Source organism: Pieris napi, chromosome 18 (genome assembly GCF_905475465.1).
Source record: "Pieris napi chromosome 18, ilPieNapi1.2, whole genome shotgun sequence".
NCBI classification, from domain to species: Eukaryota; Metazoa; Arthropoda; class Insecta; order Lepidoptera; family Pieridae; genus Pieris; species Pieris napi.
The window spans coordinates 8,773,004-8,845,092 of record NC_062251.1 but is presented as its reverse complement, the minus strand read 5'-3'; the positions used below and the strand labels follow the sequence as shown (position 1 = coordinate 8,845,092).

At 36.7% G+C, this 72,089-nt stretch overlaps 2 protein-coding genes and 1 pseudogene across 2 annotated transcripts; 2 read left to right on the top strand and 1 right to left on the bottom strand.

Annotated features, from left to right (window-relative positions):
- Positions 1-16,519: 16,519 nt before the first annotated feature.
- Positions 16,520-18,992, bottom strand: LOC125058668. The gene is made up of 2 exons (XM_047662786.1): positions 18,521-18,992; positions 16,520-17,455 (listed from the first exon to the last, which is right to left on the bottom strand). The coding sequence occupies exons 1-2, from the start codon at positions 18,693-18,695 to the stop codon at positions 16,662-16,664; spliced, it is 969 nt and encodes a 322-aa protein (XP_047518742.1). The 5' UTR covers positions 18,696-18,992; the 3' UTR covers positions 16,520-16,661.
- A 16,460-nt stretch (positions 18,993-35,452) lies between these two features.
- Positions 35,453-38,863, top strand: LOC125058606 (protein ANTAGONIST OF LIKE HETEROCHROMATIN PROTEIN 1-like). Its single transcript, XM_047662710.1, has 2 exons — positions 35,453-37,287; positions 38,017-38,863. The coding sequence occupies exons 1-2, from the start codon at positions 37,172-37,174 to the stop codon at positions 38,861-38,863; spliced, it is 963 nt and encodes a 320-aa protein (XP_047518666.1). The 5' UTR covers positions 35,453-37,171.
- A 15,149-nt stretch (positions 38,864-54,012) lies between these two features.
- On the top strand, positions 54,013-65,455 carry LOC125058265 (annotated as a pseudogene).
- Positions 65,456-72,089: the final 6,634 nt, after the last annotated feature.

Here is a 72,089-nt window from a genome sequence, read left to right as displayed (position 1 = left end):
TTACTGTCAAACTTCATATTAAATCATAAAACTTTGCGATTTTTTTACGTTTTATTATTAAATGGGTCGGTGTGTGGCTTTTGGATGTGAAGAAATAGGTAATAATAGGTCCCATAAATTCTTTTCGAATCCCACCCTAAGAATTTTGGTAATAATAGACACAAGTGTTTTTTAATTCCTATTCTCCATGTGTGCTATTTACAAATAATAAAGGCACAGTCAATTCAATTATAAAATTATTCCTACAAGCATAAAGACACTTCACCTCAACTATGGTTTCATATTCGATCTGGTGATGCTCCCAAAAATAGGTAATCTTCAGTTATGAATAACCCACAGTTGTTAACTTCTATTCCACCATAGTGATCCATATAAGCTTTAATAGCAGCTGGCTCATTAATTATGCCATGGTTCGTTGGCCGGGATTATAAGGACTTGGGTAGTAGCAATTGCTCTGCAAATGATTTTTGCCTTCTAGCAGAAAGATGGCATATGGTATGGAAATTACTGGCTGTAATGCGGTTTTTCCTAATTTCAAGCCACCATTTATTATTTCTTTGTCCTCTCGTCATTTCTTGTATTTGTAAAATCTTTTCTTTTGCTTGAGTGGCATGATGCTAGTTGTCGCAGAAATTTATACATTTCTTACTTTTGCATTGTATGCCTCCTCACAAATGTTCCCCATATTGTAAGGGTGAAATATAATATTAGATAGCCTTTTTTTGAGGGTTACCTCTCAGCTTTAAGTGGAGAGGCAGTAAATGTCTTTTTTGGTACATTAAATGTTTGCAACCTTTGTACAAATAATATTTAAGAGAACAAACTTTCTCTGTACATTTGTTCAACAGCGAACATCACTTCTGCCACATTTTTGCAGTGAGCTTCCATTCCACTGCCTACAGCACATTGAGCATTCTTGTATGTCTGCTATTTATGTTTATTTTCAATTTAATTTCGTACTGAATTTTCTTCATTGAGGTCTTGCATATAATTTTCACATAAGTAAATGTGAATCCCACAGTGAATGCTCTTAGCACAAAAAGGTGGTCATTGTATAGTATCGCGAGCGACGTATATAATATATTGAGGGAACTAAAAATGAAAATAAAAACTTCCTTACGGGCACAATTTTGCAATAAAATATATCATTAAAACCAACTAAACAAAAATCTTTTTGAGAAACTAAAATAAACTTTCTTTACTTCATCGTAAGAATAATAATCATAATTGTTCAGTCTTTAAAATTACAAAATCAATACAACAATAAGAAATATATAATAAGAACTTAAATTAAAAAAATCAATCTGAATCAGAATCCAAATTATGGTCATTGCCACTTTCTGGTAAACTTTGGAAAAAATCATGATGAGTACTAGGTATAATTTGAGACTTGCACATGTTCATCAAGTCATCTTTTTTTGCCTTAGGAATCGGCAGTCTATTTTCATACAGTGCCTCTACATTGGATATGCATTGTCTCCTGGTAGACACCTTTACACATAAAACATGGTAATCATCGGCAGCTAAATCATGTTTATAAAATAACTTGAAAGGATCTTTAGGTTTGACAAAGACTTCTATTTCTCTAACTCATTAATTTTGTCGAATATTGTTTGATCAACAACCGCCGTGTATTCAAAGTACTGATGGACTGTCTTCAACGCATTTAAAGCTAGCTTCGTTGCAATGGTCTTTATTTCTGTTTCCGGAATCTGTGCCTCGTCTTCACTGTCATTTCCAGCAATACAGGTGTTCACACAATTCTTAACGATATCGTCGTCGGTTTGTTCTCCAGCGGTAGTTACGTCGTCAACTTTAACGAAATCTTCAAAGCTGGGCGGAAGGCATACAAATCTTACGTTGTTTTCTTCACAGGCCCGAAGAACTTCCTGTTTTTTTAGTCTTGGTAGGATGGTAGTAAAAAATCAGTCATTAAATAGATTCATATCGAACCAGCCAGAAGAACTACAATTGTACCTGGTGCCTTTTGGTCCATGTTCGGTCCAAGTGTTCCATAATTGCTTTGCTTTATAAACCACATAAGTTGGTAATAATTCTCCAATAGCATTTCCAGCAAACATAATAGATGTAGAACTTTTAGAAGTGTTTCTTATTTGCTCGGGATATTTTGTTCCTCGTTTAGTTAATATTTTTTTCAGACCAGGAACATCCGAGAGGTTGGTTTCATCAAAGTTCCAAATATTTTCGGGTGGTACATCGTTGACCACCTCTTTCAAATTCTGAATGTATTCTTTGAGGGTATCCTGATCAACCGCAGCTCTACTCCGTTTAATATTTGCAGCAAATCTTTGTGATAAGGACTGATTTCTTTTCAAAAAACTGGACACCCATTCTATTCCTGGATAATTATCTTTGAACTTGTTCACTTTACGGCCAATTTTATCCAAATATGATTTTATTACTATTCTAAGGTCCATTGTAGTCAAAGGAAAACCATATTCACTTAGATTTTCGATACAAGATACGAATGTTCTTTCTTCTTCTACAGTAAATGTGATAGGAGCGCCTCGATGGTGTTCGAGATCGTAAAAGTTTTAATTGATTAATGATTGTTCTGCGTGGAATCCCATATTTTTCACTAGCCTTCCTTTGGGTCAAATTACGGTTTTCTATTGACGCTAAAACATTGCCTTAAAGTCTCCTCTGTGTAATTTTTATAGTTTCGTCTGCCTGCTTTCCTTTGATAATTTCTTGGCATGATGCCTGAATATACAAAAAATCGATTGTAGAGCAACAAAACAATACAATCATTTGGTCTAATCCTACTACTAAAAGAAATTTTAAATCTTAATAATCATGAAACAAGGTATGATTATAAAAGCCCTAGAATTTTAATTAATGACACAATTCACATTCAAAAGACTTATCTTTGGCCTCTAAATAGCTTAGTCCTACAAATCGCGTGCATTTCAGATGATACCATCTAATACACTTGTCACAGCCAATGTTTTTCTCGTCGTCGTCTTCTACATCTGAAATTAGTACATCATCACATTCAGGACATTTCACTCGTTCCACGGCTGGTAAATTTTCTTTCTCAATTTCCACATTTACCGTCTTCTTAGTGACTTCTTGAAGAGGTTGTATTTCCTTTTTTCGTTTCGGTGCAGTTTTACGAACCGTTTGAGAATGTTTTAAAGTTTTTTTCTGTTTTTGTTTTTCTAGTCGTTCTAACTTTCTTTTTCGTATTGCTTCCTGCTTTTAATTTTTGATCTGCTCTTTATTTTCATAATACTTTCTCCATGCAGCAAACGATATGGCTGCTGGAGTTCTTTGATTATCTTTTCTTGCTTTGTTAGAGATTTCTGGCAGCATCAGGTGATTTTTAAATGGATCAGATGTTTTTTTAGTTGTAATTTTCCAACAACTGCAGAAGCTGGTGGTACTCGAGGAGGTAGTGATACAACTGATGCTGAATGAATTGAAGAAGTCAAAGCCGGTTCTGGCGATTGTTCCTTAGGTTTTTTTCAACACTAGACATAGTGGGCGATGATGCAATATCTTCAAGCGGTAGAATTAGAAATTCGTCTAAGGACACGAGAGAGCCGACGTCGAGGTAACTGCCAGAAAGATGTAACGTCGAAAGGGACAAGTCATGAAAGGAATCGTTTTTGTTGGTATCGAGAGTTGAATGAAATGAAATGAAATGAAATAGTTTATTCTTGCAAGTAGGACTATATAAATCACTTTTACAATGTCATCCTAAACTAGATGAAGTCGACATTTCCTAACTGACTGCCCTGAGAAGAAATGTCGAAACAAACTCGGGGGTCTTAGTCTCTTTTATAGTCCAGATAATACAATAATAAATTAATAAATTGGTGTAAACAAATGCAGAGTATTTACTGGACTGGTCTTTGGAAGAAAGAACCAGATCGATCTGAGCAAGCCTGTGCCAGCAGACGGCTAGCATGCCCCGAATAGCTCATGCAGCTCAACCATTTTTAAGGGAGCTGCACAACCCGGTACACAACAATACCGCCAGTGGCACCATAAAAATATGTGGGGCAACAACTCACTCAGATCGCCAGCCCAAAATATCTATAGACTAAAATGTATCAAATTATAAATCAAGCAAAAGAGTTTATGATATACCCGCATAATGTTTACACTTACAATGGATACAAAATGTATTTTTAAGGTGTACCTTAAAGCAAGGAAAAAATAATGAAATTGAAAAATATAATCGAAATATAATAATTATTCACTTGGCATGTCAAAGTGTAAAATATTGTATGCAAAAGCACAAAACATGTCAGTATTGTAGAAAAAGAAAAAATGAATATGCACTAAGCACAAAACATGTCAGTAATATAGAAAAAAAAAAAATGTAAAAAAATGAATATGCACTAAGCACAAACATGTCAATAGAATAAAATAAAATGCATATGCAAAAGCACAAGACATGTCAGATTGTAAATATGTACAACATGCAAAAAAAAAAAAAAAAAAGAAGTGAAAGACAGCTTACAAAAACACAAGCGATAGCTGTATAAGCGAGCAGCTCAATCCCAGGCGTTTCTATCATTTAAATAATCGGATATCCTGTAATATCCTTTAGTTAATAATTTTGATTTAATAAAAAATTTAAATTTCTTAAGGGGAAGTTTACGAACATCCATAGGAAGTTTATTGTAAAAGCGTATACATTGACCCATGAACGAGTTGCTTATTCTATGAAGGCGAGTAGCATGAACTGTTAAATTATTTTTGTTCCTAGTATTTCGGGAGTGAATATCAGACAATTTGACAAAATCCGGTTCGTTTTTGTAAACATAAAGTAAATTTTCAAAAATATATTGTGAAGTTACAGTCAGAATGTTTATCTCTTTGAATTTCTCTCGGAGAGAAACTCTAGGACCTAACTTATATATAGCGCGGACAGCCCTTTTTTGTAATAAGAAGATTGTATTAATATCCGCACAGTTTCCCCAAAGGAGAATGCCGTACGTCATCAAGCTATGAAAATAACTGAAATAAACAATTCTGGCAGTATCCACATCAGTAATTTGTCTAATTTTCCTTACAGCATAAGCAGCTGAACTGAGCCTTCCAGACAATTTGTTAATGTGTGGGCCCCACTGTAGTTTGGCGTCAACAGTAATGCCAAGAAAAACAGTTGACTCAACAGGGTCCAACTCTACTCCATTCAGTTGTACACTGGTGCTTAACTGCCTCACATTAGGCGTAGAAAATTTTATTAATTTAGTTTTACTTGAGTTCAAAAGCAGATTATTAACATTAAACCAATGGACAACCTTAGATAGTGCCAAATTAACTTGGTCAAAATTTTCAAGTTGACGCTTAACTTTAAAAACAAGCGAAGTGTCATCCGCAAATAATAGGATTTTGTGATCATCCCTTACACAAAAAGGTAAATCATTGATATAGATAAGGAATAAGAAAGGACCTAGAATTGAACCCTGCGGAACACCCATAGTTACCACAGATCCTTTTGATTTTTTGCCATTAATATCTACACTTTGTATTCTATTGTCTAAATATGAACTGAGAAGTCTAAGAGCCTTATTTCTAATGCCATAGTGGTGTAGTTTCTTGATAAGTGTGTCATGGCAAACACAGTCAAAAGCTTTGGACAAGTCACAGAATATGCCTAAAGCATCCTGTGAATTCTCCCAAGCCTCGAATACATTTTTGAGTAGTTCCACACCTGCATCAGCAGTAGACCGACCCTTAGTAAATCCAAATTGTTTGGAGTGAAAAAGATTCTGTCTGTTAAAATGCTTTAGCATTTGCTTTAAAATTATTTTCTCAAAAATTTTGCTCAGTGTAGGCAAAATTGAGATAGGGCGAAAATTCGTAGGATCGGTTGTACTACCAGATTTGAAGAGTGGAATCACCTTGCTTAACTTCATTAAGTCCGGAAACACACCAGATGCGACACAAGAGTTGAACACAATTGCCAGAAATGGGGAAATACATTCAATTATTGAGGATATTATTTGAACTGACAACCCCCAAAGATCGGTGGACTTTTTTACTTCCAAATCTTTAAATGCATCTAGAATGTCCTTAGCACTAACAACTGTAAATTCAAAACTTGTCCCACATTCTGCGACACAGTCTTTAAGTATGTTGTATGCGGAGCCGGAAGATGACAACAAAGTTTGAGTTGTTAATACAGGAATATTAGTGAAAAAAGATTCAAACTCGGTTGCCACCTCCAAATCCGCCCTAACATCTATATCATTAATTTTAAGATGAAAATCATTATTCTTGACTGTGGTTCTTCCTATTTCAGAATTAATAATATTCCAAGTAGTTTTAATTTTGTTTGCAGAAGATCGTATTTTGTTTTTAATGTGTAAAGATTTTGCGGCAGCACAGGCTCTCTTAAAAGTCTTAGAGTAATTTTTAACATACTCCCTAAACCTTTCACTATGATCATGGTTCCTTTCATTATATAATTCAAATAATCTTATTCTGCTTTTAAAAATACCTGGTGTTGCCCAGTCACTAAACAAAACTCGATCACTAACAGAAACTGATCTAGATGTAAAAACCTTCTTAAACTGAGAATTAATCATGTTAAATAATGAAGAGTAAGCTTGGTCAGGGTTATTGTGATAAGGCAAACCAGGCAGTTTTTCATTTAAATTATTTTTAAAAAGTTCTAAACGATAACTGGTTACTGGAACAAAATTAACATTTTTTCGATTTGCTTTAACAATGTCTTTAGTAAATGAAACCAACTGGCCACAGTGATCTGAATCTAACAGATTAATAATTGAGTAGAAAGTTGGCTTCACATTTGTAAAAACATTGACAATACAAGTGGCACTGGTGGCAGTTATTCTAGTTGGCTCAAGGAAAATATTATATAAATTATATGATTTCAATAAGATTAAAAATCTATTAACAATACTAGATTTATCTAATAAGTTAATATTAAAGTCTCCACAGACGGCAACTGTTTTATTAGTATTAGATATTTTTATTAATACATCTTCTAGGATTTTTTCAAAAGTATCGTATAAAGTACTAGGGGGCCTGTATACACTCAATACAATGAACTGCTCAAGCTCAATACATGCTATCTCAGCAACTCGCTCAACAGACAGGCTCACTATGTCGGTACGTTCTTTAAATTTAAGATTATTCCGAGCAATAATTAAAGAGCCTCCACGTATTAAATTAACTCTGCTGAACGAGCTGGCTACCAGATGATTGTTGAAGCTAAACATGAACTGGTGGTCCTTTAACCAATGTTCAGTAATACATAAGATATCAATGTTATTGCAGTTCATGAACAACTCCAACTCCAATTCTTTACCCATCAAACCCTGAATATTCTGATGTACTAAATTTAAAATATGCTTATTATTGATTTTATTATTGACATTTAAGGAGTTTGATGGATCTCCTAATAAACAACTATGACTAGAACTATTGCCAGAGATCACCTCTTTTGTCTTAAAATCTAATTTAAATAATTACTTGGAACAAATTCCAAGGTATCTTGAGAAAAGGTACTATTATCTATCTGCTCAATAGGAGCAGATTGGTTAGCCAAACATTTGGCTTCGTTTAAAATACAATATGAAATAAATTATCTGGATATATCAATATATATAGCAAGTATCCTTCACAGATCGGGCCATACGCTTTTAGGAATAGCTAGAGGAGATCGGGTCCAGTGCTTGCAGGGATGGATCACCATCCCTTCTTTTGAACGCATGGACCCCTGCTTCCCCGCTTGGGTACTCTTTAGGTGGCGAGGATTTGACGGGCCTGCGGCTTTTTCCCGAGCTTCGGCCCTCCTCCAATATAGAATAGAAACATAAATTTTAACTAAATCCAAATAGTACTTATTTATTTACTTACCTCTTTATTTCCAATAGTACTTATAACATCAGAGTGCTTCCTTTCCATGTGCTGTTTTAAATTGGTTGTATTACTACATGTTTTTAAAATTTTTGGGCAATATTTACATTTAGCAATGCCCAATTTATTGTCAGCATCGCATCGCAACGTCGCTTTTTGGTTGTTGACATGTTAATTTGCTGCGGATTCTAGTTTGCTGCGGTTTCTATTTTTACCCGGTCGTCATGGCCGTTAGTGGCCAATTTATCGTGTGCAACCAGCACTTGTTTGGCTGCTTTGGTCAACGCCGGTAGCGATCCCGGCAGGACTCTAACGGCCAGTTGCACTCCTGCGGTGTCCGTAACACCAATGAGCTCCTCAAACTCACTGAGGGCACGACCACCACGCAGGTAGGACGACGGCAGATTGGTACCATCGCGCGCGATGAGACGACTAACAATAGCACATCCGACTGTGCCGTAGGCGTCATCCGGGACCTCCAGAACAACCTTACGGTTGACCAGCACCTCGAACTTCGACCGCGTGTTGCGGTACGTGCATCCTCGGTTACGGAGGATCTGCTCGTATGTGACCGTAGAAACTCCGAAGACGCGTGCTAGCATTCTTTTGTCCCCTTCGCGACTGCGACTGCTACGTTTGGTGCAGCTAATAACAGGGCTAAACTGTCAATCTCTTCTGTAGTGGATAGGTCTTGCAAGAACTTCACAGTAGTTCTGACGTTTCTGCTAAGTGTCATTCGCTAAGATGTTGTGAAAGTGGAAGGACCCCGTCTAACCGGCAGGTTCCTTCTGGTCACCTACTCCGCTCTGATGGAACCATCGTACAAATCTACGAACTTTATCAATGAATATTTTTATTTCTAACACCGCAACTGAATTTTGCACAACAAGGTTTAATGTGTGTGCTATGCAACGAATATGCTTTGCTCTTCCAAATACTTGGTCAATAGCTTTTACAATATTTGGACCATTGTCGGTAGTAACGGCCACAATTTTTACTTCTGGTATTTTCCATTCTTCGCAAATATTTTTTATGGTGGATGACAGGTATAAGGCAGTATGTTTCTCTGTAAGGGGCTCACAAGCTATATTGAAAGAAACAATCTTAAACAATTTTATCTGGGAAGATAGCTTCGCATTTCCAAATTTTTCCAAATCCTAAAACAACGGGTTGCACTCCGGGACTTAACAAGAAAAAGAAAGAAAATCTGTTCAGCCTGCGGATAGTGACTGCTTCGTCAATGTTAGTGTCGGTGTCTGTGAATTGACCTGGGAATCATTTTGTTTGCTGACCGTGTCTTTCCTGGGTAGGCTTTTTGCAGCGGTAACCGACATCCACGCGGGCGGAGCCGCGGGCGACCGCTAGTAATAAATAAAATAAAATTAAAAGTTAAAAAATAATTGTAAATAAGTAAATATTTTTGTTTTTGTTTTTTTTTGGGTGGATAAAAACTAAATTTCGTGGGACTTTTGTTGAGTAAGTAGATGTGTCTTATAACTGCGACTAAAATTTGACTTTGATTGAAGCCTCTTCAGCGGAGGAGGGATATTATTCCAACACTTCGTCGCGCTATATTTAAAACTCCCACGAAATGAAGCGACAGGTTGTGTTAGTAGTGTGGACGTTGATGGTTGTGGTAGTAGTGTGGACGTTGATGGTTCCGGTAGTAGTTTGAACGTTGATGGTGGTGGATGGTTAGTTATCTCTGAAGGCTGGGGTTCTATACAGTTGGTATGTGAAATCACCCAGTCAGACACAGCTACAATACTGTCTGTAAAGTCTGTATTTCTGTCAGGCAGGCTTTGTTTCTGCAAGTTGGATAAAAATATTTAAAATGTTTACATTTACATCTGATATTGATATATATTATTGTTATTTACTTATCTATTCATTCTTAACATTTGCATGTAAGGTGAAGGTGTACCTATAATGTAAAATCTCCCTCTTTGGGTTTTATAACCTTGACCTTGTTCAACATAATTTGTAAGATTGTAGACTTACATTTTCCTCGAGTAATAAAATAGAGACTCACTTGAATTAGGTACCTGAGGCACACTCTGAAGATCAAAGGAACACATAGTAAATAAAGGTTCATTTGCCTGTTACTTCACTTTTGTTGCCTTGCTGTTTTCTGATGAGGTGTATATCCTGACTCCAAGTTCTTTTCTTTATTATCAGAGGCTTGTTCTGTTCATATGGCGCATAAGTCATATATTATTATGTATATTTTTGCATAATGTTTGATGGTAAGATTATTTAGTAAGTGGTTCTGATTGTTATTTTCTATTGAATGAAGCAGTTTTTGTATAAACTGTAAAAAAAAAATTGAAGATTTGCATGCAAAGCAGACTAAAAGTCTGATCATTAAATTGATACCAATAAATAAAATAAAAGCTTTACAATAAAATTATTATTGTACGTTAGTGGGTACTAACTTAGCAGATTAAAAATCTGATAATTCAATTTATACGTTTGTTGGTATGAACAGCTTAAGTAGATTTATGCGGATAAAAATATAATCCGATCATTAAATTCATACAAGATCATCTAAGATAAAATCTACAAACTTAGCAGATTCAAAATCTGATAATTAAATTTATACGTTTGTTGGTATGAACAGCTTAAGTAGATTTATGCGGATAAAAATATAATCCGATCATTAAATTCATACAAGATCATCTAAGATAAAATCTACAAACTTAGCAGATTCAAAATCTGATAATTAAATTTATACGTTTGTTGGTATGGACGGCTTAAGTAGCTTTATGCGGATAAAAATATAATCCGATCAGTAAATTGATACGAGATGGAAGCATCTGAGATCAAATCTAACTGCAGATACATAGATATCTGAATCATTAAATTGATAATTCCTGGTCGCCCCAAAGATGTCACTCCTTTCTCGACGATGGACAAGTTGCTACCTAAAATGAAAAATGCAAAAGTATTTACAAAATTGGATACTTCAAGAAACAACCACCTTTATAACCAGTAAAGGCTTATTCAGATACAAGAGACTCATGTTTGGCATATCATGTAACCGAAAACTGGGGACCAGAACAAAAGGGCTATTTTAAGTCGTTGAAGGAAATTATGACAAATATTCTAAATCTAAACCATGTGCAGGGATAGAGAGATGGGTTATGCGCTTACAATCTTACGACTATAAAATAGTTTACCAACCAGGGAAAACCAATATCGCTGACTCATTGTCGAGACAACAAATAAGCAGAAATCCCTGATAAAATTGGAAGACATTTGTCATATTGTAAAGTTTGCCCGACCTCGTGCTGTTTATATTAAAGAAATAATAGATAGCACAATGGACGATAGGGAAATACTAAATGTGAAAGAGAGTTTATATCGGAACATATGGAACGACGACGTGAAGTTGTATAAAATCTTACAAAATGAACTTTGTTCTCATGAAACATGTATATTACATAGGGTATATTATTGAGAGGAATGAGAATTGTGGTTCCCTCGGCACTCCGTAAAAGAGTTTTGGATGCAGCTCACGAGGGACATCCCGGTATCGTGTCAATGAAGGCGAGACTTCGTACGAAAGTCTGGTGGCCTAGATGCGACAGAGGCTGATAAAATTGTTAAAACCTGTAAAGGATGTACTCTTGTATCTCCACCAAACCCTATAAAACAGTGTGAGTTTCCAGAAGTGCTTTGGATTGATATCGCAATTCATTACAAGTGGTGACCACATATTATAAGGAAGTGAAGATTTGTCGCAAAATTACCTCTACTGAAATTGTAGCCAAACTTAAAGGAATATTCAGTCGTTTAGGAAATCAATAACTGCATATAATAGAAGACAGTTACTCAGCGAAGAGTTTAAATCATTTCTAACAGAAATAAACATTATTCTTTTCAATACAGTACCATATTGGCTGCGACAAAGCGGAGAGGAAAGTTTAAAGAAAGACTGGAAGGAAAGTTTACTGGAATATTTAACCATGTACAACACATTCTGTTACTGGAAGAACCTCATCAGAACTTTTCTTCAAAAGGAAGTTTAGAGATGAGAGACCTATGGTAAACGATACAATAGAGAGGACAGCACAAGACACTGAGGTTAAGGATAGAGAAGAAAAAAAAAGATAACAAATGGGAAAAGAAATCGAATACGATAAACGGAAGGCTGGATAGTGTGATTTAATGCCAGGAGACATAGTGTATATAAAAATATGAATAAAGGAAATAAATAAAAATAAAAATAAAATAAATAAATCCAGAAACACACACGGTGGAAATCACGAAAGGAGGAGATATCACGGTAAGAAACGATGAAACCGGTCAAACTCGAAGAAGGGACGTTGTACATTTGAAAGGAGTTCAAGGGGAATGGAATTTCGGAAAAGAAATGAAGTTAACGACGAGGAAATCAATATCGGAACTTAACCCTAGTGTAGCTGCATAAAACTTTAATTTCTTTGATTATGTTTGATTCATGTAAAATCCATCACATTACATCCAAGTTACATTAATGAGTAATCAGAGAGATATAATCAATAAAAACAAATAAAACAAAAAAGGGATGTAGTGTATTGACTAAATAAAGTGTTGCTTGGTTGTCTCATGCGCCTACGTCACTTGTCAGACTGTCAGTCGTAATCCGACACCCGAACGGAGCGGTTGTGTGTAGGACGTTAGTACAAGTGTTGTGGTGTTGGTGAGCCGTAAAACACTCCAAGAAGCAGGACATTACAGGTACATAATAAAAATGAGAGATTCTCAAAAAACGGTTTATAAAACCTTGGTACAATATTTTTCCTAATAAGGTCTAGCAAACCTTTCTTCTTCTTCTCACATATAGGAATTTTTTCTCTGTATGCTTTTTTAACAGTTTCTTGTCTTACCAATTTTGTCTATAATGACTGTTTTAAACTGTGTGTGTACGATGTTTTATAGGAAAAACAGTAATTAAAATCATTCGATTCCACCTTCAAAATTTTGACATCTCCTAGCTTTAACATTTCTTTGTCCATATTCTTAGAAAAAAATTTTGCCTATCGATGAAGCCAACGCTTTTATATCAAAAAAATCTTCGTGTCCCAATTCATTTACTTGATAGGCTTTGCCAGTTTTTTTAACATTTCTTGTAATGTGCACATACTGGTCAGGTGTATATATGGGTCCAGACTTCAGAGCTTTACCAACTCCTCTTTCAATGAGGGAGTGGACATTATCACCTTCATTTTGAGTGTGCCCTTTTATTAGGTATTTGTGGGTTATTGAATTAATAAAATCGAGATGACTGCATATACATAAAGAGCTATTATGTACTGGTTCTTTTGCTGTCCGCAGCAATTGTCGGAATACAATTTTATATCTAATTTTGAATCTAGTTCTTCAGCTTTAAGCTTTAAATTCTGTATGTATTTGAGCAAACAAGATCCTATTCCTGTAGCACCACGTTTAGCTTCACCTTCATGCCAGACATAACATGCAGTGTCTTTAGATTTGATATCGCATATTGTGAAATTATACGTATTTAATTTCGATACGTAATAAAAGTTTGATGCATCTCCTCTAGGACAGGGCATTGCAGCCTGAAGATCATAAACTAATACAATACAATTATCAGGAGTAAATTTTTTGTCATCTTCTTTATTTTGCCTTGACAAATCTTTCTCTATTAAATGCCTATCAAACTTTTCCTTCAGCTCTACCTTATCGTTTTCTGTGGCATTACTATATGATGTACAATCCTCGCACTGATCTTTTTTCGGTTGGAAAAAGGCAATATTGAATTCTTTGTTAAAGATAATACATTAGGTAATTGGCGCTTGGTAAATTTTTTGACTGACAGTTCGTAATCCCTATGTAAGTCTGCTACAGTTTTGCCGCCATCAATATAAAGCCTTTTTGTTTCTGCACGGCAGTAGTGACTATTAATCTTTGGGATTGAGTTGATGTGTCCAATAATACCTTCTTTAATAGCCGGATCTAAATGAACATGTTGGCTGTGTTTACCACGATTATCCAAATCTAACATGACACATGAATTCTTCTTCTTTTGAAGAACAGTTCGGATAGAGGCATCAGTTATAATCTAGGGTAGCTTTAAAAAATACTTTACACACTCGAATTCTCTAATTATAAACGGTCAAATAAATAGCATTGTTTTTCTCCCGGTTACTGTTATGCATCTTGTATGAATATCGTAGTTCAATGACGGAAAGATGGCGTGAAATAAAATCTTGTTACCTTTGCAGATCTCCCATGCCCCAAAAGCATTCAAAAATTTCTTTGCGTTGTGATTCTGTAATATTCACATTTATTATAAAACTGTCTACAGTTTTATCTATACTGTCGTCCAGTCTATTAAATCTTTGTTCCTCTTTTATTACGTGTTCAACACAGTTCTTCCATTTTAACTGATTTATCTTATTAAGTCCTTCTTCAAGCAACCTTTTCACATCAGCCATTTTAAAAGTTGGATTATTTCTTGCCACATGGCCTTTTACATAAGCCCAGACTAGCTCAATCAGATTGAGATCGCAATGGTAGGGTGGTAAGCGTAAAACTTCAATCCCAGACTGTTTAGCCATTTCGTCGGTCACGTAGGTTTGGTATGTTTCCTTTACATTTTTAACTTTTTCTAGTAATTCTGATTTCGTCTCCTTAACTTCAAATGTTATTTCTTTTGAAGATAGCCAATCTTGGATGGCTTGCTTTTTCCAACTGGTGACCGGCACACGTTCTTGGCGCCTAGAATGGTAGCTTGGTAGCTTGCCAATGCCTAAAATATCGGCAGTCTTCTTTTTCATGTCCATTTTTGATTTATATTTTATCAGCAGGCCATGTTTCTTGTACATATTTGAAAACATTCACAATCATATTTTTTTCGTTTTCTGTAATATGTGACACCTTGCGCTTCTTACGTGGTGTGACGTAAAGTCTTTAAACGGTTTGATGTCGACGGACCTGGCGCCATGTCGCATCAAATGTTGTAAAACTCCGTAACACAAGTCACACACGAAAACAAAAGTAACAAAACACAAACTTAACAATAGAACAAATAACTATACTTTATAACCAATATTATCCACCCACACTCGACGAACTCGCGGAATGCGCTAAACAAGCCGCAAGCGCCGCCGACCGAATGCATGCCTCTCCCTTCGTCGCAAGCACCTCGCTCGTCCTCGGCACGATGAAACAGGTTTTTTTATCTCTGACTGACCGGAGCTCTCAAAACACCCCCTACCCCCACCTATAAACACGCTTCGATATCTAAACGATACAGAAAAGTAAGGAGAGTGACGGAGTGCGACACGAATCGATATATTTTTACGGTAACATAGTACATCGTGTCAATGATCGCTTTTCCGCTAGGCTGAGAAATACACTATAGAAATTGTTGAATTTTTTTCAGAACTCATTTCTTCCGTGACGTCCTTAAAAAAATATAAAATCTGGTTTGATAGTGACATAATTTCTATATCATCATTATTTATCTCGGAGTATTTTAATGTAATTACAGACATAATACTTTTTTTGTTACGAGCACTCGAGAAAACATATCTAGAGTTGAGTTCCAGCGGGTTACCACGTCTTGCTTAAGCTTCAACTCTTTTTCCTCTAATTGTTTTTGCATAGTTTTAAATCTTTCCGACGCAAGTGGACTTCGTCTCAAATGTTGTACTAACCCAAGCATTTTTTTGTGCACGATAACAAACAGGAAGACGTGTTGATTTAAATGCCCGTGGGTTTTTTGATTTTCCGACAATTGAAGTTTATGAGTTCCAGCCGCATTTGCACAAGGCATGAATGTCACTCTCATCTTCATAATTTTCCTTCCGGAAGCCGACGGCTCATTGCCAGAGTATGTATGATCTGGCAATAATCGCCAGTACAAACCAGATTCGTCAGCATTGTTAACCTGTTCCGCTGTTAAATTTTTTTCTCGAATAACTTTCTGTAACTCTAGTTGGAATGTTCCGATAGCGGCTTCATCATTTAAACGTCTTATTCCGTGGCGTTTTTTAAACTTGTCTAACCAGCCCCGGCTTGCATTTAATCCGATATTGGAGTTTGTAATCTGGCGATGAAAAATTCGAGCTTTCTTACAAATCATATCACCACTTACAGGAACATGCAATCGCCTTTGTTGCAAAAACCACGTAAACAAAGCATCTTCTAAAACAGGATTTTACGATTGCTTCAGGCATCTTTTCCATTACACGGTTGTTCAAACGTACGGTGTGTAAGCCGTACGGTTGAAAAAACGTGCTAGCTTGTACATGATACGGCAAAATCACCGCGCGAGACATTGGTAAGTACTGGCTAGTAGCGCTTTTTACTCGGGCTGTGTAGGACGTGCTGCGTCATGAATTTTCTTACGAAAAAAAAGATTATAGTTGCTTATTACATATATAGGAAAAAGAAAATAGAAAAAAAAAGGGAAGTAAGGTTTTGGATACATCCGATTTTAGAAAAAAGGGAGGAATATGGCGCGTTTCATACACTTGTCAAGAATCAATTGAGAGAAGATGAAGACAAGTTTTACAATTATTTTAGAATGCAGAAAACTACATTCGACAACTTGCTCCAAAAATTATCCCAGGAACTAAAACATCAAGATACTTTTATGCGAGAGAGTATATCGCCCGCAGAAAGATTGGCTGTAACTCTGAGGTAAGTAGGTACAAAATTAAATGACATATTTTAGTTTAAAATTGTTTATTGCACACAAACAAAATTATTACATGTAATTGAATTTTAATAATTATTAATTTAAGAACAAGTAAATCAAAAAATACACTACGCTGAAAATGCTACTCAAGTGCGGTACTAAAATCGAATTCGTCTTCAATAGAAACTTGAGAATCTGCCGAGATACTTTCCGCATTTACACTATGTACAGATAATTGTGATTCGGGTCGGTAGTGGATTGGCTCTAAACCAGAACCGTGTCCAAAATCATGAGAAGACGTCTGTGGACGACTTATTCCATAGCTCGATCTAGCAGCTGTAGAATATCCATATGTTGACGATTGCGCATTTGAGGATGCTGTACCACTTAAATATCCTTGATGGCCTTGATCCCATTGGTTTCTTGATGTAGGTATATACTGAGTACACTGTCTTTGTTGAATATTTTTAATTATTGAAATTACTTGAAACTGAAAGTCTATCATATTTTCATCACTGAACTTGTCAACTGTATCAGCGATTCCCATAAAAAAGTTCATACTACGGCTTTTCTTTTTCTCATCTCGTTCTGCTGAATCCATAAACTTCATAAACCTAATGTAAACTTCACTTAGTTCATTTTTTCTTTTTTTTGTAGCCCTTTGCGTCTCACTCCGTTCAGTGTATCCCGAGCTTGATTGATTCGGGACTGCACTATCAAAATTTTCATTACTGAGGCTAGAATCATGAACATGTTCAGTCATGTTAGAATCGGTCTTGCGATGCTCAACATTTTTTTTTAGGAACATCATTTCATCATAGAACATATATTTTCTTATTTTTTTTGCTGAAGAACCAGACTTACATTCATTAATTTTTTTGTCATATTTTATCCAGCTATCTTTCATATTGGTCCACTTCTTCATCACCATTTGCCCTGAAAATAAATAAATAATAATTATTAAATTCAAAATTTATGAAAACCCCCGACCTAAACTGAATCGACCCCGACCTAAAATGGGGTTTTAGTATTTGAACCTGAACCGTTTTGTTTTATATTTCAGGTATCTAGCAACAGGAGATACCTTTACTGACCTATACTACAGCTATAGAATTGGAATAAAAACCATAAGTTGCATCGTACGTGAAGTATGCCACTACATTTGGTTAGAACTGTATAAAGAATATATGAAAATGCCATCTGAAGAAGACTGGCTACACATTGCAAGCAAATTTCAAGAATCTTCCAACTTCCCGCTGTGCTTAGGAGCGGTGGATGGAAAACACATCAGACTTATTAAGCCAATTGATAGTGGCTCGATGTTTTTAAATTACAAACATTTTTTTTCTATAGTTTTGATGGCAGTAGTAGATAGCGATTACAACTTTATATTTGTTGACGTTGGCGCCTACGGAAAGGAGTGTGATTCCAGTGTGTTTAAAGAGACCCCATTTTGGAAAAATTTAACAAACAACGGATTAAATCTACCCGATGCAACACGTTTGCCTGGAATTGACTACGATTTGCCATATGTGTTCGTTGCGGACGAAGCCTTTGCTTTGCATTATCACTTGCTTCGTCCATTTGGTGGTCATCAGCTTGATCAATTAAAACGTACATTTAACTACAGACTCACAAGAGCGCGAAGATTTGTTGAATGTGCGTTTGGCATTTTATCCAATAAATGGCGAATTTTTCACCGGCCAATGAATGTGTCCATCGATTTGGCAGTTGATATTGTGAAAACATGTTGTGTTTTGCAAAATTTTATACATAAGCAGGAAAACTTTCAGTTTCACAATGCGAGTGAAAATGAGTCCACCCTTGATTCAGAATCGGAACTAATCCAGTTACCTATCACGAATGCAGTTCGCGGAAGTTTGGCGGCTAATGAAGTTCGCAACAGATTTGCACAATATTTTGTATCTAACGAAGGTCGCCTCTCCTATCAAAACAACTATGCATAAGTAAAAAGTTAATAATTAAATATCTGTAACTTACCAAACTTGTTTTTCTCATCACCACTTAAATCTTCAAATGTGGGCTGGAAATGAATAAATATTTCTTTCCAGGAATCATATTTAAGCCGCTTATTTTTATAATCGTCGATGGTCTTATCCCATATTACAGGCCTTTCTTGAATCAACGTAATTAATAATTCTTGATTTATGTTCATTTTATAATAAAATCGCGAAACAGCGTATATAAGCGGTCACGAATCCGTGCGTACGTCCGGCACCGTCGACACACCCCGATAGACTGCCATACAACACTGGTGAAAATCACGCCGTGCGTAGACGCGGCGCGCCGAGGGGCAGTCACGGCGCACGCGGCCGCGGCGCCGTGCCTTGGCGCCACCGTGCATGTCGACAAGCTCATATAGTGATCCATACCACACTGACGACCGTGCCTACACGCGGCGAATTAACCGTAGATTTTCACGGCGAGAAACCGTGTAATGGAAAAGAGGCCTTAGGCTAACAAACTTCAAGAGTTTGTCTTTGTTTTTCTTTATGTCGCCTACTGTTGACCTGCCAATCCCAAACTTCCGAGCAATGACAGGGTATCTGTCACCCTTATCTAACATTTCTATAATCCTCAATTTGTCTTTTATTGTTGGCGGCGCAGGTTGTTACTATATAAAACTTTATACCTATAAACTAAGTACATATTTGAATTGGTTATATAGTGGACTGTATTTTTTCTTATTGATACCTAATATGATTGCTCAATAATGATGGCTTCTTCTCGTGGCTAAATTCCTTTATTGTACATCAATGAACCATCACTTTCACAAATTAGAATCAAGTTAAAGTTTAATGAATTTAAATATAGTTAAAGTTTATAATAAAAAATTAAATGTTTAAAAGGAAGCGGTGCGAGCGTGCGGTGAATAAACAACCATATCGCGGGTCATCAAAATTGTCACTAATAATTAATTCTTGTTGGAGACTCATCATCGTGCGCGCCACCTATAGCCCGTTCCGGAACTAGTACCTTCATAGGATTGGGACATAAAATAAGTGGGTGATGAGATATGCGTCTAGGAACTATTAGGATGGGTATATTGAGCAACCATTATTTAAAAATCAAATTATTATAAAATAAGAATCCGGCGCAACCATTCCCCCGGGTTTGAAGGGTTGCCTTCAAGAAAAACTGGAAAGTAAATGAATAGCGATATGAAAAGGGATCTAAAGAAAAGTTTATTAAAGTAACTAACTTAACTAACGACTTATACAAATGTAAACTAACTAACCTAACTAATGACCTATAAAAATGTAACTATTCGCTAGGTAGGGGACAGAGACGTACTACAGGACGTAGATAGGTACCTGACTCCGTGCGAACGCGGACCACACGTGTAACACCGTTTGAACCAGGGAAAACTTCCTCCACTATTCCTAACGGCCAGTGGAGCGGCGGTGCATTGTCAACAATAACTATTACAACATCGCCGTGAGAAATTGGCTTAGCTGGCGTGTTCCACTTGTTCCGCATTTGCAATGTATGAAGGTAATCAGACTTCCAGCGCTTCCAGAAGGACTGCACTAGCTTGTCAACTAACTCATGACGCGAAAGCAAATGTAATCTATCTTCTACGATTTCTCTAGCTGGTAGATACTTTAGCGGTGTTAAGTTTAAAAAGTGAGCGGGTGTTAACGTGAGAGGTTCCGATGGATCATTGGATAGCGTGCGACACAGTGGCCGCGAGTTCATCACTGCCTCGATCTGTGCAAGTACAGTGCTGAACTCCTCGAAAGTTAGAATTTGATCACCTATCACCCGGTATAAATGAGCTTTAAGGCTCTTAATATTGGTCTCCCAATTGCCACCAAAATGAATAGCAGCTGGAGTATTTAATGACCAATCAATGCGAGTTTTAGCTAATACGTGACCAAACTCAGAGTTAAAGTGTTTTAAAACTAAGAAGTCGTGTAACTCCGAAAGCGTGCGCTTTGCGCCTATGTAATTAGTGCCGTTATCTGAGTACACGCGAGCCACGGGACCACGGCGTGATAGAAAACGCTTAAAAGCTGTAGAATGTTTACGTGGTGCCATGATGTTAGCGAGCGCGCTTAATTGACACTACGTATTACACGAAAGGCGATAAACAAAAGACTGACGGCGTCGCATCGGCTCATGCCTCCCCCGCGAATCCCATTGCCCGGCCGGATTACAGCGATCACCGAACAAGCGGGAGTCCGGATTACCGAGGCCCTACTGTAATTCTTTTTGTGTTTTTTTAATGTTTTTTGCCAGCGAGGTTTCAAAAATTCATATCTTTTTTTGTTATAGGTATTTTGCAATTATTTTTTCTGTGAAATTATTTGCATTTGTGTTTTATCTGTTTGACTATTCAGTCCTCTAAATTTTAATCCTTCTTGAAGTGATTTTTTCACGTCGACCATCATAAATGTAGTATTGTTTCTTGCTACATACCCTTTGTCATCTGCCCAAACCAACTCTATAGGATTTAACTCGCAGTGGTAATCTTAATACCTCCACACCAGCTGCCGTCGCCATTTCGTCAATCACGTAGGACTGATATTGAGTTTTAACATTTTTTTCTAATAATTGAGCTTTTGAGTCATTGTCCTCAAAAGAAATGTCCTTTGAAGATAGCCACTGTTGAATGTCATATTTTTTCCAGCTTGTTACGGGGGTTAACTCCTGACGTCTTGAGCTGGTAGCTGGCATTATCCATAACTACTATAGAATTTGGCTCAAGTTTAGCCCAGATAAGCCTGAAACTAAAATTTTCAGAAAATTTTGAAAAAAGTTACATTATTTCGTTTATTAGATCTTATGCAACATAAAAAAAAAATAAAAAAAAAATTAAGTGTAAGGCTTTCAGGGAAACAGCCGTCCTATATGTAGGACAGTAGGATAATAAGAGGAAATAAAAGACCATTTATGACAAAACAGAATGTAATCAAAAAGTGTAGTTTATTAGATAACTATTGATTATATTACCCAATGTTATATGTAATTTACTAGATTAACACTATTTATGAATGATATGTTTCAAAACACTTGACACACACTCCAACATCACATTTCTTGCAACGTGTCAAACATTTTTTGTGACATTGACGACAGTGTGTTTGCTTCGATTGAGGAATAACCAGATGATTCATTTGGTCTTTACGACTATCAGCATGTTCATGATGGGAGGGTCGGCTAGGCCCTCTTTTGGCATTTTTTCTGTTTGATTCAATCAAAGCAATTGCTACCCTTCTGCGAAAGCCAAGATGATCCAGTTTTCCATGATTTATTTTATATAAATGCCATGCATTATGTTCGGCAAGATCGATCATGTGTGTGAGCAACGGCATGTATCATTTCTTACCTCGTATACCAATTCGGTAATGTGAAATATTTTCATCAGACCGATCCACTCCTCCCATATATTTGTTATAGATGGACACCATATGTGGTTCTTCTATGACAATGTTTCTCTTTTCACTTTGTGAGAAGCGTTTGGCAGATTGTTTAGGAGTTATTCCTACAGCATTAGAAGCAATACTGAATATATTATTGTCATGCCATTTAGCAATAATGAACGTGTTGTCATGTGTCGTTCTGTAATCGACAGCACCACGTTCCTTTTTTTTCAGTAACTTCGATGTAATCAGAGGACAACTGATGTCCTGTTTTCTCGAACTGTCCCAGTGCAACGAAGGCCTTTCTTTGTTATCTCTTCCAGCAAGGGCGTCCCAGTAAAAAAATTATCAAAAACTACGTGGTAAGGAAGGTCGAAGCCACGTGAAATCAGCACATCGCAAAAAGTGAGAACAACGCTTGCACCCAGCCCCAATTCTTTATATATTGGATTGCACATTTTTTAATATTTTGTCTCGTGAGACACCGGGACGAGACATTTATTCGTTTAAAGGGGCTTGATCTTCCTCGTCATAACCCGTTTCTTCATCGGGCTGCTCTAAGAAATTTACACGTGGAGGTTGTCTATTAGGTTGGCCATTCTGTTGATTGCGTAATTTGTTGTTATATTTCCGTTTCCTGCATTGCGCTATATCGTGACCAGTATAGTTTGCAGTAACGGCAAAAAGCAGTGTTATTACTGATTGGACCTCTTTGAAAGTTAGCATTAGGTACAGGCCTTTGGGCCGGAGAGAAATTGATATTAGCCCTTGAAGGGCCTGATTTGAACCTATTGTTATTATTATTGCCGTTATTGTTAGGCTTTTGATCAGGTTGTGGACGCCGATATAGCGTCAATTGTATACGTTCTTCTGAGATCGCGAACAACAATATTTGAGATACGAGGCTGTCGCCCCATTAGGAAGTGATGAAGAGATAGATCTTCCATAGCAGCTGTTCTGCCTGGAAGTTCTTTATTTTTTGATGTAGACAAAGATATTTCTGTTAGCAATTGCGATAAATAAGTTTCCATCCTCAAAGCATTTTGGCTGACATTTTCTTGTGGACCTTGCCTGCTCTCTTGCAATTCCATTAAAAGATGTGAATAATGTTTCCTCTCACTGAATTGAGTCTTCAAAAACTCTTTGAGTTGTTCCCAAGTTGTAAATTCTTTAATAGAGCAGGCAATTTCCGCTTTACCATTTAGTTGAGCTAAAACATACTTGAATAATACGGGTTTTTGAGCCTCTGATGCAAGTTCGAATGCGTTTTCGCAATTTACCAAAAATGAGTTCAGGGTCTCACGATTCACATCGTATGATTTAATGAATTTAAAAATTATGTTTAATTCTAATTCAGCCATGGCGAGCGCTGCGGCAGTCTTTCTCGTAATGCGAGGAGAGCTAACAGGTGATTTGTCCTTAAATTCGTTTGTACCTTGCTCGATTTCAGGAATTTCAATAGTAATTTTGCCTTCGAGTTTTGACACCTTTGGCATAATAAGTAAGTTAGTTAAATAATTAAGCAAGTTACAAACGAGAAACATTAATATTTATTAATTTAATATGGATACATATAACAATGATTGAGCCCTAAGAATGTTAAAGATAAACAATGACCAGCGACTTACTGAATTTCTGCGTGGGCGATTGATAGAAGTGAGACGACGTGCAGTAGCATTCCGCGAAATTAGCGACGATTTATTCTCAGCCTGTTGTTTAAATTGACACTTTGTCTTACAAAATACCGGAACGAAACAGATTCTTTGCTAGACTTGACTAAATGCAATTTTCTATTTTCTTGCACATATACAAAACTGATACGGCCCCGGATAAAGAGCGAGTCTGCAGAGCGATGTCGGACACTGGGGATTTTCGGATCCCACCGCTGCCACCAAATGTTAGGCCGTGAAATTAAAATGCCTTTTTAAAAAAAGGATCTAATTAAAATATTTAAGTAAAATACAAAAATTAGACAACCGCTCTCTAAGAATGATACACGCAGACTGACTGAAGTCACCATGATCATAATCCTCTAAAAGTATGCATTGATGATGCAGATGATGAGTTAGCATTACGGCTAGCAATCTAGAGAACAGTTCGTATCAACTCCCCCTTTCGTTTTATTATAAAAATGAATTTTATCATTTTGTTATGTCTGCGACGTAAAGCCAAGCGTTGTTGATGCCTATATCCAAAAGCTGCGAGAAAATTTTCATATACCACCTGTGCAATCTTATTCCAGTGCGATATAATGCAATCAGCATGTCTGCCAAATCGACACCTCTAATGTGACGTTATAGTCTTTAACAATTTTAGGACATTTTACATCAACACGAGATTTTGCTTCTTTGCGGAATCGTTTTATATTTTCGACAGGGTATGCATCATCATAAGAACTCACCAATGTGACCTGTTTACTATCAACCCTTTTCAAAGCATTTTCAGTTAGCAGGTTAGTAGCAGTAGCTTTGAGTCTATTTTGTCTGATTGTTCCTAAACTAAATATACCATAATTTTCCCTCAACATAATTTATAGCAGCCTAAACCCAAAGCAAAAAAAAAACATGCAAAAAACCCATCGTTATAGTAAAGCCAAACCATATTGTATTATAGATATATATTTATTTATAAGTTATGTAGTATTTCAGTAATAATAATATGTGTATTTTTTGTGGGAATCGAACCCCAACTTTGTGTGTAGCTTTCTACAACCACTATATAAAACAACATAAGTTCAACTGTCTTTCAAATTGTAATAAAATTGGTTTAATATATAAGACAGACATACTTGCAATTTAATTTTTATAGTAAAGTCCAAAAAAAATATTCATTCCGTGCAGTTAGCAATGTATATTATTCTATACCCCATCAACGAAAGGTAAATTACTGCAAAGTCAAAGTCAAAGTCAAATCGTTTAGTTCAATTAGACCATCTAAAATGGCACTTTTGAACGTCAAAAAAAAAATATAAAGATGATTCTAGTTGCCCCTTCCAAAAGGTAGTTTCGTGTGGAGAAGAATGGGCAAGAAACTCCACACTTACTCTTTTAAAATAGGTTTACAATATTTTGTTACATTTGTTAAATAATTATATGTGAAGACAATGTACTCTTAGAATAAACTACTATACTAAAAAAGTTAGTATACATGTTCCTCACATATTTACAAATATCGAAACCGTAGAATATTAACATTAAAGAGTAATAAAAAAAAACATAACAAAACAGTGTGTGAGATACAAAAAAAAATAATTATATTTGTAGCATTATATAAATTAAAAAAAAAAAAAATAATAATAACAAAAATATGTCAAAGCAAAAAATCAGCAACCAATTTGATTTTGTCCAGGCTATAGAGCCAATCATAGGATTGTCCTATGGAGCAGGACCAGCATGTTTCCAAGCATTCTTATCTTGAATATAATCATCTAATTTGTAATATGCTTGTTTACAAAGTGTACTTTTAATAAAACATTTAAATTTTCGTTCATTTAGTTTTAAAATGTCACAAGGTATTTTATTGTAACATTTCACACAGTACCCCATAAATGAATTTTGAACTTTGGCTAATCTGAAAGATGGTTGAGCTATTTTATCTTTATTTCTAGTACTAAAATTATGTCTTTCATTTATTTTACTAAAAAGATGTAGATTCTTTCTTACATACATAATATTTTCATAAATGAATTGGCAAGGTACTGTCATAATATTAATCTTTTTAAATAGTTCACTGAGAGATTCGCAACGACGTAGATTATAAATGGCTCTGACCGCTCTCTTTTGCAAAATAAAAATGGATTCTATGTCAGCAGCCCGACCCCACAGTAAAATTCCGTAAGATATTATGCTGTGAAAGTAGCTAAAATAGACCAAACGCGCAGTTTCTACATTGGTTAAATATCTAGGTTTAGGTTTAAGAATAACTTTATTTCTCATAAGAATTGCATACAAAATTCACTTACTGAGAAACACATATTTAAAACTAAGATTAAAAATTTGAAATTAGAGCGCACAGATGTAGGTACATATATAAAATAACAAAACAGAACAGCACCAAAAATGTGGGTAGACATAATAAACTTGATCAGTCAACCAAGCAAAACACGGATGTTCGAATTTGATTTTTTACTAGATGTGGCATTGATGGAATTTTTTTAATAACACTATTTTATTTTTAGTTTATTCCTATATTTATATATTTAGGGCATGTACAAGGTTTATAAAACATTTTTACAAACTAAAATCACTTTTAGGCAGATTTTGGTCAATATCAAATACAATTCTTTAACACCGTGAGGAGTGTTAGTTTAAAGTTCTCTAAAAATTAAACATTTCAAGTGTTATCGCATTCTTGTCAATATATATATATAAATACATATTATATTTTAATCACTTATTTGTATGTAATTAATGTGTAAGTTTTTAGAAGCTTTTTAAATCGGGCATAATTTTGTTCGGCTTTGATAAGTGATGGTAACTTATTATAAATTGTAACACCCTCATACTCCAAACTTCTTTTGCCATAGTTAGTTCTAGGAGGGCGGGTCACCAAGTAACTAGCACGTCTTAAGTTAATATTTCGTGTTTGTTTTTTGGTTAGAAATTTTATATTAGAATTAATTTCCCTATTTAATATTTTGCGTATTAGAATACAAGTGTAATATGTGTACGTTTGTTTAATATTCATTAATTTTGTTTCCTCGTATATCCTTTCAGTAGGCGTCCGAAGTTTATAGTTAAATAAGTTTTTAATCAATCTATTTAGAGTTCTCTGGATAGGATCCAAATTACTCTTTGCTGCAGTACCCCAGACCTCAATGAGGTAGTCGACATGAGGCTTTACCAGAGAATTATAGATCAGATACCGCACTTTTTGTGGGAGACAATTTGTTATGTTTCGCAGTGCCCCTGTGAGTGGTGTTAGTTTAAGTTTAATTTTTTCTAGATGTGGCTTCCAAGTTAGGTTACTATCCAAAATAAGTCCGAGATATTTTTCTTTAGGTTTTCGTTCAAGTATTTTTCCGTCTATTTTAAGTTCGAAATTATTTTTTTTTTTTTATTTTTTGCTGCAAAAATAACATAATTTGTTTTTGTAATATTAATAGTTAAAAGATTTGATTGAAACCACTCATTTAACAGATTAAGATCATTTTGAGCGTCGGCTATTAGAGCTTCGATCGAGTTTCCAAAGTAAAAGAGACTTGTGTCGTCTGCATAAAGGGAGATGTCACCTTTGAGACCCAAATCACTAATACTGTTAATATAAATGAGGAACATGAGGGGGCCTAATGTTGATCCCTGGGGAACGCCAAAATTCAGGATACAGGAATTGCTTTCATATTCACCTATTTTTACTATTTGTTTTCGGTTCTCCATATATGATTTAAAAATTTCAAGTGCTTTGCCTGTAACACCGGTAAGTTTTAGTTTTTGTAACAATTTTTCATGACTAATGGTGTCAAAGGCTTTTTTTAGATCGATAAATATACCTAAGGCAACTTGTTTTTGATCAATTTTATTTTTAATTTTGGTTACGAGGTCAATTGTGGCAGCGAGAGTATTTGATTGAGCTCTAAAGCCATATTGTTTTCGGTAAAAGAAACCTTTTGAATTAAGGAATGACTCTTATTGGTTATAAAGAATCTTCTCAAAGACCTTAGAAAGCACTGTCTCATCTTATCTTTCTAACCGCATAAACGGCTGAGCTCAGCCGCCCCGCAAGAGATGTGATATGAGGTCCCCATTGTAACTTCTCGTCTAGCGTGATGCCTAGGAAAACCGTTTGATTAATAACTGCGGCATTGTATAGTATAATATACGTTAGTAAAAAACACGACAAAAACATACCAATTCTCATAGCGACAACAGCATATATATTAAAATGTGTTAAAACAAACATTTAGGCATGTGTGTTTTATAATAAACATGGATATTTAGGAGTACAAACATAAAAATAAAACTTACCATAGATAAACCTGTGTGGCCCATTTTGACGGTTATTTTTCACAATTGATTTAAACTTATGACAGATAAACTACTATTTTTATTTTTGAAGTATAAAAAGACGTCTAGAAATGTCATGTATATAAATAAAAATGAAACCCGTTTTCCGTTGTCACGACATCACATGAAAACGGCTCGACCGATTTGTCCGATTTTTTTTTTGTGTTTGTAATTGTCAGGAGAAGGTTCTTATAAAAGAAAAAAAGAAAAACTTTGCGCGGAAAATTAGAAAATTCGAGAATACTTAACCACCATCCAATTCGAACTTTTTGGTGTAACCTTATGGCGTTTGACATAACACAACATTGACAGAATGCGTGTTGCAAATATCGTCAGAGGATGTAAGAAAAATGAATATCGTTCAAAATAAATGCTTTGATCGGAGTTATTATATTGATAATATAATAATATGCAAGCCAGAAAAACAAACAAAGAATGTTGTGTAACAAATTACGATTTCGTCAGCCCGGACTCCCAAAAAAAACCAATAGTTAGCTAGGTATTTATTATATTTAAACTTATAATTAAATTACAAAATTACATCCGTTATCGATGCTAGATATATACGGAGTGGCAAACATATTTTATTTAATAAAAATGTTAAATCGCGGTAAATGCTATGTCAGCAGAGTAATTCCTTGAAGCCGGCACGTTGACCATACACGTGCCGCGATGTCAGCAAAGTTCTTTAGGGTACCGTATGTAATTCCTCCACCCTCAGAACAGCAACTATTTGAGCACCTTGAGGGAAAATGTTGCTGGTACTCCGGGATCTTCAGAATCAGGAACAGCATATATAGGATTGCTTCTTGGTTCTTCTTCTGGTGTAGTAGGGTTCTTTCGCAGGTATCGTCGAAGAATATAGGCAAGGAAAATTATAACTATACCAGATACAAGTGCATAGAAGGGCAACGTTGTATGGTACAGTGAAGAATCAAAGTGGGCAAGACGTATGGGATTCTGTAGCATAATTCTGTTTTCCAGATGATGTAAGTTATCAAGATTCAAAGAATTTAGAGTTATATGTGGAATCTCGTTATCTTGAACTTCAGTGAAATTACTTCGTATTTCGGTGATCTTCAGCGGCTGTCCCTTGACTTCATCTTCACTATTGGTTATCTTAAAGGTATCTGTTCGTAGTGAACATTCATGGGGAATTGTTGCTAAGTAGCTGCCAGATAAGGATACATATTCCTGCCGTTCACATTGAAGTTCGACATTCGTAGTCTTTGGGAAGACAATAGTATAGTGTCTATCATCCAGTTGTTCCAGAGCTTGTCTTGTGATGGAGACTTCAGTGGGGATACATGATTTATCTAAAGATTGATGAATGATAATACTCTGGATACAATCTGCGTGTTCTTGAGGCTGGTAATAATTTGTGCTTTTCTCACAGAGAAGGTATTCGCCGACTTTCGGGCATTCGGTTTGCAAATACATGAAATATTTCCCATTGGTTGCTATGAAAGGATGTATAGGTATAAAGGTCTGTTGGAATTTATTAGGAACAATGGCAAGCCTAAATAAGTCGTAACTATCTTTAGATATTACAGGAATTTTAAAAATTATAACAATTCTCTTACCTATGAAATAACTACCTGGTTTTATAAGATTATAATATTCTCTCAAATCAATATCTAAGATTTCATTATTACTATATATTTCTCTTAATCTACCTATCATGTATTCTAAGTTATCTATTCTTATCATACTATGATGCGTGCTCGCTGCACGTATAAATCCTAAAATATTCTCTATTCTAATTAGCTCTAAATATAAATCATCTGTATTTTCAGTAATACTAGCTAATAATTGAGCGAATTTAGCAAACTTAACTTCAAAAAGATAATGCTTATCCATAACTAATTTCAGTGTTTCATTGATTTTAATTTGATTTTCCGCTAAATTACTAATAAGTTGCGAATATTGGCTCGTCCAATTTTTATTAATACTTATATGATCATTTAACTCAGAAACTAATTTATTTTCATTTGCTTCTAATAACTCTATAGCTTTATTAAATCTTTCAGCATCTTCATGATCCAAATTACCTGTAAGACCTTTAATTAATGATCCTAATCCATTAATAAGTCCCCTTTTTACTTTAGAAGGTTCCAAGGTTTTTAATTGCGAATCTATTTTTGACAATTTAGTATAAAGATAATCAATCTGAATTTCATATATAGGCAAAGTAGTATTATCTAGTTGAATTTTAAAATAGTCTAACTGTTCATTCATAGAATTAATACGATTCTCTAGTTCTGAAAGTTCTAAATATTGTATAAAGGTATGATAATGAGATATTAGCTTAGCTTGACCAAGTTTAAGGGGTAAAAGTCCAGGTCCATTGTCAAGAGTCTCAAGTTTTATCTCTGCTGCCTTCGTCATTGTCATTATCAGTATTAGTCGGTACCTGTAACAATTTTGATGACTTTGGTACTTGTTTCAAGCGACATTTAGCAACAGGTCCCTTTTTCTTTGAAGTGTAAATGTGTATGGGTAGATCTGCAAGAACTGTGTCGTGAGTGTATCGTGGTGCTAACTTTTGTCTACTTGCTAAGGGGTTCTTAATAAAAACCTGCTGATCGGGTACATATTCAGTTTCTGGCTCACGATTTTTATTTCTATTAGTCATTAAATTCGTACGGTCAATAGTTGTAGCTTCGCTAATCATTTCATATACTGTCTTCATTTGGTCTCTATGAGTTATAATATATTGTTGCATAAGGTGTTCAGCTAAATTAAGATCTAAAGGGTCTCTAGGATCAAAATGACCTCTAATGATATCGTGTGGTCTACATTTGGTGAAACTATGTACTGAACTGTTATAAGCTAGGATTGCATAAGGTATTTGATTTATCGTGGGTTCATCTTTATTTTTCAGGCAAAGGATACGAAGGTGTTCTAGTAAGGAAGAATGGAATCTTTCAATAATTCCGTTGTCATTAGGCGAATGAGCTAGTGTTCTATGATGATTAATTTTATGAAGTCTAACAAATTCTGCGAAAAGTTGATTAGTGAACTCAGTCCCGTTATCTGTCACAATAGTCAAAGGTAGTCCATGATGTGTACTGAAATGTAATAGACCTTGAATGATACTTATAGCTGTACCATCTCGTAAGTGATATGCTTGGCCGTATTTTGAAAAAGAATCTACAAAGGTAAGATATTTTTCAGCTTGCGCTGTGAATAGGTCCATATGAACTATCTCAAAAGGCTTTGTTGCAGGTGGTACTATGTTAAACTGTGGTCTAATTGGATTTCTATCATATTTAGTTTGTCCGCAAATTGTACATTCATTTATGTATTTAGTAATTTCTTCCCTCATTTTAGGCCAGTAATAACGACGTGATAAGGCTAAATAACATTCATTGATACCTCTATGGTTAGTTTTACCTTCATGATAGTGTTTAATTATTTCTTGCTGCCGTAAATACTCCTTAACATCTTCTAACTCGGTTTTTACTAAAACCAGATGCATAGAGTTACATTTAAAGTTATTTTGTAAGATTGGGATTATCGAATACATACCTAATGGTGGAGTTATTTTAATAGCAGTCTTTATTTTAGGATTGACAAATTCTTTTATTGCATTTATGACGTCTTGTTCTAATGAAGACTCTGAAACTTGAATATGTGTACGCGTATGGGTATCAAAAGGTTTAGTAACATTCGGTCTTCTTTTAATGTCACCTACTATTGTCAAGCAAACCTGTCTATGGAATTTGTTAAGTGGTTCATCTGTGATGGGTATTTCGAGGATAGGATTTTCAGCGGATGTATGTGCTGTTACAGTGGTAGATCCTGGTGGTTCGGGTCTTACTGACACATCTATACCACATTCTTTAAGAAGTGACTCTATTTCCTCGTTATTAATTTGTACACGGGATAAAGCGTCAGCGTTGGTATTGTATTTTCCTTTTTTGTAAATCACTGTATAGTCAAACTCACTCAATTTAAGTCGCCATCGCGTCAGTCTCGAGTTCGGTTCCTTCAAATTCATAATCCACTGGAGTGGTTTATGGTCTGTAATAATTTTGAATTTCCTACCAAACAAATAGGGTCTAAAATACTTAGTTGCCCAAACTATTGCCAAAAGTTCTTTTTCGATAGTACTGTAATTCAATTCACTGTCACTCAATGTTCTAGAAGCATAACAGATCGGTTTGTCAGAGCCTACTGTGCCTTGTGAAAGTACTGCCCCTAAAGCTACGTTGGAGGCGTCTGTTGTCAGAATGAACTCTTTGTTAAAGTCGGGATATTGAAAATAGGATCGTTAGTTAGTAAGGTTTTGCATTTCTCAAAACATTTGATATAGTCAGAGTCTAAAGTTATTTTGTTAGTCTTTTTAAGACATTTAGTCATCGGTTTCGTTAGTCGTGCAAAGTCAGGTATGAACTTCCTGTAATAACCTAATAGTCCTAAAAATTGCTTAATTTCCTTTGTTGTTTTAGGTAAGGGATAATTTTCTATGGCTCTAATTTTATCGGGGTTCGGTTTAATACCTTCATTACTAATTATATGACCAAGGTAAGCGGTTTCAAGTTTTAAAAATTCAGATTTGTCCATCTGGATCTTAAAATTGGACTCTCTCAGTCTGTTAAATACTTTTTCTAAATTAATTATATGCTCCTGCAAAGATGTGCTAAAAACTATGATGTCATCAAGGTACACTAAACATATCTCATTTTGTAAACCCTTAAGGATGTTATCCATTACACGCTGAAATGTCGAAGGTGAATTTTTGAGTCCCATTGGCATGCGTAGAAATTCAAAATGACCGTGTTCTACGTTAAATGCTGTCTTCGGTATGTCTTCAGGATTCATCTCGACTTGGTAAAAGCCAGATGCAAGGTCAAGAGTCGTAAAATACTGACACCTACCTAATTTGTCTAAAACGTCAGTGATGTTTGGAATAGGGTATTTATCGTCAATAGTCTTGTCGTTTAACTTCCTAAAGTCCACTACAAGTCGCCATTTTTGTCTACCAGATGCATCAGCTTTCTTTGGGACTACCCAAATGGGTGAGCTCCAAGCAGAGTCAGAAGGTCGTATTATACCCTGTTCTAGCATTTTACTTATCTGTTCCCTAACTTCCTGACGGTGTACAAAAGGATACCGGTAACTTTTGGTATAGACTGGGTTTTCATCATGAGTTCTAATACTATGTTTGATTTTATTAGTGAAGGTTAATGGTTCACCTTCAATGTAAAATATGTCAGCGTAGCGCTTACATAGGGTTTCTAAATTAACTCGTTCCTCACTATTTAAATGGTCAGTTCTAAGTCTATCTAAAACTTGGTTTACCCTGTCTGAGTCTAGTTCAGTATAAGAACTTTCAAAGTTAAATAAGTCAAGTTGTAAAGGTCTGTCTATTGGAAATACAATGTCTTCGTCTGTCATATTCTCAACTTCTACTATACCAGTCCAATCAGTCACATTAGTAATGCATTCGTGAATAATGCAATTACTTATGATTTGTTCTGGTATAAACACGTCACCATCGTCATGATGTATTGGTATACCAACTAAACGAGATGATTTCGCTGGTATTATTTGTTCTGTGTATTTTTTACATTTATAACGCAATAGAGGGATTTTTGCATTGTCAGTGATTAGTATATCGTCTTTAAAATCAATTCGACAGTTTTCTAATAAATCTAATCCTATCAAACCATCAAAATAATTATGAAATTTATAGATAAATAATTTTATATTTTTAGTATCATTAAATTCAGGAAAACTAGGAATTGATATTGAGTGTTCATGAACGCTTGTTAATCTAGAATTAATAACTTCAAAAGGATCGTACATTTTTGGAATATTACTGAAATACTTATCTACTGCTTCAGGGCTTATGAATGATTGGTTTGCTCCTGTATCAATAAGAAGTTTTAAAGGTGGATTGTTAATTTTGATATAAGGTAATTCTTTTTTTGATTGTATATTTAATTCTATTCTGGTGGGGATTTTCGATGGCTCTGTTGAAAATCCTGACTTTTCCTACCTTTAGAATGTCTTGGTTCAATGTCCTTACTAGTACTAGGCATGTTATTATTATAGCGAGTATCCTCTATTGGTGGTAAATCTTGTTGTTCATAGTACTGATAATTATCTGAGTCACAATAAGAGTATTGTCCATAATAGTCATTATAGTCATAGTCAGTATTACAATAATTATAGTCAACATAATCATTGTCGTATTCAAAATCATTATAATCATTAAATTCATTAAAATTAACTTCTCTAAACTTAAAGTAATTCGATGGAGGAGGATTGCCGAATTTTTGCCAATCATGACCGGTAATTCTAGGTGGTAAAGGTTTTGTCACAAAATGACTCACTCCACTCATAGACTTAGGGCCAGAATTATTCTGTGGAGGGTTCCTGTTAGGTATTCTAAAACCACTGTTATTATTAGGCAATGGTGCTCGGAACATTTGCTGAGTACGCGTTGGTTGCATAGGCATGCGCTGATGACTATTAAATTGGGGATTAAAATTAGGTTTATGCCAACTAGGTCCGTGTAAAAATTTAGGAGGATTAAAGTTATTGTTCATAGGAGGAAATTTAGGCTGTGTAAATTGTTGGTGTGACTTGTGTGGTGTTAATGGTAATAATGGTTTCTTCAGATCTGTTGCTAAATTATTTCGCTGCTGCAAGTACATAACATTAAGTTCATCCTGGACAAATTCCAAAGCCTTCTCAATAGTTTCAGGTCTCATACACCTTATTCGGGACCCGAGAGGATCTTTTAAACCTCTTACAAACGCTTGTAAAGTTAATTTCCGATATAAAATTCTCTTAGCTTCTATAGTTGTCTCTAATGTCTCGTGCAACGATACATAAGACATTATAGTGCTAAAAAGGTTTTGGCATTTGTCATAGAATTCCTGTGGAGTCTCATTACACTGTGTCGCTAATGCTAAGTCATTGTATAGAGCGGTCTCATCCCTTTGGTCAGAAAAATTATTAATTAAAGTATTTCTAATTCCTAACCAATTTTCAGGAATACCATTTGAATTTATTGTACGAGCTGCGGAACCAGTAATTTTATTTAAAATGCCATTTATAACACATAAATTCGATAATTCATATCCTAACTCGTCGTGAACGCTTAAGAGCGACAGCTAGAACGACCGCGCGCGGTGTCGAATCTAGACCCCGGAAATCTTCTTTATAACGATCGTAGTAGCCCCGAAAGTATCCTACCGACTGCGCCAATTACGATTTCGTCAGCCCGGACTCCCAAAAAAAACCAATAGTTAGCTAGGTATTTATTATATTTAAACTTATAATTAAATTACAAAATTACATCCGTTATCGATGCTAGATATATACGGAGTGGCAAACATATTTTATTTAATAAAAATGTTAAATCGCGGTAAATGCTATGTCAGCAGAGTAATTCCTTGAAGCCGGCACGTTGACCATACACGTGCCGCGATGTCAGCAAAGTTCTTTAGGGTACCGTATGTAATTCACATAAAGCATTAGAATAATAAACACTTTCTTTCTGAAATATTTTTAATATAATATATATAATAATTCGTTATACCAATTTGAAATCAATATTCATAGTTAAGACAGGACAACGTCTGTCGGGTCCACTAGTATTTTTATAAAGTTGTATGTATGGTATACTATACAAAATGAACATAAGGGTTAAGGTAAATTTAATTTATTATCTATTGTTATTTATTTATTTTATTTTAAGATGTAGGAGATGTAGGTGTTCGTGTGTATTTAGGGAACACAATTAAACTGTCCTGACACTTCTACCACTGTTTATTCTTCAAACTAAACTAATATAATTTACATCAAGCGTAAGCAAAAATAAATATAACAGAAAAGATAATTAACAAAAGCGTAAGCGGAAAGATTAGCAAAGTAAAGCAATCGTGTGTCTGCCGTGAGCGTGCGAGACGGACTGAGGACAGCGGGCGCGCGCGTCACTGCGCCGGCGATCATTCGAGGCTTCCTTTGTTCTCGCAAGTAGCGGGACTTCGTGCGCGCTCACTCGGTGCGACACGACACGAGGACGATCCGATAATGCTCGGGGACTCGACGATACTGCTATATAAAAATGATATGTTTGCTGTATGTATGTTATGTTATGTGTTATTGTGCATGTTTATATTTGTGTAATTAGTATGTAAAGTATTTATATATTATATTATTGTATTTATATAGTAGTTAGTTTAATTAATGTATTATTATTATAAATGTATTGTGGCTACGCCACAAAGACTTGTATTAACTGAACTAAAAGAAGCAGATTATGTATGAATTAAACTGTTATTTTTAATGTATTTTAAAACATAAAATTTAGACATTGCTCTTAAACCATTTATTCATTCGTGATCTTCAATATAACAAACAAGCACATTTTCTTCCTCGGTTGTATCTGAAATTTCTGAAACCTGTGGATTGAGTATTGACTCGGATGCGGGTGGGCTATTGCATGTCAGGCTGGTAGGTATGTTTGTAAAGTAGTAGGTCCTGCTGGATGATGATTTTGATGAACTGGTGCATGGCTGGATCCAGTCATGTTCTGGTATTGACGTCCCAATTTTCAAGTACTTAGTTATGTTTTTTCTCAGATATTTTAGAATATTGTTATCTTCCCATGTTGATGGTACTGCTAACAATCTACGTTTGTTGTATTCCCAAGTCTGGACTATTTTATAAGACATTCTGAAATTAATAAAAAAATATCTTGTATTACATGAATATACAGGTGTAGTGTGTGTGTGCTAGTTACAATAAATAAACCCGAAAGGATATGTTATTTTTACAAAGTCACTCGCATTTATAGTTTTTAATTTAACAATCACTTTTCTATCTATATCTATAATCAATAAATTACTGTATTATTAAATTGAATTAGAAACAAATATGGTAACATTAAGTTGGTAACCAGTCATTCCTCATCTTCAATGTGGTTTGAATCCCCTTTATTATATAATATATACTATATTGCTTCTATGTCTTCGTGTGCGTCCACACTGAATGCGCGGTGACTTGAGCCTGAGGCGGGCGCGGCGAGCGGGGGCGTGCGGTGGCCACAGTAACGCGCGAGCTCTTGTAGCGGTTTGACGTATATCAGGTGTCGCAAACTATGGACGAGGATTTGCTTGTTTTACTAGACAGTCCAATCCTGATATGGGAGGTGAAATAAAAACAGAGGAATAACTGGTGAATTTTTTAACTTATATCAAGAACTGAGATTATACCCTACAAAATTCTTTGAGTACACTCGAATGCCCTTGTCAACATTTGACTACATACTAAGTAAAATATCACCTAAAATCACCAAAGAAGATACTAACTTTCGCAAAAGTATTAGACCTGAGGAGAAATTGTTCATAACTCTGAGGTAAGAATAAATCATGATTTTACTTAGTTTTGTATTTATATGTAGATATTGTAAGTAGTAATTACACAAACAGGTAAGTAAAAAGTTTTAATAATTAAATTAATAATTAGGGTAGTTGCCAGTAATATATCCTCCATAATTTTCTTCGTATCTCGGTTGAGAAAACTGCATTCTTTCTGCCTCATCTATTATGATTTGGGTAATTTTATTTCGAATGCGTAACTTTTGTAATTCACCAAACTTCTTCATTTGTGGTAGGAGACTCATAAAAAAATGATAATCATCACATTTCTCCGACTGGTCACTATTTGACGCCATTTTCTGTTCAATTAGCAAAATTTTTTTTCTTTCGCATTCTATAAGTTCATCTCTATAATCTGATGCCGTTTTGTTGAGCTTTAACGCGTTTGTGTGACTGCTGCAGGTTGATGTACCTGGACTCATCACGTCAGCAATGTTCGATTGCTCAGTTTGACAAGACTCGTTGAGGGATTCCGAATCACTGTCATGCAGATTTCCCGTCATGACTTCGGGTGTAATGTCATCGTTTATGAATTGCATAAGTTGAAAGTATGGCCATGTGCTCTCTATTTCATCGCCACCGTCACCAGAGCGCGGCGTAGGGAATTTCTTTTTTTCTTTTCGATACTGATCGCGCAGATTCTTCCACTTCTTACGCAGTTGTTTTTCTGTAACAGTCATAATATTTTATTCTACTTTTTATTTCAGGTTTTTGTCAACAGGAACTGGATTTAGAGCATTAGATTATAGTTTTCGTATGGGGAAAAGTACCATTGCGTCTATAGTGCACGAAACATGCCGTGTTTTATGGACTGAGTTAGTTCCTATTCATATGCCGATACCAACAGAACAACGCCTGAAAGCTATTGCAGAATACTTTGAAGCTACCTGGAATTTCCCACACTGCATCGGAGCAATTGATGGGAAACATTGTGAAATAAAAAAACCACCTAAATCTGGATCAGCACATTGGTGCTATAAAAAAAGAAATAGCATTGTCATGCAAGCTGTGGCTGACGCAAAAAGGAAATTTGTGGCAGTCGAAGTAGGCGGTCGAGGAAAGCAAAGTGATGGTGGTACTTTTATTGCATCAACGCTGTATAAGCTTATAGGAAAAGATAAATATAAAATTCCTATGCCAAAGAGACTTCCAAATTCTGACGTCATTGCACCCTACGTCCTAGTGGGTGATGAAGCTTATCCGTTAAAACATTATTTAATGCGTCCTTATCCCGAGCGAGTACTTAATAATGAAAGAAAATGTTTTAATATCAGATCGTCTACCGCTAGACAAACAATCGAATGCGCATTTGGCATTTTAACTTGTAAATGGAGAATACTACTTAAACCTATCGAAACAAACAGAAAAAATGCCTTGTCTATAATAAAAGCTGCGTGTATACTGCACAATGTAATAATGGATTTAAACGGCGATCTCGATCTGGATGTCCAACGTGTGTTAGCTAATTCGCCATTATATGAAAATCATCAAAGAAACCGCGGAGTCAATAATAGCTCCAGAGGTTTCAAAAATTCATATCTTTTTTTGTTATAGGTATTTTGCAGTTATTTTTTCTGTGAAATTATTTGTGTTTGTGTTTTATCTGTTTGACTATCCAGTCCTCTAAATTTTAATCCTTCTTGAAGTAATTTTTTCACGTCGACCATCTTAAATGTAGTATTGTTTCTTGCTACATACCCTTTGTCATCTGCCCAAACCAACTCTATAGGATTTAACTCGCAGTGGTAAGGAGGTAATCTTAATACCTCCACACCAGCTGCCTTCGCCATTTCGTCAATCACGTAGGACTGATATTGAGTTTTAACATTTTTTTCTAATAATTGAGCTTTTGAGTCATTGTCCTCAAAAGAAATGTCCTTTGAAGATAGCCACTGTTGAATGTCATATTTTTTCCAGCTTGTTACGGGGGTTTTCTCTTGACGTCTTGAGTGGTAGCTGGCATTATCCATAACTACTATAGAATTTGGCTCAAGTTTAGGTAGCGTTTCTTGAAACCACTTTTCAAAAGTATTCGCATTCATTGACTCGTGATAATCTCCAGTACCTTTACATTCGAAGACTAGTGCAGAATCCGACACGAATCCTCTGTCACTTCCAATGTGCAGTACAATTAGCCGGTTCCCTTTGGAAGTTGGGTTTTTGGCACCTGTTGATAAGCCCTCTAAAAATGCATGTTTTCGTGACTTTACGGTCGTGTCGTCCCACACTTTGCCTACAGTGTGCCCTGAAAAGAAATATAAATCATTAAAAAAATGTAAGGGAAGCGTGTCTTTTTGCATATTAATCAAGTATGTGCTGTACCTGCATTCACCCAAGTTTCATCCAAATAGTATATTGGTCGTTTTTGCTCTCGGTAAGTTTTCATAGTTTTTAAGTATTTTAGACGCCATAACGCTATGTCATTTCTATCAATCAAGGCGTTGTTCCTCCTTCTCTTCACGTATCTAAACTTCAAATGTTTCAATACCTTTTTTAATTACGTCAAGCCCATATTAGGTAAAGATTCGTCGGCATTCACAACATGTGACACTTTTTTTGCTGTTGGTAGTTCATCTTTTAGGTAAAAACTATGCACAATTCGTCTTATACATGTCAAAATCTTATCTACGATTGATAATCGCTTCTTCGGTGTCAGCGCTGGCTTGACCGTGTCGGTTTTAGTATATTCTTTTAATACTCTGTATACCGCCGATTTCGGTATACCTAAAATATCGGAAGTTTTATCCTTCATTTCTTCTTTTGAAGCATATTTATCAGAAGGCGACATTTCCTTTACGTACTTAAATACGTTAATTATCATAACTTTTTCATTCTCAATTTCATTTTAAAATGATACATTTGGCGTTTCTTACGCGGAGACACAAACTCCTTGAAAGGAAGGGATGTAGACGGGGTTGGTTCCATTTACTTCTTACCGTTATAATTAATAATAACAGCAAATAAATTCAACGACCAAACACACAAACTTAACCTCAAAAACAAAACTACACACGAGCGTATATAACAAAACAAAACAAAGTCCATGTGCACCACCTCAAGTCTTTATGGATATGACTAAAAGGTTTACAATCTCTGAATACGGCGATCGCTGCATCTGTGTGAGCGCAACGGCAATACGTTTATGCGCGAGCGACAAAGACATAAGATGAGGGGTCTGTGTACGAAATTCTTCGTGCTCCACGTCCGTACTTTATATACTTTAATAACTAAAAAAACCTTCAAAGTAACTGAAACGAATCTTCAAATTTAGTAGAAACAGATACAAACAACAAAAACAACTGACACACACACTCACACTAAAAATGGGGCAGTGTATCATAAAAATTATGACATTCGTTTGGTAGAATTTGTTTGAGCTCTTGAAGGTGCTGGTACTTCGAGGCAGTTATAGGAATCATATTTTCATGTACGGTCAAATAAGACACGTAGGGGTTATATCTTTTTGGTCTTTGTGGCAAGGCAAACCAATCCTCGTCGAAATTTAGTTTTACTTTAATTGTGTCTTCTTGATTGTAAAGAATAGCTCTTAAGTTTGTTACAGTATGGTCACCAGCTTTGCGTCCAGGTTTGGTTTTGTAAAGACAAGTGGATGTATCGGCATAATTTTTCACAAAACTATGGTCAATCTGAATTACTTAATAGGGATTAGATGCCCTTGCTTCTTTAGTTACCGAAACATAATCACATGGTAAATGAATTACACGATTTGAGAGCGTCCGTTCAATCGCACTATGAACCGAATCACACTCTATTTGAGTGTGACCACGTTCGAGGAACTTTTGGGTGATGGTGATTTGTGCTTTATACTTAAGTTTAAAAACGCATTTGCCATTATAACGTTCCGATTTTGGTACGTGCGTCGTGCAACCATCGGAATAAATAATTATTGGCATTTTTTTCGGCAAGCAATGGCGCTCTAAGTAGTCTATCACAAATGACACGAAAGTACTCGCAGTAAGGTCTGCTGCCGTTTCTGTGAACCAGTAACATGTCCAATGGCGTGAAGTCAAATCGAAGAGTGTAAAATTATGACATGTTAATTTCGTTTTAAAGTATAAAGCGTGCAGTGGAGTAAGGGCAAACTTTAACCGACTCTTAGTTCATCGTTAATAAAATGGAATGTCCCTTAGCTGCATCCTCTTTATCCTTTGCCTTCTCTTCCCTGGCTCTATTTTTTTTAATAAGATGTACATTTGACAAATAATGGTTAAATTAGGTTCAACTTTAAAATTAACAAATGAGGTAATAATCGATTTGATTAATTTACCGAGACTTTCAAATTTCTTATCACCCTTTATATAATAGAAAAGTAGAAAATGGCGGATTGTTTACAAATTTCATTTCCGGCAGCAAAAATCACTTGGAGGTGTTCCAATCAAGGTCAAATCGGGACTCGTCGGTTTTAAATTAGGGTTAAATAATTAAGCAGTGGTACAAAATAAAGAAAATGTTTATTATCAAATGTAATACACAAAGAACAAAGTTAGAGACACATTAGCGAGAGCGCAAAAAAACGGAACAGTACAACCTCGAACCTTCCTCTTATCAAGACAGTGTTGCCTTACAAAAATACAATCAATTATTGTAGAATTGAACACTAACACCCACTCTCAATTCTACAAACCATATATAAAAAAAATAAAAATACAAAGTTAAACATTTATAAGGTTCAATTTATTACAAAAATAAACAAGCTTATTTAAAGTCAATGCCTTAGTCATTAAATCTCCCAACTGTTCACAAGACTCTATATAGATTAATTTTATTCTACCCTTAGAAATAAAATCTTTAACAAAATAAAATCTAACATCAAAATGTTTAGATCTTTTAGTTTCCATAGTTTGGGCAATCTGTATGGTTCCTTGATTGTCTTCAAAAACTGTAATAGAATTTCTAATATTAAACAATTCAAATACCAACTCTTCCAGAAAAATAGATTCCAATAAACTGAAAGCAAGTATTTTATTAAAAAGTCAGGATCTTCATCAGATCGTTGGATCATTATTTCACAAAAAGCCACTCTTCTTGCGTATTTGGATTCCTGGAGTTGCTGTACGCGTTGGATCCCATCTAAGCGCAGTTCACAATGCCATCTTCTTTTAAAACTGCAAGCTGCTTACGAATGCTTGGGATAACTAATATAACTTAAAAATAAAGTTATATAATACTTACCATAATTATTTTATTTGTCTCGTTCAAATTTTTAAAATCATAATTTATATTATAGTTAAAATACCGCAGATTTCTTTCCACGCTTTGAGCGTCAAGTTCTTGTACTTATACTCTTCTAAGCTCTTATCCTGTATAACTGGCCATTCTTGAAATTAAAGTACTTAGTAGATCCTCTTCAATATCAATATCCATTATGGCCGCCATAGACGTTCAAGTAATTTAATCAAACCGTTTTATCAAATTCTCATAATCTGCAAAGCGACCACACACCTTCCCGCAGGCTTGAAGCAGCGTCAGTTCAGTATCGAACCGGACGAAGAATTGTTGTGTGTATGTGGCCGTAAAAATGTCATGTAGTTATAGCAATAGTAGGTTTAGTGTTTGCTTTGAAGGCCAAAAAAAGGACAAAAAAACGTACTATATGGTGTAAAAAGTGGCTCATGAAAAGAGACGAATATTCGCATATAAACTTGTCAAATGAATTGAAATTTGCTCCTAAAGATTGGCATAATTATTTGCGAATGAATGAAGAAACATATTTTGTTCGTATAGGACCTCCGCTATTACAGCCGGATAAGCACTTTAGACTAAATATTTTTAACATAAACTATTTATTTAGTATTTTTTTGTGAGGACACAATGTGCACGCCGTGACTACCCGCAGTTTTTTAGATGATGAATCAACACTTTTTTGTCTAACGTTCGTTAGCGCCATATTTAAAGGTAACGTGTCCGTCAAAATTTGTTGATGCAACCCATGCTAAGTTAACATCAATGTTAAGTATCTACTAGTATAAATTTATTCATACCTCTTTTTGGTCAATAACAGGTTTTTCACTAGCTAAACATAAAAATAGAAAGTTAAAAAAATACTTTTGTAAAACCAACACTATATAATAATATATTTCATATAAAAATACTTTCTGTAAGTATTCACCAGTCTTTTTTAATATTGGTAAAACTTCAGGGATATCTTCAGTTTCTTGGACACTAATATACTATACTATAAAAATACAAACAGATAACAAATAATAATCAATTCAGCAGTTGAGCTGTGAAATGATATCAAATAAACACACTTATACACACAATAAAATGCCTGATGTTGGATCAGGCATTTTATTCATATTATAAGTAAGATTATAGGTTTTTATAAAAGAGCAGTGTAATAAAATATTCTTATCAATTTAGAATCATCATCAACTGTACTAGCCAGTCCATCCATTGAAACTGGCATCACAGTCCTCAACCAGTCAGTGTCTGCATCAGTAGGAGGTGGAGGTGGACCACCCCCCGTTTTAAAACGCTCTTGCCTTTGTTTGCTTGCATCATTAAAATCAATAGGTACTTCATTGTAAAAACTTATCCATTATGTATGCTATAAAATATCTGTTATGGAAAATTGTAAGAACAAACTTCGAGCATTCTGTTTCATGTTGTCAAATTTGGCTTGCAACTGTTTAATGGTTCGAGGGTTATCTGAAAGGGAATTGCACTTGAAATGTCTTTATTTCAATATTCGGAGTCATAACATTAGTAACATTATTATTATTTTGGTAAAAAGCTACCCCACCTTTTGGAACAGTATCTCGTTTGAATTGAACAATACAATTGAAATTAGGTATTTCAATCGGATTATCAGGCGTCATGCAAGTTTCGGTAAGAAGTAACACATTTGTTTGCCTCGTAACTGAATCTTGTAAATCTTATTTGAGACTATTTAGACTTTGGCAGTTGAAAGTAATTATTGAAATGCCATTTCTATTACTAATGAAATCTAATACACTGAGCTATCGTCTGAACACTATTTAAAGACAGTCTTTTGAATTCTTGCAACAAAGATGCAGTCGATGCAGCTTGCTTTCGATTATGATAAAACTTGAATGTAGAATTATAGTTTTTTGTCGTGATATACAATTTTTAAATATTTGTCACCCGAGAGAGCGCAACATAAACGAGTTCCTGAGAATGTGCTTTACGATACTCATTTAAATGGCACTACAGTAAAAGCGGCTCTAGCAGCTTGTCCAGCCTGATTGCCTGACGGCGTCTGGGTTGGCCTTGGTTCTTCTGGAGCATTCTCAGTGTCATCATACGTAACATCCAGGTGATATTTTATATCAATAGCAATATTGTGGAGGATTGCCAGTGCTACTGCATATAATTTGGCATTTTCTAATGACACTGAGAAGCCATGAAGAAGACACCTAAATCGTTGCTTCCAAACACCAAAACACAGTTTATTCCTTGTCATATGGGAATGATTGTATGCCTCCTCTTGTGGTAAACTCGGATTTAAAATTGGTCTGAATAAATATGGAGTCAATGCCTTAATCGCCAAGAAGCCGTCCTTGGATCTCTCCACTCTCCATTCTTTGTCTGAGTTGACTTTCTCTAAAAATACGGCTGTCGTGAGTACTGCCTCTCTACCGTGCCACGACATCCACAATTCGCAGTGTTGCATCACACACATACTATACTTTCAGGGATACAGATCCTTTCCTGTTTATGTAGAATTGCCCACTTTCACCACCAATTATGTGCTATTATTCTAACATGTGTGCAGTCGATAGCCCCTATCACGCCTCTAAATCCACTAATGGATCTGAACCCTGCAGATACTTCTTCCTGTTCACGGATTGTTGCAGGTATTTTTATAAATTGATGATTTCTCGTAGCGATGATTTCTCCTAAATTAAATTTTCAACTATTTCATTTATTCTGGCCAAATTAATAAGAAGGTATAACACACACAGACTTCGGGTCAAATATCCCCTCACTTTTGTGTCTTGTCGTTAAGAAACGCACAAAGAGCACACACACACCAAAAGAATCTGCACCAAAACAATCAGAGAATCTTTTGTTAACCATCACAAGACACTAAAAAACCCACCATGGAATTTTTCAAACGCGGAGCGAAAAAAAGCACACAAAAGTTGTGTGTAGCGACCTACAACTATTTCACTTAAGTATTGCTCTTTGTTCTTGAGCACTGCACAATTCCTACACTTTAGGATTCTTGTTAATGAAATTTAGCTCGAATCGTCACTGGGTGATAGTGCTGTGATTTTAAGAATTACTAATTGTTTTACAATTTTTCTGCGCGGAATTACATTAACACTATTTTATCTCATGAAGTTACACTACTTTTTGTACTTCAGAAGAAGTCCTCTCAAAGCAAGGAAGTTGCCTGAATAGTGCTACGCGAAACTTTTTCAGTGTTCTCGCGACGGTAAAGCAACCAGGCATTATTTACGCAGACGTCCAAGATCTGTGAAAACAGTGGTAGATACCAACGACGGCCTTTCAAGTCCGTGCGGTATAAGGCAACTAACATGTCGGCCAAATCGACGCCACCCATGTTTACATTGTAATGTATTGTCTTTTCTTCTTTCTTGTATCTCTCATTATGTTCTGTACTGGGTGTGCGCCAATGTAAGAACTTACAGCCAAGACAAATTTATTGTCAAACCACTTCACAACAGCGATATTGTGGTCCTTTGACACAACTTGTGCATAAGCTCCTCTTCCTCTTTTCTTTAATTCTTTGTCAGATGGTAATTTCTTTTCTGCCCCTCGAAGTTGATTTGGCCTGACGGTTCCTAGAGAGAGTATACCATATTCATTCCGTAGATGATGAAACAATTCAATCGATGTGGAAGAAATTTCGAAATATAGCACGTAGATATTACGCCTCCAGAAAATAGTGGATCATATTATTTTAATTACAAAGGAAAACATAGCATGGTTCTTATGGCAATAGTGGATGCGAATTATCAATTCTTGCTGTGTGATTTTGGTACCAATGGCAGGGTTTCGGATGGAGGTGTTCTTCAAAATACAGAATTTTATGAAAAATTATAAAATAATAATTTAAAAATTCCCCTCGCGGAAAGCGTGGAACACAGTTCCAGAAGACTCCCATACGTATTCGTGGCTGATGATGCATTTCCTTTAAGATGCGACATGATGTAACCATTCCGACAAATTGACTTAGGTATATTCACATGAAAGAAAGATTTACAATTCAGAATGATTTTGTGTCATAAACAAAAAATAAGTTAATTAAATAAATATGATCGACTTGTTATTATGATGAAACTTAATAAAATATGAACATGAAAATAAAATTTGTTTTATTTAGGTACTTACCTCATATTCAACATGATCAGACATGCTCGAACGTGAACTTCTTGAAATGCACTGATCTTTAAGAAAAGATAGCTGATCATAGTACCATAACTTTGGCTTATATATTTCATCAACGCCTGCGGTTGCGGAGTCTTTGAAGTCGGGGACTTCAAAGACTCCGCAACTTTATGTTCCTCCTTTTTGAAGGCTGTCCGAAAGCTGTTAATTTTTTGGTCACCAGGTCACGGTCTGCATTCGGTTCTATTTCTTTAAGTTTTTCTATTAGTTTACAATAAGCAGCATTCCGCTTATCTCTATTATGGTAATCTTTATTTTTGACGTTCCGTAAACAGGTTTCATTTAAATATATTTGTATGAATTCTTCTAATACATCGCGGTTCGTCATTATCCACTGCAAGCTGCAACACGTCCGCTAGGTAACACTTCAGCAGCAACAACTGAGCGCTCGCAACACACACGCTCAAATTTTTCATCAAACAGTTTGATCAAACCGACTGATCAAATAAAAAAACGAAAATTCATATTTCTTCAAACAATTTGATAACTCATTAAATTAGATCAAATTTTGCCACAGACACTCATGCCAATTTGATAAAACGGTTTGATCCAGCCAGTTTGTCTATGGCGGCCATTATGTTGACAAACGTGCAGGAACGCGTCACAACGCAACGAGTAATAACAAGTCACTGCAAAATGGCGTCAGATTTCGGTACGCAAAATCAATTACCCCCCTAATTCTTATTAATATATTATAATAAACAAACAATTAGATTAAAAAAAAAGAAACATTTATCAATTTTAAATACACTTATAAGGTCTAATATTTATCTTTAAATATAAATAACAATGAAATACGATACGCTATGTGGAGTGATGCACCCGTCCGTTCACGGCAAGGTCCCGAGGGAAAGAGATATGTACAACGGCTCGCTGTGTGCACATCAAAATGGCGGCTAGTAACACGAAGCTAAACACGTCTATGGCCAAATGTCACCCTTGCGCCTGTCAGCTTACACGGCCTCTCCTGACACCCTGACGTCCTCGTCAGGCTCTGATGTCCCAGCGTCTATACCGTCATTTCTTTGAGTAGGTTGTGTAACATCACAGTCCTGGGAAGGTATTGCGTCGTCAAGGGCTGAAAATATTTACTTTTTTTTAATACAAACGATCAAAGTAACGAAAGATAAAAGCAACATTAAAGTATCGGACCCCCAAGGAAAAGAGTGAAAGATTATTTATAACCCTTACAAGATTACAAACAAACTATCACTAGTAGGTGTGTAAAGTACTACACAATTACAAGTTTAGTATCACCATAGGAGTAGACATAAGGTATAAAAGTCTACTTAATTCTCAAGAAGATTATGAGTTTGGGGCTGGTTACCCTGTCCATTGATCTTTTTACCATTTCTACAGGAAGACCACGAGTTTGGGGCTGGATACCCTGTCCATTGATCTTTTTACCATTTCTACAGGAAGACCACGAGTTTGGGGCTGGATACCCTGTCCATTGATCTTTTTACCATTTCTACAGGAAGACCACGAGTTTGGGGCTGGATACCCTGTCCATTGATCTTTTAGCATCTCGACAAGACCGTGAGTTTGGGGCTGATTACCCTGTCCATTGATCTCAGTACATACAGTGTAACCACAGGTGTCATTACAGGAGTAGTCTTACATTTAGCAAACAAGTTCTAGTACCCAAGTACTTACTCAAGAAAAAGGCTGCACATTCTTCAGGCGTCCATTCACCTTTCCAAGGTACTATGAACTGAGCTGCAGCATAACTAGCTTTGCCATAAGCTCCAGTAAGTAGTTTCAACTCATAACGGCCATTTTCTAAGACTCTCGTTATCTTATAGGGACCACGCATACCCGGATCCAATTTACCTTTGGATTGAGAGTATTTGATAACAAATACGAGGTCGTTCACTTGAAAAACACGGGTGGGATGCCGTCTTTTATTAACATACTCATCTTGTCGCCTCTGATTTTGTTTAAGACGTTCGGCTGTCCTTTGTCTGTCAAGCTCTCGCAGGGACTGTCTATCAGAACTCGAACAGTCTACAGTGACATCGCGAACCAAAGCTTGTATTGCAGGAGTAGTGCCCTCGGTACCTACTAAGAGGTTCAACGGAGATGCTTGAGTAGTCTTCTGTCGAGTGATATTGAGCACAAGTTGCAGGCGCCATAACTCCTCAGACCACTCGCTTTTCTTGTGATTTACCTCTATCCGCAACATGTTAAGTAAGGTACGGATATATCTTTCAACCTGGCCATTGGCGTGGTGCATTTCGGGTGTAATATGATGTATTGAGCACCCTAATTCGTTAATCCATTTGACAAAATGAGCGGATTCGAACATACGACCTCTGTCAGTAACCAAGAGAGACGGGGTACCAAATAAAGACACAACATTTTTAAATACTTGCTTTAACTCTTCAAGGTCTTGTTTACGCATGGGATACAAAAGACAGTATTTGGAGAAGGCATCAACCACCACCATGACGTGCTTATAACCGTTCGACTCTTGCAATGGGCCTAACACATCCATATGAAGGGTATGAAAAGCAACATCTGGTTTAGTCCACGAAGTGATAGGCTGTAACGGAGCTCGCGGAACTCTTTTATTGGCCATACAGGTTAAACAATGTCCTACATATTTTTTAACGAACTGTTGCATATTAGGAAACCAGAAATGTTTTAATATTAGTTCTGTCGTTTTATATACCCCTATATGGCAATTTTCATCATGAAAAATTCTCAGTAAACTAAGCCGATGCCCTTTTGGTATATAACAAAGTAAGCGTGATTGTTCCCCTACCGGTGAGTAACGATAGTAAAGAATATCATTGTTTTTAAAATATCGGCTCGCATCTAATTGGCCATCATCCAATTGATCAATTAACTTTCGCGTTTCTTCATCACCTGATTGCGCAATCTGTGCCCAATTACGCGGCTTATCAATGCTATTCACAATACGGATAGGATTGCGGCTGAGGTAATCTGCATGGGGCATCAAAACACCTTTACGGTAAACAATGGTGAACGTAAAATCTTGTAGATATACCCACCACCTCGCTACCCGGGGTAACAGGTCCTTCTTATTTTGTGTAGCTTTTAGGGCATTGCAATCAGAAACAACTTTGAACTCTATACCAATAAGATAGTGGCGAAAGTGACGCAACGCTCTTACCACAGCTAATGTTTCCAATTCATAAGAGTGGTACCGTACCTCCGGCCCAGTCGTTACTTGGCTGTAGTAGGCAACCACACTTTTACTACCGTCTCTATGAATTTGTAATAGGACTGCACCGTAACCCTGGCTACTAGCGTCTGTATGGACCTCGGTCAACAAAGTAGGATTGAATATGGCAAGAACCGGCTCGCTGGTTAAGCACTTAATGATATCAGCACGAGCTCGTTTCTGTTCCTCGCCCCATTTGAATTCGACATCTTTTTTAGTTAATCGCGAAATACACGTGGTTTTAAAAGCATAATTTTCAACGTACTTTCTAAAATAGCCTGCCAATCCTAAGAACTGCCTAACCTGACGAACATTTTTAGGTTCCGGAGAATTTATTAATGCCGCTATTTTAGATTTAGATGGACGAACCTCACCGTTAGTGATTGTGCGTCCTAAGTACTCTACTTCGGTGTTTAAAAACGAACATTTTTTCATATTTAACGAGAACCCAGCATCCGTTAAAGTCTGTAGAACATGACGTAAGATGTGTAAACCGGCATCAACGCTTTCGCTTATCAATAAAACGTCATCAATGTACACTACTACCGTACCATTATTTATAAAAGATCGCAGCGTATCGCTAATGATACGCTGAAAAACTACAGGCGCATTTGTCAGTCCAAAAGGCATCTTTAAATATTCGTAATGCCCTTCAGGTGTTACGAAACCCGTAAGGGGAATGGAAGCTTCATTCAGGCAGATCTGATAAAAACCAGAAGCCATATCTAGGGTTGTGAAATATCTGCCCTTTCCTAAGCGGTCAATATGATCCTCAATTAGTGGCAAAGGGTACCTATCTTTTATTGTGATTCTATTCAGTGCCCTAAAGTCTACACACATGCGGTCAGTACCGTCTTTCTTCTTTATTAAGAGTATAGGACTCGCGTATGCTGACTCCGACTCACGTATTATGCCTTTAGATAAAAGATCCGCAATGATTTCTCGAACTTTTAGCTTTTCATTAAACGACAATCTATACGGCCTATAGTATATGGGTGCATCACTGTTTAAACGAATGTGCATGCTACCAGTAGTCACAGTCGATGTAGCGGTGCCAGTAATCATAAACTTGGTAAACTCATTCAAAATTTCAACTAATTTTTCGTAATCACTACCGACTATCGACGTCCTAATAGCATGCTCATCCGTTTCTACCGCCGAAACTTTCGCAGAGACCGGACTATAAGTTAATCGTTGGCATCCCCCTGAGCGGACATATACCACTCCTTCGCGATTCAAAACATCTGTACCGATTATGATTGGTGCGTTCATACTATCACTAGGCACTACTAAAAGATCCACTTCAAGACTAATTTCTTCAAATTCGATAGTGAGAGTTACGTAAGAGAATACACGAGTGATAGAGTGACCAACACCTTTTAATTCACGATAAGTGGGTTTTGAAGAACACGACAAGTAGTTAACTACTGCTTGAGAGATAAGAGAAACGTCTAAAGCGCCACTATCAATTAGAACGTCAATGGGTATCCCCTGAACTACGCCGACCATTACGTCTTTAGAATTACGACTTTTAGGCGGAAAGCAAAAATTTACGTCCGCCTTCCTTTGATCTGAACGCTGTTTAGCAAAACAATCCTTAATATGATGACCTATTTTTTTACAATACACACAAATAGTTTTCGATTCCAGGTTAACATCGCTATTAATTGCCTTCGCACTGGTGGAAGGTATTACGGACGCGCTAGTATGATTTTGCTTCGCGCTTACCGATTGTTTTTGTTTTGAACGACAATTTATTTGTTTGTGACCCGTTCGACCACACGAAAAACATTTAAGCGGAACACTCGGAACATGCCGTTTCAAAGTAAGAGACTTGTCGTAACATCTATCCTTATCGGAAGTCCAACGCTTTTCTGATTTACTCGGAACGGGCTTAATGAAAGTAGCTACGTAATTAACTAACTCAGAAGGCTTCAAATTATGATTTGTAGCAGAGGCTTTAATATGAGGATCAGTAATACCACGTATAACTATAGCACTAATAAGTTCGTCACTCAAACCTTGAACTACCCTTAAACGCAATAAAGAACGACGCGCATATTCGGCGTACGTAGCATAACCATCGGAATTCGTGCTCATCACCTCATATAAAATATTTGCCACATCAATCTTTTGGACACAAAGGGACTTAAAATCGTTTTTAAAATTACTCCATGTTCTATCAGACGTGACCCAATCGTCCAACCATGATTTGGCATCACCCTTTAGGCAAAATCCAATACGCGATAAACACTCGGAATCGCTCCACTTATTAAGAACCTGTGCCCTATCTACCTCCGCGAACCAACAATCGACATCGTGCACATTAGGGTCGAAATTCGAAACATAATAATCACGTGAACTACCCCACTTTAAGGATTGAATTGCTTCTACGATTTTTTCAGTAGATCCAGGCGTGGACTGGACAGGCGTTTCTGCATTGTACTCCGTCGTTATAGTAGACCTATTCTCTAACGCACCTAATCGCGTCATTATTACGTGCAATGACTCGCGCAATTCCGATCTGCGTGTTGAACCACGACGACGACGTTTATAATCACTATCAACACTCGTAATCGATTGACTACGTGACCGCCTACGTTTACCCATTTTTGTTTTAAATTTTCACTAAAACATACGACAATGCAATACACAAAGTTAAATACTAGACATTAACAGTAATCACTAATAGTAATAAAAAGAGAAGAAAAACAGTTGCGGGCTGAAAGAGGTAACAGATCCCACTTCTGATATAATAAACAAACAATTAGATTAAAAAAAAAGAAACATTTATCAATTTTAAATACACTTATAAGGTCTAATATTTATCTTTAAATATAAATAACAATGAAATACGATACGCTATGTGGAGTGATGCACCCGTCCGTTCACGGCAAGGTCCCGAGGGAAAGAGATATGTACAACGGCTCGCTGTGTGCACATCAAAATGGCGGCTAGTAACACGAAGCTAAACACGTCTATGGCCAAATGTCACCCTTGCGCCTGTCAGCTTACAATATAGTAAGAAATTAACTAATAAAATTACTAAAAAAAACAAATTAGATTATCGAAATTTACCACACAACTACTATTAATTATAAAGAACACATAACCACAAATTTAACAACAATAACTGTAAGTGACGTCTATATTATCTAGTGCGAGCGAAGAAGAAGTGAGCACGGCCGTTTAGCCTTCTTCCGCGCAAACACCCGAGGGTGGCGCTGGGTGCCCCGTTACGCCCATGGGCTTGCGGGGGGTATCATGTTCGCGCCCTGCTCAACGGCGGGGCGGTCTTGATGGCGGGCCTGGAGCGGCCCTGAGCTTCGTTTGCGCTGCGGAGCGTCTTCGCTCTCGCAGCGCTTTAGATGTTTGTATCGGTGGGGCTGGTGGCGCCCCCCCGTGGAGGCAACGGGCGCGCGCGGGCGCGGTCATACCACACCGGGTGAGACCCTCGGTAACCCTAGGGAAGCCCAGCGAGGCAGACCTGCGGACGAATTCTCTGCGCGCTCCGAGTCGCCAACGGGAGGGGTCCAGCCCTTTAGTCTTAGATGTTTGAGAATCGTTGGGTTATCGTGGGAACCCAACGATAACGTACGTACAACGTACGTAACGATAACGACGGAAGACTCGTCGGTGGTCTGGCGGTCTCGTGTGGTGCGGGGCGAGGCGCTGGAGGTGCTGGAACCCTGAGGCGTCCGCACGCTCGAACATGCGCCTCACCAGCTCGCCGATGAAATCATCTAGGCTTTGTTGTTTCAGGTCTCTTTGTATTGTGGAGTTTCTCACATAGCGCGGCGCGTCGACGATGCGTCGCAGGGTGGTGCTCTGCACGGCGCGCAGCCGACGCCGATGCGTCTCGGCCGCGAGAGCTTACCACGCGGGCGCCGCGTGCGTGAGATGTGGTCTCATATAAATTTTATAAAGCGCTAGTTTGCGCCTTACCGGCAGGGATGACTGCAGCACAGGACGCAGTCTGGCGGCGACCGCCTTTGCGCGGCCTGTGGCTGCAGCGATGTGTGGGCGCATCGTGAGGCCTCGGCAATTCATGGACAATCTGTTAAGCGACCTTGTTGCAGAACCATCAGGGGAATTCGATAACTTTGTTCGTATGTCATCTAGTGATTTCGAATATATATTGCAAAAAATATCGCCAATTATTGCAAAAAAGCATACATATTGGCGAGAAATCTCCAAAAATAAGATTGGCATTGACATTGCGATTTCTTGCGACTGGAGACAGTTATAGGAGCCTGCACTACCATTTTAAAATATCAAGTACACTCATATCTAGAATTATTCCTGAAGTATGTTTGGCTCTGAACCAAGTGCTAAAGGACATGATTAAGGTAAATAATAAATAATAAAATAAAAAATCTTTATTTTTCTCCACAATCTTACATTGATATTAACTAAATATTAAGAAACAGATATATTGTCGCAAGGAAACATTATAAGATTGTGAGAGACTGGTGACTGAACTAAGCAGGGCTTGTATCTCAGACCACCAGCCTCTCCCCACATGGTGTAAAAAGTAACCAGTAACAAGAGTAAATTATTAATAAGGACATTTTACAGATGTAACATGGAGAAAAGAGGTACCTAATTAAAATATGTAGGTGTGCAATCGCGCCGATATAACATCCGTGCTAATTATTATATATATTATTATATATATATATATATATATTAGTACTTAGATAAATATATATATATTAGTACTTAGATAAATAGATAACAGTACATAAATAAGTATAAAAATAAATAGTAAATCAAAAATAAGCTATAAATTGTAAGTTAGACCATTGGTTGGATTAAGTTTTCAGTCTCATCATAGTTGAGACCTTGTATGTAGGCAGTGACCTTCTTTTTACAACTGAAGGATAAGAGTAAGTGAATATTCAGCTTGCGATTTAGTTTGTTGTAAATAAAAGGGCCGAGGTAACAGTAGAAGCGGTGGGAAAAGGCAGTGTAGAGAGAAGGAAGGTGAACAGGGGGTGGGCGGCGAGCAGATCGAGAGGAAAAAGGACTAGGTTTATGTTCGTGATGCTGTTTGAGGGCTGTGTTTAGGATGAACAGTTGACGTACTGTAAGTATCTGAGCTTCCTGATAGAGGGTGAAAGTAGGGAAAAGAATGGGTTTGAATAAGCAAACTTTTAGAAGAGCCCTCTGGGCACGTTCCAGGGACAGCAGATGGGTTTTGGCTGCACCACCCCAAGTGGTGATAGCATATAATAAAACAGATTGACATAATGCTAAATACATCATTCTGACTATATGAGGCTCGGCAACATGACGAATTTTCTTAAAGATAAACATGAGTTTGCGGACTCTACCACACATATTCATAAGATGGGCCTGAAACGTGAGTCGACTATCTAGTGTGATGCCAAGATACTTAACCGTACAACCTCTCTTCAATGTAGCGCAAGAGCATGGAACAGAAGGAACAGAAGAATGTGTATGGGCAGTTAAGGAATACGGGATTAAGGCTATGGGAGGAGTATATATGGAGAAGGTAAGATAGCAAGTTTTCTCTATATTAAGAGTTAATAAATTTTGGCGCAGCCAACACGAAACGATATCAAATCCGGTCTGTGCATAAGAGAAAGCTTCCCTCCAGCTTTTTGCAGAGAAAACAAGAGCAGTATCGTCGGCGTAAGAGACCAATTTGCAATTAGGTATTTTCAGGGAACACAGATCATTCATGTACACTAGGAACAGCGTAGGACCAAGAATGCTGCCCTGGGGGACTCCGAATTCCACTGGAAGGTAAGAGCTGACATGGCCATCTACCACTACACATTGACTCCGACCGCTGAGGTAACTTTTAAATAAGGAAAGTTGAACTCCTCTCACTCCAAGCGCTTCCAGTTTCTGTAGAAGGATTTGGGCCGAGACAGTGTCGAATGCCTTCGCGAGGTCTAAGAATATGCCCAGACACTTCCTATGGCTGTCCAAGTTCCTAACTATGTGATCGGTTAATTCATGGATGGCATCCGATGAAGATCTTTTAGCTCTGAAACCGAATTGGTTCGGAGAAAGTAATTGTTTATCTTCCAGATAACTAACGAGACGTTTGTTTATTAGGCGTTCAAGGATCTTGGACAGTGCTGACAGAATAGAGATGGGGCGATAGTTGTCGACACTGCCACGGTTGCCGGATTTGAAAATGGGATGCACTATTGCCTTTTTAAAAGCGGATGGGAAGATTCCCGTACGCATACTTAAGTTACATACATGGGCGATTGGTGTAGCTAATATTTTAAGGTTGCGTTTAAGTATGGCAGACGTGATGTTGTCCCAACCTGCAGCACAGCTTTCTTTCAAGGAATTTATAGTGATTTCGACTTCTTCAATAGAAGTGTCGAGCATGACTAATGATTGGAGAGGAAAAGGAGGATTTGGTCGTAATGGAGGTGGAGAGTCGTGTTGATGATTGGATTGTATATTTAAGGCAAGCGATTTTCCGATACCCACAAAGTGAGAGTTAACATGGTTTGTTGAGTCTTTTGGATTCGCTCTACATTTTAGGAGGTCACTTGGTCTATCATGTTTTTTATTAAGATTACTAACGTCTTTTATAGCTGTCCAAAGTTTTTTGGTGTTAGTTCCTGCATTTAGTAGTAGACCTTTTTCATAATTCTTTTTTAATTTCTTCAGTAGACTATTACAGAAGTTCCGGTATCTGTAGTATGTTTTACGCAGAATATCATTTTCAGGTTGCTTTTTTTGTTTTATAATGCATTCTATCTCTATTACGTATACATTTAAGTAAGCCTGGGGTCATCCATGGCTTGATGATTTTAGTGCGGTGAGAGCGAGTCATTACGGAGGTGTGCATAGAGATAACTGATTGAAGAATTTCTATCAAATTGTTGGTTGCTTCTTCACAGTCAGTGTAATTGAGAACAGATGAAAAATCTGTATTCAGGAGAGACTGTGAGAGGCTATCATGATCCACTTTTTTGATAGATCGAGTAGGAGCAGAGTAGCGTTTCTTTATATCTAAGGACATTACTACTGAACTATGATCAGTGATTGAAGAATTGATGACAAGAGTAAGAGCAGTAAGAGGTGATTTAAGAATACCGTGATCAAGACACGTAGAAGAAGGAAAACGAGTAGGGAAGGTATGAGTTGGGAGAAGCCCATGGAAAACCAACATGTTGAGATAATCTTCAGCTTCTTGGTTAAGATTCTCTGGAGTAATATCAATATTTATGTCACCTAAGATTATTATATTTTTGAAACTTTTAAGAGATTCTAGCAAGGTATTTAGAGAGTTAATAAAGTTCGTTTTATTTTTGAAAGCACTTGGTCGATAAATACCTAAAATTGCAGTATCAATATTAAGTTTAATTAAGAGAACGCTGGCTTCTGCTACAGAGGGTTCTTCAATTGAGATGCCTGTAATACAATTTTTATAGTAAACCAGGACTCCGTCATTTTTATTAACTGGGTTACAGGAAGAGATGCTGGAGAAACCTTTTATGGTTGGTATTACCGGGTTGCTTTCTAGAAAACATTCAGTGAGAATGATAATATCCGGGATAGTATGAAAATTTGTAAGTAAAATTTCAAAGTTCGCGAAATTTGCCGATAAGCTCCGAATATTTTGCGTTATAATATTTAGGACTTTATTATGTTTAGGTAAATAGTTTCGGACTTCATGTGGATCACAGCAATGGCTTGAAGCAACCGATAGATTATCGATGTTGTTTAATAATTGTCTATTATTACGATCGAATTTTGAAGCCTTGAGTAACTAAAAGTAACCAATTTGCTAGCACAATACAGTTATTAAATGGGAATAGCAGTGTAAGGTCAATGAGTGCAAGCACAGGTTTACTAAACTTAAGGATATATGCACGCATTGGAATTAGAGTACAATTTAAATAGTATATATCAGTGAGATAGTCATAGATTATGTATAAGAGAAAAGTGTCTACAATATTTGTGTGTGAATAAAGAGGTATGAAATTAATTACGTGAGTAACAACTCTAGAATAATATTTGAAAATTGAGCCTAAGGAACCAAATACTATCAGAAATGCTAAATTATATAGGTATATTATATGAGGAAATATAAAATATAATATAATACATATGTAAAGGCGCGTCGGCACTACTTTTTAGCACAGTTACAAACAATGATTTTACCTAGTACTAATATCATAGTAATTAAAAAACTAAATCTAATCATAAACAAAGACGGAAATACGTCGCAAGGATCTAGTTTTTTGGCTGGGGACCAACCAACTGACTTTCATTAGTAACAACAATGAGTTTGGTGTGGTCTGCCTGCCTCAGCAGCACTCGGCCTCCGGAAGTCCAGCAATACTTATATTTTTCCGTCTTGGCGTATTCTCGAGCTAGATAGTATAGGCGGCGTGCCTGTGCCGTCAGATGCTCGGCGATGTAAATCGGATGTTGCGGACCACCGACGATGGTGGAGTTGAGTTTGTTACTGCCTCTGTTATGTTCTTTGAAAGCCTTCAGAATTCTTCCCCTCGTAATAACTGAATTCAGGGTGCATACCAGAGTGATACTATCAGACTTTGACGGGACACGGCGGATATCAAATATCTCAGACAACGAGACTTCCACCGATATCTCCTTGAAAAGCCGAGTGACAACAGATATCTGCTCATCCTGAGACAGAGTTCTGTTTGCCAGCCGGATGTTACGAATTTCCAGGGAGCTCAGCCTAGAACGACGGTCCATATCCTCTGTTGTGTCTTCAACCTTAGATACACGCTCAAGGAAAGATTGTGTTTGTTTTTGATGTGAACTCAATTGTAACAGCAAGTCATCATACTTTTGCGACAAAAATTCTATAGATTTTTCTGTTTCACTCTGCGAAGCCAGAATTTCTGTTTCACTCTGCGAAGCCAGAATTTCTGTGTTTTGTCGCACAACATCCTGCACGTACGTTTTTATTTCTGACAATTTCTCATCAGTTTCCTGTCGCCACATATTAATCGTGTTTAAGAATTTATCGATTTTTGACTCTTCCGAAACTCCACCACATTCGCACCGCCTTCGCTTCGAACGTTGAGTAATGTTGTCATCAATAGTGCTAGTATCACTTAAGTTTAAGTTTGGAGCGGAGCCATACTGTACATCTTGTTTACATGGACTTCTAATCATTTTGTGATCGCAAACAGAAGAAGCTATCCGTGTCAGTGCAAAAATATAAAGGCGACAACACTTAAAGTGATGTGCGATTTACTATTAATCTTATGGTATAATTAATAAATCACTATTGGGCCCAGTACTAGCCACGCCTCCTTTAACTTGCTCGTACGCAGGTGGGCGTTAGGGCGCTTTTAGTGTCACGCGGATTTGCTCACGCACGCGGGATTGGACCGCATGCGTAAAATTTCACGCTGCGGATCATACGCAGCATGAGTTTCAGTTTTCTACGGGCTGCGTAACGGTATAGACGTGTTCAAAAATGATCAATGTCAGAAGAATATGTGTCGCTTACATACTTTACAAACGACGAAACAAGAAGACAAGAGTACATGTTGATCCCTTTCTTGAAAATAGGCTTCTTGCTGGGGCGTTTGTTACACGCTTTGGAAAACTACAAAATAATGAACGTAAATTTAAAAATTACTTTCGAATGTCCATTCGTTCTTTTGATGAACTGTTGTGTAAAATTTTTTGTATAATTCATTGCGTTTATCCCACAAAACGGGCCGCAGATGAACTTCAATGATTACTCGTTCTGTATCGATTTTCATTTCGGTAGTACAATACGGCGCGTGCGCCCCGCTCGACTCTAAAATGGGCACTGAAGTTGTAGGCAGCGCTTACGCATGCGGATACCCCGCACCGGGGTGACGCCCCGCACAGCGCCCCGCGTCCCGCGTGCGTTTATCACGCTTTACAATAGATACCTATATGAAATTGTTCTTTGCGGATGCTACGCATGCGGTCCAATCCCGCGTGCGTGAGCAAATCCGCGTGACACTAAAAGCGCCCTTACTGCTAATTAGCCACTCGAATTGCGGGATGCGTAACGACGAGATGCGCCAAATATAATTATCTCACTCACTCTTATGCTGCGTTACTTGAGTGGCCTCCGAGCTTGGTGGGAGAGCCGTCAGTCACCTCGCAGTGCACGAAGCTTGTCTTGAGTATCCTCGGGAGTTATGTGCGCCTAGTACTCGAATCACTTATTTTTGAATATATTAAATTTAAAAATATTTTTAAAATAATTTTATAAGGTGTAGCCGTAAAACACGTCTAGTCAGCCAGACATCCAAGGGGGGAGAGGAGGTGAGTTAATAAAACATTTGTATATACTTTACTTTACTTTACAAAAAGTATTTCCGGCTGTCAAAACACGCACACGTAATAGTAGTCGCTCCAGACGAAAACTCAACAAAAATACAGAAAAACTAGGAAAAACGTAGTGTACTATCACAAAACAGGTTAAAAGTAATAGTGGCATTTCTTTTAAATATAAAACATTGTGTGAAGTGACGCATTAAACATTAAGATCTTGTGTTAAACTCGTGAAACTTTGAAGGTTATTTGAGCCGACATAATACTTTGACAATCAATATTAGTTAAAGTGTAAGTTCCGATTCGTGATCGTAAAGAATGGATCATAATCTTATAGCACTTTTTGATGACATGAAGATAGAAATGCAAAAACAATCGAATTTAATTATGCAAAAAATGGAGGAGAAACTAAACCCTTTAGTAAAAGCAATAACAGACTTGAAATCCGAAAACAAGAACCTACGCGAGAAAATTGATAATTTAGAGCGCGAGAACCGTAAAAATAATATTATAGCCTTTGGATTTAAAGAGGAAGAGATTTCAAAACAAAATCTAATAGAAATAGTCACTGAAATGATTCGATCAAAAATAAATATAGATATCGGCCATAACGACATCAATAATATATACCGCCTAGGAAAAAACGAAAAACCAAGACCTGTTATCATCTCTCTTTTACATGCTTGGAAAAAAGAACAAATCATGAGAAATAAGAAAAAGCTGCCCGGAATCTATTTAAATGAAGACTATCCTAAAAATGTACTAACTAAAAGAAGGGAACTCCAACAACAGTTGATAGAAGAAAGACAGAAGGGAAAGTATGCAGTATTGAAATATGACAAACTCATCATACGGGATAGCATACAAACAAAAGAGAAACGCAAACGCGAGCGTTCTATGTCAATTTCACCACCAAAATACGCCCAAAAGAGCAATTTGCAACCCACAGCAACAACAAAAGCAAGCAGGTCAAACGCCTTTGACATGATGCGAGGAAGAAGTAACTCTCTCACCACCCCTACCCTCACATCAAAACAAACATAGGAACTCGACAGCCGGATAAACAAAGAACATAAAAATACAAGTAAAACATTCCCCAATCCGGCTGGTCCCCATGGGGAATCAGACCAAAACCAAAAGCAACAAACAAAAAACAAACAAGAGTGTTAAAAATTGGAACTTACAACGTGAGAACTTTAGCATCAACAGAAAAATTGATAGAACTTGTGCACTCACTGAAAAATATTCAAATAGATGTATTAGGATTAGCAGAAGTCAGAAAAATGGGATCTAATATAGAAGAACATCATGAACACATCCTCTGTTACATGGGAAACACACCTGGATTATATGGAGTTGGGTTTCTTATCAGTCGAAAACACAAAGCCAATATTATCGAGTTCACTGGTATATCTGAACGGGTAGCCCTGCTGCGCATGAAATTTGGAGAACACTGCATATCACTCATCCAAGTCTACGCACCAACCGAAGAAGCAGATGAAATTGAAATCAATAAATTCTATGAAGAACTTGAAAAAGCCCATGAAACACCTGACAAAAATGTATTGATTTTAGGAGATTTCAATGCTAAGATTGGTCAACCCAAACATAAAGAAAAACTTATACTAGGCAATTATGGTTATGGCAAGCGTAACCAGAGAGGTGAAAGACTAATCCAATATGCCTTTGAACATAAGCTCTGTATAATGAACACTTACTTTAAGAAAAAACTTAGTCGTAGATGGACCTGGATTTCGCCTAATGGACAAACAAAAAATGAAATAGATTTTATAATGAGTAATCACCCCAAGTGCATAATAAACATGGAAATTATAAATAAAATAGATTTTCCATCTGACCATCGATTAGTCAGAGCCTCTGTAATACTGACAACACCAACTTTATCAAGAAAGAAATTTGTAATGTTACCAAAATGTCCTGAAACCGACAATGAAAAATCAGAGTATTTGAAGAACCTAAGTGATAATATTAATACCCGCCTTAAAGAGATATATAATAATAATGATGGTCAAACTTACTATGACGCCCTAGAATTAATAATTAAACAAAGCCTAAAAATAGATAAAGACCACAAAACAAATAAAATAATTAGCAAATCTACTCAAAAACTAATAAATGAACGCTCAATTTTAATCAAACAAAAAATTAAAAACAAGGAAGATAAGATCAAACTTAAGAATTTATTCAAAGCAACAAATAAAGCCATAAGAAAAGATTATAAAAACCACAGAAAACATATTTTAGAAAAAAACCTAAAGCAATATCGAAGTACGAAGAGGGGGCTTAAGGAGCTAAACACACACAAAAATTGGATAACAAAACTAGAAAATGGACACAGAGAAATGAAAACTAGAAAAGGAATCATGGAGTGTGCTACTGAATTCTATAGAAACCTCTACGAACATCAGGATGACAGAGCAGTTGGCCCAACCACCAAGAATTCGGAGGAAATACTACAAGCCATTGATGAACAAGACGTACATAAATATATTTGCAAACTAAAACCTGACAAAAGTCCAGGACCTGACTATATAACTAATGAGGCCATAAAAATCGGAGCACCAATACTAACTAGTATCATAACAAAATTATTTAACATAGTGCTGGAACAAGGCTATGTCCCTACACAGTGGTGCCACTCAGACATTGTGTTACTATACAAAAAAGGAAACCCGTTGGATATTGGTAACTATAGACCAATTAGTTTGATACCTACCATCTATAAGCTATTCTCATCAGTCCTACTTAGTCGAATAACAACAACAATTGATAACAACCAACCAATGGAGCAGGCAGGATTTCGTTCAGGTTTCTCAACTGTGGACCACATCCATGCTTTAGAACAACTTATAGAGAAATATAAGGAATTCAATAGACCACTCTATATAGCTTTTGTGGACTATTCCAAAGCGTTTGACAGCATAACACACACATCTATATGGCAGACATTGGAAAAAAATAAAGTGGAAGATAGATATATACAAATCATTAAAGACCTATATTCTAAAAGCACAAGTAGAATAAAACTAGAAACGAAAGGTGCAGAGTTTCCCATTAGACGGGGCGTAAGACAGGGTGATCCTCTGTCCCCAAAACTATTTATAGCAGTCCTAGAAAGTGTCTTTCAAAATATTGATTGGGGAAGCAGGGGCATACCGTTAATAAATCAGCACCTAACACATCTCAGATTCGCAGATGACATAGCTGTTTTTAGTGAAACTGCATCAGCGCTGGAAAAAATGCTGCAAATCCTGGATGTAGAAAGTAAAAAAGTAGGTCTGAGTATGAACCCCAACAAAACTAAAATCATGTCAAATAGCCTGCACAAACCTATAAAAGTAAATGACAAAATAATAGAGTATGTAGAGTCATATATCTATCTAGGGAAGCAGGTATCGTTTGACACCACCAACAATGACAAGGAAATTTGCAGGAGAATAAACATTACCTGGAACAGGTACTGGTCACATAAGGAGATTCTGAAAGGAAATTACAGTTCAGAATACAAAAAGATTGTAATGGACACTTGCCTACTACCATGCCTAACATATGCATGCCAAACATGGGTATTTGATAACAAAACCAAAAGTAAAGTAAGGTCATGTCAGAGAGCAATGGAGCGCAGTATGCTAAAATTAAAAAGGATACACAAAATCAGACACGAAACAATAAGAGAAAGAACTAGAGTTACAGATGCCTTAAAGCATGCACTGAAGCTAAAATGGAAATGGGCAGGACATATATCTCGCTTGAAACATCTTTCAAGATCTATCATCATAGATGGACACTTACAGCTACTAAATGGCTAGGTCCAAGGGGAAAAAGGAGAGTTGGCAGACCTCAGAAACGCTGGGTCGATGACATTGTCCATGTTGCCGGAAAAGAATGGATGATCAGGGGTCAGGACAGAGAGGACTGGAAGCGGCTAGAGGAGGCCTATACCCAAGATAGGGATCCATACCTAGGAAAATAAAATATGGTACTAATAATACTAACATTTATTTCAATATTAAATTACTAAATAATATTACATATACTGTATTACTAACCACAATAACACAAAATTTTTAGTTTAGTTGTATTAGCATGTAATGTAAATGGTATGGAACGAAATAAAGGCTTTATTATTATTATTATTATTATTATTATATACTTTAAATTTTTTAATCAATAATTATTGCCCCACTATATTTTTTTAATTGGTTATTTTACAATCGTTATTCAAAGCTTCAAAGAGAATACAATTCGTCAGAAATTATTTGCATGGATCCCTCAGGTATATGGATCGTAGAGACAGGTGTATGGATTCTGTTGGGGGATTGATAAAATACTTCTTGTGTGTATGAGGCATTAGGGAGTTCAGTAGGTGGAAGAGGGAATGGAGTTTGCGCAGGTGGAATAGGGGATGGTCTTTGTATAGGAGAAGTAATTATATAAGAATGATTTGAAGACGTTAATGATGAGGGGCGATTGATCCAAGGTGACGACGGTGATGGACAAGAATAGTTGGTGGCTGAAGAAGACGGACGTTTACTTATAATGATTTGAGAAGGTGAAGACACGTACTGAGGACTACAATTGCGACGCCGTTTTAATAGTAATCCATCAATATCGTACATTATTTCTTATCTCTCATTATCTGAATATTTTCTGAGTTTGTTAGCAAGAAGCCTCCCATACAAATCACAGTCGTCCTCTATTTTATTTTGTTGGTCTTTATTGAGAATAGTATTAAAAGCCTTTGACATTTACTTATCTGCTTTTTCTAACTCAGGTGGTTTAACTGAACCTCTCCTCTGTACAGGTATGTTTATATTCATGTCCTTTGTTTCTGTGTTGCTTTTAGCGAGTTTCCCTTTCTTCTTCTGTCTGTTCTCCAATGACTGCCTAAAAAATTTTTTTATTTTTTCAGATTCCCACAAATCCTGAAGAATGGCTGACCAAACCGGAAGGATTCAGTTTTCCCCATTGCCTTGGCGCGATAGATGGGAAGCATATTACCATATTAGCACCAGCTCATACCGGATCTGAATACGTTAATTACAAAGGAAGTTTCAGCATCGTTTTATTAGCCCTAGTAGATAGTGATTACTGTTTTTTGTTTGCTGTCATAGGAACCCAAGGGAGAATTAGTGATGGAGGTGTTTTAAATCAAAGCAATTTGTGAAAAAAAAATATGTGATGGGACCCTTAATTTACCAACTAGTTGCCCACTTCCTGGAAGTAATACTAATATGCCTTATGTTTTTCTGGGTGATGGCGCTTTTGCTCTTAGTACTCATATTATGAAGCCCATTCTTGGACATCATCTTTTAGGTACCCCAGAAAGAATGTTCAATCAACAACTATCACGTTCTCGTGTGGTCGTAGAGAATACTTTCGGGATATTATCGTCAGTTTTTAGAGTATTTAAAAGACCTATTCCATTAGATGTCGTTAAAACTTCTATTATAACCCACAGCTGTTTATTACTACACAATTTTTTAAGAAAGAGCAACTCATCTCGCAATATTTATACTCCACCAGGCAGTACTGACAGCTATGATAGGAATGGTGAATTAATCCATGTAGGTATGAGAGTAAACCATGAAGAAAATCTATTACCATTAAAATCTGTAACTCGTCGGGCTCCTATTAATGCTACGCAAATAAGATCAAATTTTATGAATTACATCCATCAAAGTCGACTATGTAGTGGTAGGGCCTATAATGCATAATTTAATTAGTTTATAATTTGTGGAAATCAAAATGAGTAAATACGTACTTACTAATTAATAAAAAACATTGGAAACTATTTATTTACCCTTTGTTCATCTGGCGATATAATACTTTTGCATGTATATTTTCCTTTCAAACATGCCTCCATAGCATCATAAAAAACCCAAATTGGCTTATAAATTTCTTCTTCTCCCATACCAGATCGGATCGAATCTTGTTTTTTTTTTAAATGCATCCGAAATGCTGACATCAATGTCTCTTTCTTTTTTTTAAGTTCCGAAACAGGAATTTGCAGGGAGTCTGCAATGCGATTCCATGCATCATTCACCTGAAAACATCGTACCCACAATACTACATATTATTTTCAGACGAGGCTCTTTTATCGCCTATTTTCATCGGGGATAATGTAGGTACATTAGTTTCGGAGCCTATTCAATTCCAACAAACAATTTAAATCCTTCCTCTTTATAATATTAATATAAAAGTATAACTATAGATATATAGTATACATCATTTCTATCAACATAAAAATAGTATAAACATACCTTGTTTTTATCCTTGTGCAGTGCATTATTTGGGTCCCAAAGTGCGGGCTCAGATTGATATAAATCAATAAACTTGAAAGTTTCTTCATTGCTCCACGATATTGACATTTTGGACGATCGAAAATTCTAGTTCTAGCACGAAACACAAAAGTGTACTATCCCGGTCAGCGGCCGGTGACAAACTAAACAATGGCCGATTGTGTAAACACCACAGGCCACGCTACGCCACGATACCTTTGAAGTGTGCCCAAAAAACCGACAACTCCCCGATTGCGCGCCACGATTGACAATTGTCCGCCATCATATACCATTACCCCCTGTACACAATGGCGATGGCCTGTAGTGGGCCCGCATGGGCCATTGTGTACTGGGGCCATTGGTAAATTTCAAACTTTATTATTTGCAGTCCGGTCTGCTCTATATACTGCTGGAGTGCAACAGGTTCATTTATTATACCATGAGTGGCTCTCGACGAAAGTGGCCTTTGACTAAGCAGCTGTTTCGCAAAATTTTCTTGAGTTGTTGTTCTTAGACGACACATCGTGTGGAATTTGGAAGCTGTTAACCGTACCATCCCGTCATCATACCGGATTTTTTTATTTTGAAATTGTTCGCATGTCTGGGCAACCTTTTCAGGTGTGATGCATATTAAACCAAATTTAAAAGGTTGCTTTCAGCATTTTTCTATACAATAAACATGATCCCATTCCACAGCATAGGTATTTGCTGGCTCGTACAACTGTTTAAATATCATTTTTGACGGGTCATTTAGGATCAAACTTCTAAATCTTTTGTTATTTTCTTCTTTGTCCACTGGCAAAGAGCATGGGGAAAATATTGTATTTTCTACATTTCGTTTCATTGGTAGCTTTGAAGATTTCAAAGAAGATGCAGTGGAAACTTTTTGTGGCACATGAAACTTCAATTTTTCTGTTGGCACTTGGTGTTTTATTATAATTTTTTCACGCACCATATTCTCTATGACATAAAGCAGAGTAGCCACACGCTTGTAATGGGCACTCGTACCACTATCTGCCACACATTCACATTGAGTTGCATTGACATGAGTTGGTAAATGTAAGTATTTCTGAAAATACCACGATTTTTTCGAGCTTTTACCATTCGAATTCAGTATATGCTAGGTTTTACCACTGTCAGCTGGTAGATGTTGGTTTTAGGGATAAAAAAATGAGTAATTCTTAATTATTTACTTTAATGAACTATTAGACAAAACAGGTACATAGTATTATAAAGGTATCATATGATAGTAATAAGTACAAACTAACACCAACTTATTTAAATTATTTTGAAAAGACACCTAACTTATAACTATGAATATCTCACCTACATAAGGTGCCAAAAAAAAATATTCCGCTTGTTACAACACGGATTGCTATTGTGGCATTTAGAATTACAAAGTAATCCTGATGATCTGCAGGTGCATTTTTTGTTTTTCAACATTTACCGTGCCATTAATTTTAATTTAATTGTTTAATTCAGAAAACAAGGTTCCATAACAATGTTAGTAAAATTACAGCTTAATACCTTAAATCTAAGTGTTAGTATGTTTACATTAATTCATACCGGAATAATTCCGCATGAAATAGAGGAACAGTGATTCAAGTATGGGCAATCGACTCGGTCCGCGATAATGCGGAGGATACCGTTACCGCTAGCTCTCACCCTGCGCACCAAGGATGCACATCTCTTGCGTATGGTGGCGTAAAAACAATCCACCCGCGCCTCAGCAAACATCCCCGATGCGCTGCAGAATCGAGGCAGCCGCAACAGCACCCTGAACGCATTATTATATTGGATACGGAAAGCGTTGTATGACAATCGAGTATATTTCGACCATAAGGCGCTCGTATAGAATGATGTGCAGAATGCTCTAAACAAGGTTACTTTCACATCAATTGAGCATCGTGCAAACCTGCGGGCGATCATGTTCGCCCTGACACACAACACTCTCCGTTCCCTATCTATATCAGCATCGTCCCTGAGGTCGGGTGTCAATATGTGTCCAAGATATTTAAATGTTTTTACAATTTTTAAAGGGACCCCATATAGCGACATGGGGGGTATACTGGACACACCCTTCCAACCGGCCCCAAAGACCATGACTTCACTTTTATTTACATTATATTTCAAACCATGACTAGCCGCATATACCTCACAGAGCTTAAGGAGACGTCTAACTCCGCAGACCGACGCACTCAGCAGCACCATATCGTCTGCGTAGCTGATATTGTTAACGCACACACCGTCCACGTGACAGCCGACACGCTCGCTGCTAAGCGTCTCAATCAAAGCGTTTATATATAAATTAAAGAGAGATGGAGAGCTCAGTCCACCTTGTCTTACGCCACACTGCATCGTATAGGGCTTAGACAAGGCACCCATCCATTTAACATTATTGATTTGGTTACCATACCAAAACTTAAATAAGTTAAGAAGTTCTTGAGGAACACTTATATCCTCTAGCTTCTTTAGGTTTAAGAATAACTTTATTTCTCATAAGAATTGCATACAAAATTCACTTACTGAGAAACACATATTTAAAACTAAGATTAAAAATTAGAAATTAGAGCGCACATATGTAGGTACATATATAAAATAACAAAACAGAACAGCACCAAAAATGTGGGTAGACATAATAAACTTGATCAGTCAACCAAGCAAAACACGGATGTACGAATTTGAGTTTTTACTAGATGTGGCATTGATGGCATAGTCTGATATAACAAAAGCTTTTTAAATCGGGCATAATTTTGTTCCGCTTTTATAACTGATGGTAACTTATTATAAATTGTACCACCCTCATACTCCAAACTTCTTTTGCCATAGTTAGTTCTAGGAGGGCGGGTCACCAAGTAACTAGCACGTCTTAAGTTAATATTTCGTGTTTGTTGTTTGGTTAAAAATTCTTCCAAAGTAGATCGTAGCAAACCAAATCAAATGCCTTGGAAAGATCAAGGAAACAGGCATACACCGCCGTCCTCCGACGCAGATAGTATGAAACGGTGTGCTTAAGACTCAGTATAGCACCATCTGTAGACAGCTTGGGTCGAAACCCAAACTGGTTATCGTGCAAATGTATATATTTATTTAACTGAGTATTAAGCAAACCGTCCAACATCCTAGCCATAATAGTCGCCAGCGATATAGGCCTGTAGTTTGAACCATCCGCCCAATCTCCTGTCTTGTTTTTTACAACCGGTATAACTAATGTTCGCATAAGATCATAGGGTAGATATGAATGACTTATACACAACGAGTATAGCATGGCTAATAACCTATATATATGAGAACCAGCGTACTGTATATGCTCGATGCTTAACCCATCATGACCAGGGGACTTTCCTCTTGACATAGAACTTATAACGCTTCTTACATGTTTGGCGCTAAATTGAGTATTAACCCTATCACCAATGGGTACAGCACTGAGTTCGTTTCGCGACGGTCTCAGCGAGGATGATATATAGAAGTTGTCTCGGAAAAAATCAGCAATTTCTTTCGAGTCACTTAACCCTCCGACGCTGACTGGGAGTCCCGGCATCGGCGTCAGCCTCTTTGTTTCTTTCCAAAACGAAACGAAATCTTTTTTATCATGACAAGTGGCTAGTTTTTCCATTTTTATTAAATCTTGATGGTTTTGACACCATTTTAGTCGTGATTTAAATATTTTTCTGCTTTTACACATGTCATTATAAACCCTCCCTGATTCTGGTTTCCCATGAAGTATCCAAATCCTAAACCTCAGCCTCGCTTCCGAGTGCGCCGGCTTCACATGTTTGTTCCAACCTATAATATTTTGATTTCTATCATTAATTTTATTTTTATTAGGGTATTTCCGACTAGTCACGGCTGCCTCACTAAGAGAAATAACAATATTATTATATAATATATCAATTGCACCTTGATGATTAGGTCTATCACAATAACAACCTGCGCAATCCGTAAATATCTCTGGAAAATCTATTGATTTTAACCTCTTGTTACATTCACTTTGATATAACAATTTTTCTTCCTCGGATCTTTGATCCCAACGTACGTTATTGTTTACAGAGTTACTTTGTATAGAGGACAAATTTTTACTAATAATCTTAATATTAAAATGAAGTATAAGCGGGTAATGATCTCACCACAATACATCATACATAATATACACTTTTGATATTGAACGGCGGGCCGCGTCTGTCACTAAACAATGATCTAGCCACCTCCGCGATCCGTGAGCCTCACTAACAAAAGTATAAGTGTCAGAGTGCGGTCCAAGCAACTCAACATCTATACATGACCACCTTTGATCATAACAATAATTTAAAAGTTCATAGTAAAATAACGAGTAAGGATGCGCATTAAAATCCCCTAGTATGTAAACAGATTCTATGCTATACTCATCAACAATAGCACTCACTACACTTAGACAGTCCGTAAACACTGGCAAGTTGTCCTGCGAGTCCGTAGGCATGTACACACACACACTACGATTATGGGTCGATCACTCGTTATTATTTTAATTGCACAAACTCGAGAATTATTACTCGGTAACACTACCACATTATTGAACACACTCCTCCTCCACAGCAGGGCCACCCCTCCATAGGGCCTCCCCCGCAGCATTCCCTCTGATGTGTCCATCGCTGATGTTCCCGTGTACCCGAAGTCCGCATCAATACTGCCAAGATATGAGATCTCGCTCGGTAGCAACCATGTTTCCTGAAGAGCTATGATGTCTGAGTGACGACATAAATCCCTGATACACTCTAAGGATCGTTTAATATTTTTACAATTAAATGTTGTCATTGCGTATACGCCGTTATCCATTGTTTACATTTACAAGGCCGGAATTCATATTTGTTTCATTTATAATATGGCGATTTTTTTCTTTTTTATAATGTACAAAGCGCCTAAAAATAATTCCTTTAGGCCAGAGTTTATCATCTAAAAATAATGACAAATTGTCCTCAGATATCATGAACTTGTACGCTAAATGGTTGTTATGTCTTTTAATTGATATTTTTTTTAGCGATATATTCACTTGAGTTTTCTTGAGAACATAATCTATGATATCCGATTCAACCGTATCTTTATGTACATTGCTTATAAAAATAGGTATAAACCTTTCCGCCGCCTTGAAATTAACACCATCACTGGCTTGACCCGTCATTCCTGCAAAACGTTGTTTACATTTTGTTTTACGTCTCATAACGGTTTGCCACGTACCATCCGTGGGCTCGACATTATCAACTGGAAAAACCGTCTCGTTCAGTTGTCCAGAGCTCATTTGTTGAGTTACGCTTGTCTCAGCTGAAGCCACCGCATTCACCGTCGCCCCTGTCGTCATGGTATGAGTCATAATACCTGTCCCGGCCGACATAATCGACGAATGCATGTTTTCGCGAACCACACTACCCTCACTGATACTTCGAAAAAGTGGGTCTTTATTGTTTGACTCGCAATTGGAGTTAATTGAATTGTGCGAGTCATTTAATGACGAGTTAATGCTCTGCGATGGATCTCTAGGGCCACCATTTCTAGCCCATGCACCACGTCGATTGTTTATATTGTGACAGGGCGTGGTAGCTATCGGCGTGTGTTT

Coding starts and splice junctions, on each gene's coding strand:
- LOC125058606 (XM_047662710.1), top strand. CDS start 37,172: ATGCCCTTGTCAACATTTGACTACATACTAAGTAAAATATCACCTAAA. Junction 37,288..38,016: donor AAATTGTTCATAACTCTGAG/GTAAGAATAAAT, acceptor TTTTTATTTCAG/GTTTTTGTCAACAGGAACTG.
- LOC125058668 (XM_047662786.1), bottom strand. CDS start 18,695: ATGAACATAAATCAAGAATTATTAATTACGTTGATTCAAGAAAGGCCT. Junction 17,456..18,520: donor TGATGAGAAAAACAAGTTTG/GTAAGTTACAGA, acceptor ATTTATTTTCAG/GGCAAATGGTGATGAAGAAG.